Genomic DNA, 72,089 nt, shown 5'->3' on the forward strand with positions numbered 1-72,089 from the left:
CTATCATGGAAATAAATTTGAAATCAACCTTTTCTTCATGTCCACCTGCCATCTTTATAAAAGTCAAAACCATATGTGCTCGGTCTTTGAAGTACAATTTTTTTCTTCTAATGATATCCTTCCCATAACAATGTTATTCCACTGGCCCTAACTTCCATTGCCCAACTGGAGCCAAATTCAGTGGAAGAATGACAAACGCAAGCACAGATGGGTGATGTCGGGTTACAAATGATCAGAACCTATGAAGTTACACACACGAAAAATGTCAACAAGTCACCCAGACAAAATGGCACACAAAGTGAGCCCATAGAGGCTGAATATTTAGGGCAATTTCTGGTTTGAATTACAAAATCAATTTTTCTTAGATGAAATGTTTCTTGAAACAGAGGATCTATTGTTTACTTTTCTCAAAAAAAATATACCATTGCCTTTTAGCAAGTAATTGTGATTAATGTCTAATGATTCGCTTCTTTTGTGCCATAAATGAAGCTTCATTTTTGTTTGTAAAATATAGACATCACTGAACACATACAGATTCTAATTCAACAATTGTAAAGCCTTCACCATTAATATCATTGCTAGAAACTTTGTGGTGAGTGATTTTGTTGTCTCACTTTAACTCAAAGAATCAAAATAAAAAATAAAAAAAAACTTCCTCCTTCTAATATACTGATAACGTGGAAATACTGATAACATGGAATACTGATAACGTGGAATACAGTCAAATCCTACAGAGCCCAGGATGGGCTTCAGTTTTCAGAAAAAAAAAAAAAAAAACTTCCATCAAATAGAAAGGAGACCATTTTGAGGGATAAATGATATAGCTCTTGGGTAGTTAAATGTAAAATCCAGATGGAAAAGAAAATCAAAAGGAAAGCTGCCCCATTTTTCAATCACACATCACAAAGGTAAGCACAAAATGTTTTAAAGCCTATCAGATCAGCTATGGGGCCTTGTTTTCTGCATACCAACCATTGTAATCTGAACGTCAGGGAATCCTGGAAACATTTTTTACAGATTGAAATGTGCAATTTTCTTCCATGTTCATCATTCACAATGTACCCAGTCTATCCTTATATTCCTATTCATTTATAAAACATGTTTATAACCAACCCCACTAAAAGTTCTTTGGGTCTCAAATCCTTAAGCAGACAGATTCTGTGAGAAATTCCTTTTTGAAAACTTTGTAAAATCTATATAATAAGCCTCAGGTGGAAAAAGTCCCCAGTGGAATGAGCCTGATCAACAGCACCTCAATCAGAATGCCAAAGAACATTGATGTTCCTCAAAGAAGTAACAGTTCTGCTCAAGACGCTGAAGTGAGGCAGAAACTGGAGTGCACAGACCTGGGCCTGGGACCTCCACCCAAGAATAGGCTCCTGCATTGAGGTCTCCTTGAAGCTCCAGAGGAGCAGGTCTAACAGCCCAACACCCTCTCTTCCCAGACAGGGTTGCTCCCCTGAGATGCCCACAGCACACCCAGCAAGGCACTCCCCATGACGGTATCTCCTCCAGCAACGGGGGCAAAATGTACTCTGTGGAGCTGCCAGAGGAGTTTTGTATCCCTGGCATCCACTAGGAGCTTCCTAAAGCCCAAGAAGTAGCTTATTAAGTAGGAAATAGAGAGTGGCGTAGAATTGTAAAATATATTATCCATTTCTGTGGTTTTCAAATCACGTGACTATTCAAAATGATATGATTATGTGAGTTCATTTTGAAATCAATTCCAATTTAAAATGCTCAGTGTTCTAATCTGCATTTTCCTGGTAAAGTACAATGTTGCGATAAGCAACTGACGAAGCTCATGACATTTTGTACTTGAAATTGATGCCATTTTTGTGCATGCTATTCCTCAATAAATTGGCTGGGGAAAAAATCGTTATCACAAAAGTTTCAACCTTATATTTGGGAATGATATAAAAGAATTTTGCTTACATATAATTTAGCTTGCTATAAATTTTGTATGTGTAATTATTTTACACATTATTAAAATTATTTTAAATTTTCTATATTTTTATGAAGAAAAATTTATTCTGGTTACTACTAAGAATTTGAAGACACAAAACTTTGAGATTAAAAATAACAAAAATCTCATATAGATGAGAATCCTTATTTCTCATTTAAGTTTTAAAATATTTCAAAAATATCAAATTAAATTTAATCATTTTAAACAGAATTATTTTAAAATATTTCAAAAATATTTTTAAAATTTAAATGAGACTATATAGTACAAGTTCAAATTTTGTTGATTTTTCAGCAAAATCCTTAGAAATATCCTTCACCTTTCTTATAATTCTCATTTCCCCTGTTGTCCTGAGAATTAAAATTATGAAACTCCCTGCCCAAGTTATAAGTCACGCTAGCAGTCTATTATCTATACTTTTCCTTTTGACAGATACAAAGAAAATAAAAATATGTGTAAAGTTACAGTTTTATAACATAAAATCACAAAGATATCAATAATAACTGAATTATTGGATATGTGTAGTATATGTCTTAATGACTAAATGATGCCAATACAATTTTAAACTAAAGCATATTGTTTATAAACTATTAAAATAGATTTAATAATTTTCCTTTATTTACATAAAATCATTATTGCTTATGATCATATTTACCACAGAGTTTGTGTTCTATAATCTGTAAGGATCTAAAGATTTAAGTACATAAGAGAATTTATAGTATATATAAGCTTAATATATTTATATTTAAAATGTTAATTATATTAAATATAAACATTTTTTAAATAATCTTTCTGCTTTCAAATAATGTTTGTTGGGCATGGTGGCACACACCTGTAATTTCACCAATGTGGGAGGCTGAGGCAGGAAGATTGCCAGTTCGAGGCTAGCCTCCACTACTCAGCCATAACATATTTCAGCAACGTAGTGAGAATTGTTATTCAGTGGTAAAGCACCCCTGGGTTCAATCCCCGGTATGACCTCCCAAAAATATCCTAAATAATCTATAAAATAATAGATTAAAATATAAAGTTGGGGAGTGTAGCTTGGTGTTAGAAAACTTGGCAAAGCTTTGGGTTTGCAATCCCTTAATAACATATGATGTTGAACATCTTATGCCATCTCTATATCTTCTCTGATAAGATGCCTTTTATTTTATTTTATTTTTTGTACCAGGGGTTGAATCTAGGGGCACTTGACAACCGAGCCACATTCTCAGTCCTTTTAAAATTTTATTTAGAGATAGGCTCTCACTAAGTTGCTTAGGGCCTCCCTAAGTTGCTGAGGTTGGCTTTGAACTCACCATCCTCCTGCCTCATCCTCCTGAGCCACTGGGATAACAGGACTATGCCACCATGCCAGACTAGTGAGTTGTCTTTTGCCCATTTCTTAATCTTGTTTTGTTCCCATCTTTTGCCTATATGTAACTGGCTTGTTCATTTTCTTATTTTTGAGTCTTTGTGTATTCTGGATACCAATCCTTTATGTGACGTGTCTTTTGAAAATATTTTATCTCAGTCTATGGTATGTCTTCTCATTTTTCCTGACAGTATGTTTCACACAGAATAGAAAACTTTAATTGCAATGAAGTCTACCTTATATATTCTTTCTTTTATGGACAGTGTTTACATTGTTGTATCAAACATCATTGTCATATCCAAGGTCATTTATATGTTTTTCTTTGATATCTTCCAGAAGTTCTATAGTTTTGATTCAACATTTAGTCCTATGACCCATTTTGAGTTAATTTTTGTGAAAGGTATTTCTGTGTCTAGATTCGTGTTTCTGAATGTGGAAGTCAAGGTGTTCCAGCACAATTTATTGAAGTAACTATGTTTTCTCCATTGTATTTATTGTCTTTGGTCCCTTGGCAAAGATATTTTTCTTGGGTCTCTTTTTGACTTTTTGTTTTGTTTCATTGTTCTCTACATTTATTCTTTCACCAATACTATTCTGTTTTAATTATTGTCATTCTATGATAAATTTTGAAGGTGCATAATATCAGTCCTCTGACTTTGTTGTTCTCCAGGGATGATTTTGCTATTGATTTCTAGCCTAAACCCACTGCAGCTTGAGACTGCTCATTCTATGATTTCTTTTCTTTTGATTTTGTGAATGTGTGTTTAATGTTCCAGAATGTGGTCTATCTGGTCAATGTTCCATGTGAACTTGTGAATGTGTACTCTCCTGCTACTGAACTAAGTAGTCTATGACAATTGTATCCTGTTGACTGTTGGTGCTCAAGAATTGAGCTATGTCCCTATTGATTTTGTGCCCGCTGCATCAGTTCATTTTTGAAAGAGTATTGAAGTCTCCAACATGTATAGTGATTCATCTAACTCTTATTGAAGTTCTGATAGTTTTTGCCTCGTGTATTTTGATGTTCTGTTGCAAAGCACATAAGATTACCAATTGTCATGTTTGAAGGTTTATTTATTTTATTTTAGAATTTCTCCTTTATCATTATGCAATGCTTCTCTTAGTCCCTCATAATTTCTTTTGTTCTTATGTCTGCTTGGTCTGCAATTAATATAGTTACTCCAACTTTCTTTTTATTAGTATTTGCATGGTATATGTTCCTTCATTCCTCTGTTTACAATCTACAGACGTCTTTATATTTAAGGTGGGTTTCTTATATATGACATGTATATTGTGCTTTTGATCCACTGTGCTATTCTTTTAAATTATGTATTTAGATTATCAACTTTTAAAGTGATTATGATATAATTGTATTAATATCTGCTACATTCATTACTGTTTTCCATTGGTGGCCTTTTTTCTTTGTTCTTATTTTGTTTTCCACATTTTTCTTGGTATTTTGGTTTTATGTTCTTTTGTTTTGCTTTGCTTTGCTTTTGTTTTCTGTAGTTTTGATTGGGCAGATTTTTGTTCCATTTTCTTTCCTTTCTAGCATGCCAATTGTACTTTTGAAAACTTTTTACTAGTGTTTGTCCTAGAGGTTGATGTATAAATTTACAACTATTCCAAGTCTTCTTTCAACTCACACTATGGGCAGTGCAAGTGCTTATAATAAAATCTTTCTAATCTTTCTTTACCTCCTTTGTATTATTGATGTCATTCACTTATTTTATGCATAGACATAATCAAATACATTCTTGCTATTATTCTTGTGAATAAATTATCTGTTAGATCAACTAAGAGTAAGAAAACATTTTTAAAAAATTTTCTCACTTTTCTAATGCTTTTCCTCTGTTTGTGTAGCTTTAGGTTGTTAGTTTATATAATTTTCCTTCACTCTAAAAGATTGTTTTTAATATTCATTGCAAGACAGATGTACCGGTAACAAATTCTCTCAAATTTTGCTTGTCTGAGAAAGTCTTTAGTTCTTTTTCATTTTTAAAAGATAGTCTCACAGAATACAGAATTCAAGGTAGGTGTGTTTTTTTCCTCTCAACACTTTTATTATTTCTCTACACTCTTTTCTCAAGTACATGAGGAGAAACTGGATATTAATCTTTAACCTTGTTACTCTATAGGGAAGGTGTTTTTATTCTCTTGCTTTTTTGTAGATATTTTTCCCTTTATCTTTGATTTTCTGCAGTTTGAATATTATAGAGCTAAATATATTTTTATCTAGCTTAGTTCCCAGGGCTCCTAAAATTGTGCTTTGATATCTGACATTAATTTGGAGAAATTCTCTCATTATTGTTTCCAATATTTCTTCTTTTCCTTTCTCTCTTTCTTCTGGTGTCCTCATTACACCTTTTGTAGTTTTCTCATAGTTCTTGCATATTCATTTTTTTGTGTATTTCATATTTAATTTTTTCCATCTTTTTTCCTCTTTGCTATTCAGTTTTTGAAGTTTCCATTGACTTATCCCAAAACTCAAACATCTGTCTCCAACCATGTCCAATCTAGTAATGAGCATATTAATGGTATTCTTTTCTTTTTAACTTTTTTTGGGGGAAGGGTACCAGAGATTGAATTCAGGGCCACTCGACCACTGAGCCAGATCCCCAGCACTATTCTGTATTTTACTTAGAGATAGGGTCTCACTGAGTTACTTAGCACCTCACTTTTGCGGTGGCTGACTTTGAACTTTCGATCCTCCTACCTCAGCCTCCCAAGCTTCTAGGATTACTTTATGTGTTGCTACACCCGGCTTTAATGTTTTTTAATATCTAGAAATTCTTTCTTTCTTTTTTTTTTAAATTTCCATTTCTCTGCTTACATCACTCACATGTTCATGCATGTTGTCTACTTTACCATATTAATCAGTGGGTTAGGGTTAAGGCCTTACCCACATCAATCTTAGTTGTTTTAAAATTCTGGTTTGATAATTTCAACATTCCTACCATTTGACTCTAGTACTCAGTTTTCTCCAACTATTTTATGCCTTTTAGTGTGTCTTGTAATTTTTTTCTTGATAGCAATACTTGATAAACTGGATAACATGAACTGTTGTAAATGCCCTTTAGTGGTGTGGCTGTGAGATATACAGAGAGGGGAAGCATTCTGTGGTCTTATGATTAGATAACAGCCTTAGTGATGTCATGCTGTTAGACTGTAAATTTCACAAGTGCTTCTCCAGAGTTCCCCCCTTCACATGAGGTAGGATTCCTGGAGGATTCTGGAGTTGGATATTTCTTTCTGGCAGGTCAGTTGAGCTCTAATAAAGCTCCAGTGTTTCGGACTGTAATAAAATAAGTTTGTCATGAAGGCAAGAATACTCTAGCATATTTTAAGATGGCTACTTTCCCATTCCCTGCTGAGAGCCATAGCTGAGTCCAAATGAGGGCATGGCATTTTTGCCAGAACGGAATGGTTGAGAGATGATTGAGATGATAATGGTTATGTTAAGCTATGTATATTAGACCCCTGCTGTCCCCCTTGGCCTGCTACTTTGGAGTTCTCGCGGGGATTCCCGGAGAGTTCCCATTGGTTGGGGAAGTGCTGGAGGCGGGATTTTCCGGTTGGTGTGTGGTGTGTTCAGAGAGAAGGCCACGTGCGTGGGCATTTGGGGGAGTAAGGAGAATAAAGGAGTTTCTGTTTTGAACCTACAAGGCTGTGTGGCCGCTCGGTTATTTTGTGCCCAGCCAGACTGCAGCAATTCCCCAGCTGCAAAGTCCAAGGAGTCACTCTGTAAGTTCCCAGCCTTGGTTTTACTTTGGAATCAATCATCTGGAAAACTTTAGAAATGCTGATTCCTGATCCTGCCTACAGAGAGTCTTACTTAATAGGTCAGCAGTGTGGGCTTATTATCAGGCTATTTAAAGTTCTTCAGGTGATTCTAATCAGTCCAGGTCTATGACTTTAATTATATCTGCATAATTATCAAATACTTTTATTTAGTAAAAGACACAAACTCTTCACTTTTCTGAATTTTAAACATTTTTTGAGACTTGACTCCTTGACTCCTTTGGCACTACATTTGACATCCAGCATTGGCCTTATCCAACTTGCTTGAATATATCTGATCTCCCCAGCAAGAATGTGCTGTCTTTTATACTTTTTTTTAATTTATTTTTAATTGGAAAGCAATAATTATATATAGTTATGGGACAAAATATGATATTATGCTACATGTATACATTAAAGAATGATCAACTCAGGCTAATTAACATACCCTTTAACTTTATCCTTTCTTTGTAATGAGAACATTTTTTTTTGTTCTGTTTTGTTGTTATTATTTTTTACTTTTTGGTTTTTATTTACTGGTTTTTAAATTTCTTTTGTTTTGTTTTGTGGGAAAACATTTAAAATCTACCCTTCCAGCAGATTCTGTATATTCTTTTTTTTTTTTTCTTAAAGAACATGACAGAAATTAGTTTGTCATATTCCTCACAATGCCTAGTATGATATTAAGGATGCCAATATATTTAATAATAAAAGAAAATATGAAATAAGAACATATATCACTCAAAAGAAAAACTATAATTAGTTTGTATTTTGCATGAATCTTTAGCCCTGAATGAAATGCTGATTTGGCAAATGTGGGTGTTTTTATTAGTTAAAGAAAATAAAAAGTATAATTATAAGATTTAAAAGTACACGATTCAGAGCTGCTAATGAAAAAAGAAAAAGGTATGCAAAGAAATGACTAGCAATAAAATTATGAGTTTTTTTATGATAACGTAACTAACAAATCAGTAATTTGTTTATGATTGCTAAGTCATACGTATTTTACATTTTCATGGGCTTTTCATTCTTCTGCAGCTATCTCTGTGACTTGTATATATCACAAAAAAAAATTAAAAATGTAATCTTGATATACACCTTTTTAAAAAATGTAGACCACTTATGAAATTCAGTAGTTTTTAAAAAGGATATGTAAAATTTCACTGAAACCATAAAGAAGAAAATCTATACTTACTCCAAATTATATCCTCTTATCCCCATGAGTAAGAAGTCTGACAAAATTTTTGAAGTGTAAAAGAGGTTCTCATTTTTAACCTATGTGACCCTAAGTCTTAAATTACATATTAATTACAGACAGGGAAAAATTTAGATAATTTATATGCACATCTAGATTACCCCTAATCTTTTAATATAAATAAACATCGGCTGATATCTCTTTACTAAACAGTTATTGAACTTCTAAAATGTTCAACAAAGCACTGAACAAGTTATTTCAGGGCATGCAATAAAAAAGTTATCACACATAATCCAAACTTTAAAAGTATAATAACTAGGAGGAGAAATAATATAAAATATGTATTTTTGTACACTAAATGTGATAAGTGCCATGGGGAAGGTATTCTTAAATCATATAGTATTAAAAGTACTGAAAGATTGCTTGCAATTTATCATGTTAGGAAACTGAGTTTCAAAAAACTTGAGTTCAATTCTTGGTATAATTAAAATCTCACACAGTAGTCAGCCCTTATCTGTGTGAGACATATTCCAAGATCCCCAGTGGATGCCTGAAACTACAACTAGTACAAAACCTATATCTACTATGTTTTTTACTACCCATACATGTGTATATCATTGCTTAATTTATAAATTAGGCACAGTAAGAAATAACCAAAAATGATAACAAATAATAAACTATAATATTTATAACAATTTACTATAATAGAATTAATTTAAAATTTATGAATTATTTATTTCTGGGAGCTTATTTAATATTTTTGTACTTAGTTGACTACAGATAACTGAAACTATGGAAAGTGAAATCACAGATAATGGAGAACTAAGGTATGTTTTTGTGTAGTTCTAAGGTATGTTTATGTGTAAACTTGACTGGGTTAAGGGATACCCAGATAGCTGTTAAAACATTATTTCTTGGCATGGCTATAAGGGTATTCTAGAAGGGATTAGCATTTGAATCAGTAAACTGAATAAATATCTGCCCTCACTGTTGTGGGCAGGCATCCAATCCATTAAGGGTTCAGAACAGAGTGGAAAAGAGCAAATGTACTCTCTTTTTGTGTAGCTGAAGATAACATCCATCTTCTCCTGAGTATGTAGATCTTGTTCCATCAGGCTCCAGGATGTACATCATCATGCATTCCATGTTTTCACCTTTTTCCCTGAACCCCTCTGTCCTCAAGCATATGACCTTGGACCAAATTTATAATACTTGCTTATCTAGTCCTCTAATTCAGAGACTGCATGTTGTAGAAATTCTTGGCCTACATAATCACGTGAAGCAATTTCCATAATAAATACCATCCTATCTATCAACCTACCTATTTATTGTTTCTCTAGAGAATCCTAATCCGTTTTTGAAAAGAATGTCTCCCTTCCTCATAGTCCCCCATCTATAAATAGTGTCCTAAATATGCTACTCTCTTTGGTATAAAGACAACAAGTGCTTTATCAGTTGTATTACTGTTAATGCTTGCTGCTAAAACAAATAAATCTCATATCACAGTGGTTTAACTCAAAGCATATTTTTCATGCATGTGAAATTGAGATGGAAAGCACTGATCAGTGGAAGGCTTTTCAGACATTCGACTATTCTTTGTGTATCTATTGTTTTTAACATTCATCCCCTAAATTCCTGCTGAGAATTATCTCTATTACAAACAAAGAAAAAGAAACCAAAAGGATAAGTATGGGAGGTTCTTAGGAGTGAGGCCTGGGAAGTTCATCATGTGTTCATTAGGTAGAACTTGGTAAAGTCAACACCAAATTGCAAGAGAGACTGGTCAAGAAGACGCCTACTCTGTTGCCATTACCATTCATGGCTTGAGGCCAATATGATCATGGATTGCTAAGAGTCCGTATTTTTTCTTGATAACATGTGCTTTTTTTATAGAATGCAAATTTTGATTTTTGAAATATCTATTGCTCTTCTCAGATCCCAAACTATTCTAGGAAATAGCACTATCTATAGTGAGCATGCTGCTGTTACTTACTGCGAATATAACCATGATTGTGGATCCTAAATTTTAATATTTATTACAGATGTTCTACTATATGCCATTATTCATTGACATCAGCATCTTCATCAGGCAGTATCTCAAACATTTTGTGAGTGCCTATGTGCTGACTTAACTATTTGGGGACAGGTGATTTAAAATATTCTAACAACTATCCATGAGCCTCATCTGGTAGCTACCATCTGGGCCTTTGAGTCTGATTTGCTACTCTTTAAATCCAAAAACATTTTCAGTTCCTGTCCTGAAAGCCTACTCTACTGGATGCTAAACAAAGTGAATTGGTAATAGTTTCCACCAGTGGGGACTTCCCTTCCAAAATTTTAATGTAATATTTCATGAGTTCTATACCAAGGGCTTGCAGAAAAAAAGTATTGAAAACTGTTTGCCAAATTAGGCCAAAATGCAAAGTCTTTGAAGGTTTTTCTGTAAGAATGTTATCAGTTATTTTGCAGTTATTATTTAAGCCATTAGCAGTTTAACATGAGAATGTTAATAAATACCTTTGTTTTAACTGTATTATCCTTTGTTATATATGTGAAATATTAGAATTTGGAAGTATTTCATTAGGTAGATTTAAATTGTTTCTGCATATTAAATGATAGGACAGCATTGAGAGCATGTGTGTCTTAATCCAATCAGCTGTGGCCCATATAAATGGTGGAGAGATCAAAGTGACTCAAATGTCTATGTCTTTGTAGAACATAATAACCACAGCTGATCTCTTGGATCAAAAGAATATTTTCACCTCAGTTCTGCATTTCTTCTTATAGAAATAGCCTTGGTTATGATTAGAGGCTTAGCATCATCTAGTTATTAACCCGAATTTTTTAAAAATTGAAGTTAGGACTCAAAAGTTCAATGTACTAAAAATATGCAAGAAAGAAATCACATTATACAGCAAGCATAATAAATTTAAATTTTATAATAATGACTCCATTGTTTTCTCACTGAAGATATGCTAGCAGTAACATGTTGATGCATATCTTGGAATTTTAAGTTTTACTTATTATCATGCATTGAGTGTAATCTGCCAGGTCACAAACTAACTGTTCTCAGAATTACCAGGCTAATATGGGTATATATAAATTGTTCTCTAGTCACGCTCAAACTCTACCTGAAAGATGTAAATTTGTCGAAATAAAAAAACTGTCTGAGAAAGCACCGTCCTTAGGAATATGGTAAATTACAACTATGATTCATAGTAACCAACAAAACAGTTTCAAATAGGAATTTTGTCTAGTTAGCCAAAATCTCAGCCACAGAAGCTCGGAGTATTCTTAACTCAGACACATAGCATCAGTTACTGGTTACTATCCAGTTTGACAATTTTATATCCTTGCTACATACAGCTCTTAACTGCTTCAACTTCTCATTCTCTCCAGCTTGTTGTCATCTGAAATGTTCACATTCCAACCTCCAGGTCTGATAAAAATACTACATGTTAGGGGTTTAGGCCTGATTTTTGTAGCATGGCAATGTGGCAGATAAATCCCTTCAAGTTACCCTATTCACAGGCTACATGGAGTTAAATTTTTAAAAAGCTTGATTTAAACATAATTGCACATATTTAAATTATAAAATTTGATACATTATGACATGCATTAGGAACCCATTACTTCAATCAAAAAGATGAGTCTAGGGTGAGGATGTAGTTCAGTAGTGGAGCACTTGCTTAGTAGATACCAGGTCCTGGGTTCAATCCCCAGTACTACAAAAAAGAAAGAAAGAAAATGAATCTGTCCATCATTACCCACATTTCCTCATGCCCCTTACTAATTTCTTCATATTGCTTCCTTCTAAAGCAATCTCTGATCTGTTGTCAGTCACTGTTACACTGAATTATTTCTTAAAATTATGAAAAAAAAAAGTGTCCTTTTAACAACTTCTGGACTGAGGAGGTTGCTCAGTATCAGAGCACTCACGTGGCAAGTGCTGGGCCCTGAGTTCAATCCCCAGCACTGCAAAAAACAATCAATTAAACAAACAAACAAAACAAACCTCAAAGCATATCATCCACAAGATTTTTTTAAAGAGAAAGAGAGAGAGAGAGAATTTTTTAATATTTATTTTTTAGTTTTCGGTGGACACAACATCTTTATTTTTTTTATTTTTATGTGGTGCTGAGAATCGAACCCAGCGCCCCGTGCATGCCAGGCGAGCGTGCTACCGCTTGAGCCATCTCCCCAGCCTAACAAGATTTTTTAAGATTAAATAAAAACTTAAGAAATATTGTGATGTTCCTAAGTAATATTTCAGATTTCACCAAAAATCAAATACTCACAAGAAAGCCTAATAAATACAAAATGCTAAAAGCTGAAATTTAAACAAAGATTTTCTCTTTGACAAAGAGCTGTGTGTGCCTCTTGAAGATCTCTCTCAGTGGAAGGAAAAGTCCAACCCATCCCTGTGAGGGTCCACAGAGCTCGCTCAGCCATTTCTGCCCCTTCAATAGGTCTCTTTCTCCACAGTGATGAGTGTGGATATTACTTTTAAACTTCTAGGAAAGACTATTCCCAGCTAACTAACCTACTGGTTAATAACTTGGTTTTATATTTAACACTAAAAATCCATCAGTCTCCTCTTACCTAAAACATTACAGTCCTCCAGTATTCTTCATAAAACATTTTCCATTATAAAAACAATATACACTCATTATAAGAAATTTGAAACAGAGAGTAAAAGAAAAAGGGAGAAATTACTCATGCACTCCTGACCTAGAAACAACATTCTTAATACTTAGGTATATTGTCTTTCAGTCTTCCTTTGCTTGCATTTTTTTCTTTTAGATTCCAGCATGAATTCCAAACTACATGACTCTGTCTTTGAAGGAATTAAAATTATGTATGTTGACTTATTCTTTAGAGGTTGTAAATATAAAAGTTGGATTTTAATTTTTCATGTTTATAAGAAGTCTTTGCATCTCTTATTCTCTACAATTTTTTAAAAAAAATACTCATTGAGACTCAACTGTTATGTACTGTTTCTAAAAAGAAACAATAAAAATATATACTCATTGTAAAAGAGGCAGCTATTTTACACATTTCCTCAGAAACTTCAAAAATATTGAATAGGTCTATTCTGAATACATCTGTGGCAATCATTAGTGCTGTTCCCCAAATATTTCTGGCTCTTTTCTTTTGGAGCAAATGGTTGGATTATACTCTCTGGACCCCCTGTCATGAAGTAGCAGGCATGTGACTGGATAAGTTGTAAACAGAAATGATGTATATCCTTGCTAAGCCAAGCCTTCTAGAGTCTCTTTTCTCCATCATTGGAACTGGATACACATCTGACATTGTGTTCTGCCAGCCTGAGTCCAAAAACGAAGACAAGTGAGGACAAGTTCACAACAAATGCACAACAGGGATGAGAAGCAAAGAAAGTTTTATTTTTGTAATTCATAAAGGACTGTGGGGTGGTTACAGCAGCATATCCAGCTATCCTCATTTATTTCACGTCTGTCTTTCTAGCTTCTATTGCACCAATTACTAGTTTGTTCAAGTTTGACCCTTTTACTTTTTCATCAATAAGTAATCCTCTGAATGCAGCAACAAAGAATACAGAATAAAAGAGAGTTATTTCTGATGGTTTTAAGCTTAGTGATAAAAAGAGTAAAAAGTTGGAGTCAAGAGGGTATACAAATAATTGCTGTGGAGTCCCTATATTTAGAAGAAACATTAGTGAGATATAGTGCTTTATGCATGAGGGGTTAGAATAATGGGTAAAAAAGAAGTTACATATGATCCTGAGATCAGTGCATATGATAATTTTTCTACCTGGACATGAATGAGAATGTTCTAAAGTTAGCATGTCAACAACCTCATTCTGCAAGCCTAATCTTATGTAATTCCATGGAGTAAACTTCAGGCCAGTCAGTAAAAGTCATCCACTTGCCAGATGGCCCTCCTTCAAATGGCCTGGCTGTGGAGCTTGCAACAACACTATGAGCCTTAGAAGTCTTCCAAAAGTCTGAACAGTAGGCTGTTAATAATTGAAAAGTGGTCCCCAGGAGAAAAACAAAAAATAAAAAGAGAGTTGACATGAGTCCTAGTTTGGGCTAGGGACATCCCCTCTCCTCTTCCACTACCAATCAGTCCTGGGTTGTTCCACTTATCAGAGGGAGGACTGAGAACATTCAAGGAAAGCAATCCAACTTACAACAGTGGTAAAATGGGTCCATGCCGTGGAAAAGATAATCATATGGCAGGAGAAACCACTTGAAGTTTTTATAAAATAAGTGTACTTTTAGAGATAGAGTTAAACTGCTTTGTCATACAAAATCAAAATCTACAGCCTTGACAGAGTTCTGATATAAGCACATTGGCAATAGCATTTCCATGTCCTCTGACTGATAACTTGTATTGTGTTTTTTTTCTTCAAGATTTATCTTAAGGACACATCACAATTGGAAGGAGAAGGAAGCAGCAATTATTCTTTTACCAATGCCTATTTCAATAGCATGGAATAAATCAATTATTCTAAGATTGTATTGTGCATAAGAATATCCCCAGACTATTTTGTAAGAGTGCCAGGCAACTCTATTTTTGAGACACACTTTCGGGTGCTTTCCATGGGCCAAAGACAGAGAAACAGAACTAGGGACAGACTCAATAATTCCAACTCTTTTAATATAAAGAATTTTCTTAGGGCTGAGGTTGTGGTTAAGCAGTAGAGCACTCACCTAGCATGCGCAAAGTACTGGGTTCGGTCCTCAGCACCACATAAAAATAAATAAATAAAATAAGGCATTGTGTCCACCTACAACTAAAAAATAAATAAATAAATAAAAAGAATTTGCTTCGCAAGGCAGAGAAATAATGTTGAATTCTAGAGCTGTTGAATTTAGACACTTAATGGTTGTTTTTGGTTTATGTTATTAGCTACTCTGTGACTGGAAGAGAAGGATTTAGAGCCAGGATCCATTTTTAGTAGTATAAGGGATGACCTCTGTAGAAATTGTTCTAAAGGTTTTACATGTATCTCATTTACATATAATCTTTAATATTTACAATCACTCTAAGAGATTTGTGCCATTATAATCACCATTATTACATCAATGAACAGAGAAACAGTATAAGTAATTTATCCAAGGTTACAAAACTAGTAGGTGGAGATCTGAGATTCCAAAAAAGGCATTTCTACTCTAGAATCTATGCTCTTACCACTGTCCTGTACAATTCCTAAGAACATAAACAGAAGTGCCAGCAACAAGCAACACAAACTGGCATTGACTCTCTGCATATGGTAGGGAGCATCCCTATAAACATCAAGGTACAGAAGTCATAATACAGCCATACAGTTTAGACATCTAGCCACATTGAAACAGTACTTTCCCATCTGGTTACACAATAAAATAACTTGGGGTGCTTTTAAGATATTCCAGTATCCAGCTCCACCAAAGACAAATGAAATCAGAATATCTACATGGGAATCCTGAAATAACTGCTTTTTAAAAGGTCACCAACTGGGTGCAGAAGCTCAGGAGGCTGAGTCCAAAGCCAACCTCATTAAAAGCATGGCACTAAGCAACTCAGTGGAACCCTGTTTCTAAATAAAATATGTGGCTCAGTGGTTGAGTGGCCCTGAATTCAATGCTGGGGACCCCCTAAAAAAGTTCACCAGATAATGTTACCATTCATTGGAGAGTTAAAAGTACACATTACTTTTATTTACTTAATTAATTTTTATTTTAAAATATGCATTTAATTTTGCAAATAACTTCCTTTTTCTTTCCTTTAGTTTACTTTAGTTTGAAGATACGTTTACTAAACATTCTACATGTAGTTTCTGGAGGGTGCAGAGTGGACTGAATTTAAATACTTAATTATCAAATATACATGATTTGACTTTACTTAGTCTTATGTGTCTCTAGATTTAGAGATAATTTGACATCAGTTAGATTGATAATTCATTATCATGAGAGCTATAAGGGAATTCTGAAGCCATTCTTTCCTAATTTACTAATTCTGGATAACTCCCCTTTACTCAGAGGTAAACTATGATTATTTTAGAGTGCACTTATGCATGCTGGATGAAATGTCAGATTTCTCCACATTCCTTTCTTGGATCCCATCCATCTGAGTAGCTGGGGTCCTTCATCTATATCTGACACTTTTAAAGCTTTGTATGAAACATCTGTTTTCCATTTTTAAAATGTCGACTTGTCCATCTTGAATGGGCATTGGGTAAAGGAGACAAATCCTGCTTTGTCTAAAAAGCCCATCGTGATTGTTATGCCAAAACCATATTTGCTCCATTAATCAGATTCCCTCACAACTCGCCAGCAAAAGCAGTGGGCAGTGGTAATCCTACGTGCAACTTCTATGTTAACCACTCCAGATAGCATTGTGCAGTGGGCAATAAAATGTGCTTTCTCTCCAAAGTGGTATTTTCCTGCTACACCTTGTTCTTTGCTCTACTAAAGTTAAGTATTACCGTCACAAAGAGATCCAGGGAGATTTCAAAATAATGAGTGTTAATCTTTTACCCCTCCCATGCTCCTTTCCCCTGCAGCTCTTTGTACTCCATTCACCTGATAACCCTCAGGATTTCCTATTAGAAGGCCATGCTCAGGGGTACAGCCTAGGATTCTTTTATAACTAAAGGTATCTCCATAGGCTATTTGGGAAACTAGACACTGAGCCCTACTGTAAAAAGACCCCCTTTACCTCCTTCTATTCAGCCCCAAATATATAGAGCATTGGAATTTTCCAGGAGGCAATAGAGATAAATTAGAGCAGGACTTCACTATGTCAGAATGTTCTCCATCCTGGTAAAAAAATCTTTCTTTAACATGGCCAATCCTAGCACAAGCCCAGAACTCTAACCTTTCAGTGATAAAGATGACCAGGATTTGAGGATGGCATGCTTCTCACAGAAATTGGAATAAAATACCCAAGCAAACTAGGAGGAGTAGCCCAGGGCTGCTTCTGAGGTCCCACATTCCTTCAAGGGTTCTGGCTACATTTCATGAATCTGTGGGTCTTGGTCATTCCTCAATGTCCCCAGTTCCCTGAAACTAAGATTTATGAATGACCAACACTCTCTGCCAAGTCACATGCGTAAGCGGGCCTCCACTTAACAGTGGCTCCAGCACTTCCACCGTGCTTTCCCCAGGCTCTGCCCCTCTGGTTGGCTGTCAGCATGATCTCGTTAAAGCTGAGCCAGTGACCCAGGCCTGTCTGTGGCAGCTCACTCAGTTGGTACGCTGCTACCGTTTCCTTTCCCAAGACATCTGCTTCAGCACTGCTTCAGATAATACTTCATTATGTCCTGGAAATGTTTCTTACCACTTTGTGTGCCATTGTGTGTCGTTCTCTTTGAAGTTAATGTGAGTCTTATGTGATGATATGATATACATCAGAGCGTACCTAAAAATTATGACCCACTGAATAAAAAAAAAAATTAGAAAGATCCCCTTTTCATTTGTTTAATTCAAAACAAAAGAACTCCAGTTTCCTTTTTTGCAAGCAGTTTGCTTGCAGACTGAGGACAGAAAGAAGAAAATATTTTTACTTACGACAGGTAAGACTTTCAAGGAGGATCCAAAATACCCACGCAGTTGAGTAAGTGATGGGCTTATTTAGTGTTTATAGCTCTTCAAAGTCTCTATTAAAACTCTTGGAATACTTTTCTAAAAATTACTTAAAATACCTGTTTCACAGTCTACATAATGATTTGGGGTGGATATCTACTGGGACTCTCTTAGACTTTAAACCACCAAATTATAAGGGGTTGTGTGAATGGTTCTGATATCCACAAATATTTGATGATAAGCAAAATATTAGACTTAATAATAGTTAATGTTCAGAGTGTACTTGCAAAATATTAGACTTAATAATAGTTAATGTTCAGAGTGTACTTGCAAAATATTAGACTTAATAATAGTTCATGTTCAGAGTGTACTTTGTAGGATGTAGTACTCTAAACTCATGGTATAGATTTTCTCATTAATTTATACAAAACCCAAACTATATGTTAATGTGTCATATTTTCTTCATTTTGCAGATGTGGAAAATGAGGAATTGACAGAATCAGTAATTTACCTGCCAAAAAAGTCATAGGGTCAATAGTAGAATCAAATTCCAGTCCAGGCAGGCTGCACACAGGGGCACTCTGTTAACCACATGCCTTAGAAATGACATTTATAGATGTCTGGGAAACAGAAGATCTGCTTTTGAGTCAGGTGGGACTTTGGCTTCTTTGTGTGGCAGTGATATTTTCCTATCCTTTTGGTTCCATCTCCATTTGGGTCTATTCTATCAGCTGTCTGTGTTTTTGGAAATATTGACCTGTTTTATCCACATCACAAACCTACTATGCATAGGAGACAATGGGAAAATGAGGAAATATCCACACTATCTCTGCCTCTCTACTAGCCAGTTTTAAAATTTTTATTTAATTAATTTAAAATATAGTACATAGCTATTACATTATGAGTTCACATGAAAACATCTTCTATCTGCCAGAGGATATCTGCTATGAAGGAGCGACAAATCTGTGATTGCTAAAATGCCTTTGTCTACAAACTTAAGAATAATAACAAAGTAGCTGTACTTAGCCATTTGACCTCATCCAGCTAATTTAAACAAGATTGATATATTGACAGCAGCTCTGAAATTCTTGAAATTCACTATGGAAAGCAAGTATTACTTTTTTAAAATGGGAAAAAAGTATTATCAGAGCTTAGGATGTAGCTCAGTGGCAGAGTGCTTGCCTAGCATGCACAAGGCCCTAGAAAAAGAAAAAAAAATAATATGCTGAAGAGAATTTATTTAGATCCATTGTAACTTTAGTCAAATAATGTTTTTGTGGCTTCCTTATCAGACTAATATTTCAGTAATTATATTTGGAATATTAGCTCAACAGGAATTTTTCTGTTGCTTTCCCTTCTCCATAATTTCCTTATTGACCACAGAGTAGGAGCCTAGTTGACTGGATATTTTCTATTTCTGGAAAAACACATGTAGAAGGAAAAAAAAATCCTTTCAAGTCATTTTATCCCCCAAACTGGTTCTGCTATAGCTATAATATATATAATACAATAATTCTCCATTAGAAGATGACATCTACTTTGAAAGGTTAGCTAAGTGTTTCTTTCATTGAATTATTGGTTCTTATTTTCCCAGTGGTGAGAAAAGGGGAAAAAGAAGGGGGAAAGTGAAGGTAGAATTCAACTTGAGACTGACCAAGAAAACAATAAAGATATCAGGAAAATGTCAAGACAGCTTTTAGATTTCCAATTCCAAACCAGTCAATTACTAAACCTTAGTCATAAATCATTCATGATATCCCCCATCTGTAATTCTGAGAAAGTATAAACAAGATAGCAAAGATGATACATGTCAAAAATAACTTTGAACCAACTACCATATGTAGTAGATGCTCACTGTGGATATGAACTGAGACCTTAACAAATCTCCAAACTCGTGACTACCACCATGTTCTACTTTCCCCATAAAATACTCTGACCAATATGATTTATGGAGAAATTTGAGTCATCTCTTTGATCTAATTTGGAATTTTCATAGTGAAAGCTTGAGAAAACCAGGTGGAATGTGATGGACATCATTATTCGAAGTATATGTATGAAGACACGAATTGGATGTCAACATACTTTCTATACAACCAGAAATACGAAAAATTGTAGTACATGTGTGTAATAAGAATTGTAATGCAAAAAAAGAACATGTATAAAGACATGAATTGGCATGAACATACTTTATATACAAGATATGAAAAGTTGTGCTCTCTATGTGTAATAAGAATTGTAATGCATTCTGCTGTTGTGTATTTAAAAATATAAAATCTTTTTTTTTTAAAGAAAGCTTGAGAAAACCCCCTATCAAAGTAGATAGAAAGTAAAGGAAATCTCAGGGAATGGGCTGGAGAGTTGGGCAAGGGAGATAAATCAGAATATTCTGGGATTTGAGATAAGAGAGGCTTACCTCCTTTAATACAGGGGTGGAAGTGAGTGAACAGAACTCAGAGGCACTGAAGAGCCCCCAGGGAACACAGAGAGACCATGAAGTTTCACCAGAAGAGACAGTGAGTTAAACAGGTCCCACTCGGGCTGACACTAGCACCAGGGACTCAGCTTGAGGAGTACTACAAGATAATGCAGTAACCAGAAGATGTCCCATTCCCAGTACAGATACACCTCTGAAGCTTCCTCTTGTCACTCAGGAGAAGCAAAGGGAGCAGGAGATGGGGAAGGCATAACAAAGCAAATCTATAAAAGTCAGGATGTTGAAATTAAAATAGATCTCATCAACTTGGGGGTCCCTGCATAAAGTGGCAATAACCAAACTACTCTTTCATAGTTAAAAATTGAGATTCTTTTCAGGTTTTGATCCTGTTGAAAACAATCTTGTTCACTGAGACCCCAGGACTCAAAAGAAGTTTTCTACTCCTCCAGCACTTTATTTTAAATGTATCATCTTCCACTCCACCCTGTTCGTGAAGTTTGTTGTGACTAGTTTGGAAGAGCCCCAGATCAAGCTGACATTCTGAATGAGTTCTCTGACTTACTCCTCTAATCTAGTTCCCCTGACTTGTCCTCTCAGGGCTTCATATCCAGAAAGCTCAGCAACTAGTCCAAGCTTTTTGGCTTTCTTGGACCCTGTCAATAGTATTCTTGTATCTGTATCTTCCTTTAGCCCATTTCTTCAAATCCAAAGTCAGAAATGCCATTGTCAGTCTCACCGTGTGTGGCTCCATTTCTTTGGGTGTCTTTCACAGTCACTAGGCCATGCTCACATTATTCCTTTTCTGAAGTCATGTTGAAATCACACCAACACAGATCATGGTGCACGTGAGCAGGTACAATATGAGTCCTTGATATGGTTCTCAATACCCACCGTCCTCATCTTGTGATACTGTCTTCAATAGGTCTATGGTCTCCAGGTAATTGAAACTCTGGATGGCCAGGAAGGGATCTTCATTTATCTGAAACTCAGAGCAGTGGCTATATCTAGGAGCTGGGTGCAGTGGAGAAAAATCAGATTAAGAAGAATTTTGACTGCTTATACTTGGAGAATTTGTTGGTTTATTTATTTGTTTCATCGGGTTTGTTTTGCTTTTTCTTGCTGCCTAGTTGCAATGGGGATTCAGAAGCATGCTCAATTTAGTTTTAAAAAACTTAAAACAATGCTGTGTTTCTAGGCATCTGTTTTGGGATTATGCTATAAACTCACAAAAAAAATTCAATCATTACTTGCTTTGCTGTATATTAGCTTTTTGACCTTGGATTTCTGTAGCCCAGCTTCTTCATCATCAAATAAAGATAATGCTTTCTTCACAGTATGTTATATTAAATTAATGTATATGCTCAATGCTGCCTGGACGCATAAGAAACACTTAACAAAAGCTATTTTCTTTTATTTTTTTTTTTTATTTCTTTGTGGTGCTGGGAATCAAGCCTAGGGTATTGTGCATGCTACGTACATGTTTTACCACTGAGTTACATTCCCAGCCCAATGGCAATTTTAGTTTACTCAAAAAGATCATTCCCTCATGTGAGAGTTAATTACCTTGTGACCTGATGATCTGAGTGCTGATTTTGAAGACATGCACTTTGGATACATTGAAGACCTGCCTTTGGATACCTAATACAGGATCAGTGAACTCAACAGAGAAAGTGTCTTTTAAACTGAAGGTAGAAAATTTGGAAGAATCAGTCAGAGGAAGGGATAAAGAACACCCCTTGAAAGAAGAAACAAAGCAAGAAATAAAAAGATGTACAGGTAGCATTAGAGAAATTGCCCAGATTGTTCCTTTTGGCTTGCATGCTGCTGCATTTGGGGAAAGGGTCATTGATCTGCAAAGCGTCTAAGGAAGACTCAAGGGAGATTCCTTATGAGGGTAGACCAGGAATTATGAGAACCTGAGCTAAAGTAGCATTCCACAAGATAGGAAGAATTGGACTGGGAAGGGGTCTGCGAGGATGAGCACACATCTGAGAGATAGTAGAGAAATAATACTGATAGGATTAGGTAATCTTTTAGACATGTGGAAATAGAAAATAAGAAAAAAAATAACATACAGAAGGGTCAAAGACGGCTTTCTGGTGTAGTAAAATAACTAGTTAAATTGCCCATTAAGACTTTAGAACAAGGAACACATGAAAAAGAACAAGTGTGAGCACAGATGTAACTAATTTGTAGATAAGGTGGAGGTGGGGGAAACTATGTTGAAAAATATAAATTAAGTATCCTATAATTACTTCTAAAAATGGTTTTGAAATTTAGGAGGAAGGTATGGTTTTAGCCGTCAGCCTTTGGGGGCCATCAACCCTCATCTCACTCATAGATGAGATTGCAGAGGAAACAAGAGCTTGGTAGAGCGGGGACTGAAAACCAAACACTTGCAAACCTTGATGTTCAGTGTGAGCAGGGACAGAGGATCCTGTCTGTGAAGGAGACTATGAAAGAGAGAAGCCAGAAGGTTCCACTAGGAATCCATACTGGAACAAGTTTGGGAAAGGAGAGTGCATTTATTTAATGGGCTACCTGCCTCAGAAAGTTCCAAGGTACCCAGACAAGATGACTAGAGAATAAGAAACAAAGGGAGATGAAGTTTGGGCTTCAGGCTTTCTGTTCTTTCTAAAGCCTTTGCTAGTATGACCTTTCACAGCCTTCTTCTCTTCCCTCTGTCTCCCATCTTTGGCCATTATAGCTGACTTTGCTGCCAGCTCTCAATATCAGGTCCACCCACCACTTTTGGTTTCATTCTGCTGAATTCATTGCTGCTACTACATTCTATTGCTCTTTCTATTGCTCTCTCTCTCCTCTCTCTAGTTCCCATACTATCTATTCACCTCACCCATCTCCTGATACCCTTCTTATTTTTCACGTGTATTCTACCTGGATTTCTTATTCCTTTACAACATTACTTCTCTTATTCCTTACTCCTTCTCTTATTCCTTTACAACATTCTTTTTTCAAGATTTTTAACATTCATTTGCATTTAAAAAGTTACCCTGTTGGTGCATATCATACCTTCAGATATTTAAGACTACACAACACTCTTAACTCTAGTGGTACCACATAACCCCCTTCCTTTCTGAGTAAGCTCCCTTGCTCTAGCCCTAGGCTCCTTGCACATAACTTCCTGTTTCCTATAACACTCTTCACCTTCGATTAACCTGCCTCTTACTTACCTTTTTCCTCTCAGGTCGAATGCCACATCCTCCTTTGAGATCCCTACCCTGACCCCTAAAGTGGAGAAGGCATTTTTTAGGTGTGTTCTCACCATGTGCTTGTGCACATCCTATCCTATAAATTAGCACACTGAATGCTCATGATCTCTAAAGCTATTTTACCTGTGAAACTAGGAGTTCCACTACAATCCTATGTTGTCTATTCATATGTATGTAGCCTATACAAGGAGCCTAGGGGAAATAACTATATAATCATATGGAAGATGATTACAATGCAGAATATGAAACTAAACTAAATGTACATAATTATTATAATTATATAAAATATATATATAAAAAACAGAAGACATGCAAACAATGCTAAGATGTTTTAAGAGTAATTTTAGAGTTTGAGAGCAGGACTTTGGGAAGCAATTAGCTTTTATTTTTCTTAATTTTCCAAATTTTCAATTATTTCTTTATTTTTATCAGAAATACACAATAAATTTAACAATACAGAACCATATTTCCAGTTGTCAATTGAGCACAATAACACTAACATAGTTAAATATCACTTTTTGGAATACTTTCTATTAAAATATTTCCAGGCATCAATTATTCTAATGCTAACATAACTCTGAATCTGGAAGACATAGGAAACTGGGATGATCAAAACATGAATTTTAAAATTTGCTTACATGGGTCCTATTTTGGCAGATTTCTTAAATTCTTACTAATTTTTCTTTATGGGCCATCTCTTTCTCCTCATTTTCCAAATACCCTTGTCCAATCTAAGGTATCTGCTGTTTTAAGTTTAATGCTTATTTAAAGTTGTTTGTAATGCAAAAGGTATTTATATTTGATCTATGAAATAAACCACTTTTTGCCTATAAAACAAGCTATTAATTTTGACTTAAAAAACAACAACACTTAATTTTCAAGACCTACTAACAGCACCTTTATCCAGTCTCCTTGTCTTACCCTATCTCTGAAATACCCATTCCTACTCCCTGGCCTCAGACTCAGAAATGGCTCAGGGATTTTTTTGAGGACATTTTTTCAAAATCAATATTTATCTTTAATTTTACTTAATTTTATTAATCTAATGAGCAAAAAGTTAGTATCATTTTATGTGATTTCTATAATTATTAAATCACAGTAAAAATATCATTTTATGTGATTTCTATAATTACTAAATCACAGTAAAAATATTAAACAATATAGAAACATGGAAGAAAAGTTAAATTCATCTCCCACCTTGCCTAATCTGTCCTACTCTGAAGAAATAATTGCTATTAATAGCATGGTTCATAACCTTGCAGATTTTGTATGTTTGTATTATAGTCATCTGTCATTTATTCTCAAGTACATGAGCATTTACAAAAGTGCATACACACATGACTATATATGCACAAATATAGATGTGTGCATATTCAAATATCTACATATATAAATATTTGTAAGTGTGTGTACACATACATATGTATATAGAAGAAAGAGAAGAGGAAACGAGTAAACTTATGGAGTTTTGTTATAATTAATGCATACTGGGTCACAAAGGGTTAGGGTTAGGGTTAGGGTTAGGGTTAGGCATATAAGGTTTGGCATCTTAGTAGGGTTTTTATGATGTAATAATTTATTTCAGAGGTTTTCCAACTCAGAAAATATAAATTTAGCTGTTTTGTCATTGTTTTTTGTTTGCTTTTGTTGCTATTATTTTTATTTTTATTACACCAGCATTTCTTTTTCCTTCCTCTTAGGTTTGAGCTTTAAAATCAACAATAAAGTAAATGCAATTACTATCTTTTCACTCAAATTTTTGTGGGCTTATGCAAATAGATATGTGGGAAAACTCTTGTAAATAGAATTGATGAATCAATTGACATGTTCATTTTAAATATTTCAATTTATTTGTAAAGCATTTATATTACTAATCATTTTGATTTCCCAATCTAATTGTTTTTGAGAGAACCTTTGTTTTCTTTTCACGACTATATTCACTAGTAGAGTTGAGTGTTTTTCAAATATGAAGTTAAAGATTGTGATTTTTTATTTTCTTCCTTTGCTTTTTCTCAGTTTTGTTGGATTTCTGTATTTCTCATGCTAATCTTTAGAAACTCTTTTATACAGTATTATTAATCCTAACCAAAATTCAATGACTGATTCATCATAAAAGTTTCACATCTAGTTTTGTTGTTGCAGTGTGCATGTATTTCTGTTTTTACATATACAAGTTCTGAAACCATTCACTTTTATGGCATTATGACTTGGTGCTCTGCTCCAGTTTCTACCATACTGCAAACTAAATGAGATGGTCCTCTATTGATTTTTCTAATGTTCCAAACATTGGTTTTTATACTGAGATTCTTCACTCAATGAATTGATTCAAATCTTATTTTTCTTTTTACTTTTTTAATATAATATGTTATTATGGTTTTGATATCTTCTATTGCAAAAGATTTATTTACAAATGTTTTCCATTTCTAATATTCAGATTAGACAAATTTCATTTCTTTGTATATAAAACAAATATTTGTTTGATGTACAAATAACTAACATATATAAATATATGCATACATATTTTTATGTATCACAAATCTGATTTCACAAATCTGAAAGACATCTGTCATAAACATGCCTTTTTTATATGACTGGAGAAAACTTAGCTTATTCCATAATGCCTTCTTTTATTTTCTAAATATATTACTATATTGACGTTTACTTATTGTTATTATTACTATATAAATATTTTTGGAGTAAAAGCAAGGAGTAGTGATTATATTCCTGGTTTTTACAACCATGATTTATTCTGGAGTTAATAAACACAATCTCCTTTTGTCTTTTTACTTACAAAAGTTTTATATACCCATCTTTATTATATGTATGTTTTTCCAGGTGTTCCATCACAACTCTCAAACTTCTTGAAGTCAGATTTTTCTCCAGTTGCTCAAATTCTTTTACTTTAGTTCCTGAAGATTTTCCTACAGAGTTCATCTTCTTACATGGTCAAGACTCTTGGCTGTCTAGATGTCAGGCCCAGTTGTCGTTTTCTTTCATTATTTTACTACATGACTTTTCTAGTTCTTACCTCTTTCTCTTTCTTAATTTCCTATCTTATTTTAATGAACATGCTTCCATCAGAATACATTTCCCTAGAGAACAATCAACAATCATTCTCGGGAGAAGAAATAGGGGAATTATTATGACACACAGTGGCTTCTCCTTCTCTGTGGGTCATATGTTCAAAGACCAGTAGTTCCAAGACCTTGAGTGGATGCCTGCAATCATCAACTAAACCCTATGCATACTATGTTTTTCTATTCATGCCAAAAATAAAGTTTACATTAAGAATGGTAAGAAAATAACAAAATAAAATAGAATAGTTATAAAAGTTCTTTAAAACTCATACAATTTTTTTCTGGAATTTTCCATTTGATAGTTTTGGACAGTTTCTGTGAAAGCGAAACCATAGCTAAGGGGAGACTACTGTATGCTGGCTTGGCATTGCATGCAGTTCCCAGGGTGTCCTAGGCTCCCCTTGGATGGGCCCTGAGCCATAGGGGACTTGCCCCAAGTTGATGGTTTACTAAACCCTCTCCACAGGCTTTATGGCTACCATTGTCACTGTCTCTCTCAAACATTAGAGGTTATACATTAGCCAGTGTCTCTGTGCTTTTATTTCTGTTCTTGAACCTGCCAATTTTTTATGTCTTTTTAAAAATTCCTTCCTTCTCCTGATACATAATACATTTCCTTTTCTCTAATGTCTTGAAAGTTAAAGGTTTATTTTTATTCTGCAATCAATTTCCTTTAGAGTACAAAACATACTTTTCTTTAGCATAATTGTTAAAAATAAAATAACATCTATGAACGTTCTGAGAGGATGAAAATTTAACATACTTTCTTTCCATACTACCTTTTTTCCTGCACATTTCTCAATATCATCTACAAAATCTAGAATTTTTCCCTGCTTATCATAATTATATTTTAAACCTTATATGTTATGCTTTCAACAATTATTTCTGCTTTTCAAACTATTTATAACCTAACTAACAATAACTTTTTAAAACTCTTTTGCTGATGTTACTTCTGCTTATATAGTCCTTTAATACCTACACCCCACATTTAACTTTTTACATATTGAACAACTGTAGTATTTTCTTTGAATAACTTTTTCCAAATGGCTCATACCAGTAGTTTATATTATAAAAAAAAAGTTTCTATTTTCTTTGCATGTAAGTAGCAAAAAAGAAAAATATTTCCATACTTTGAATCTGCAAATGAATTTGTCTTGAGGAAATTTGTCTTATTATTTATTTAAATAGTGCTTATGTTCTAGCTTGCCTCCTTTTTTTCCTTTTTCTATTTTCTTTTTATTTCTTTTTGTTGTTCTTGAAATACTCTGTGGATTATATTTTAGCTTTTTCAAAAAGTTCTTTTCTGTTTTGAATTCCTCATTATATGTGTATCAGATTTCCTGAATCTGGTTTTCATCTCCCCTGCCGGATCACTCTTCTTCTTTTTTTTTTTTATTTTTATTTGGTACTCAGGGGCAGTCCACCACTTCAACCACTTCACCACATCCAACCCTTATTTTGTACTTTACTTAGAGACAGGGTTCACTGAGTTGCTGAGCGCCTTGCTTTTGCTGAGGCTGGTTTCGAACTCTCGATCCTTCTTCCTCAGCCTTTGGAGCTACTGGGATTACAGGCCTGCACAACCAACTCAACTCACCCTGATACTCTTCAATTTTTTCCCCCTTTCTGTACATGGAAGACTTCATTAGTTCACTTTCTATTTTGTTAATTCTAATTTCTGCAAGTATCCAAAATTCTTATTGTTGTTTTTAATTCTATAGATACATGTTTTAGTTATTGTTTAACCTTTCCTGATCAGATAGAATTCTTTCACTGGATACCAGATTTAGTTTCAGAAATTTGATGTCTCCTTTTATACTTAGGTGTGAAATTTCTAACTTGTACATCTTTTGAAAAGTCTCACTTTTTTGCTCTGTCATTGTGAAATTTTTCTGCACTTTTTATTGTGGAAGTGGAGAAGGAGGCCCATGATACGGAATTCCCGATTAGTGTTTGCAGTCCCTTTGTAAGGAAGCTTGACACATTTCTGCCGGGGCAGCAATCCATTATGCAAGGGAGCCCTTGTAAATTTCCCTAGTCCCCTGAATATTATTCAGGTGAAATCCCCTCTGTTGTATCAGTTTCCAGCTGGTTGCAGTTGTCTGCTGTGTGGAGACTTCATGGATGGTGCAACTTCGTATCTGCTACTCTGGTGGTTCTCTAATCTGCCCTCACCACTATGAGTTAAAAGGCAAACTGGCCTTGCCAATATGTCCTCCATGCATACTCATAAAGCCTGCTTTGCAAAGTAACTGAAATTCCTAGGAGATGCTCACTGTCCTTGTCCATTTCTCCATGGCTATCTTATACCTAACTAAAATTACTCAAACTTTTGCCGTGTAGAACTTGTACTCATTCAACAATTATTTTTGCGAGCTCAGATACTGTAATTACAGAGTCTCATAAATCTTGAATTTCATCAATTACATATCCTAATCAGGAGGGGTTAGACAATAAACGCACGAAATGCCAATGTTTACAATGGCAAATTGTGAGAAATGTTAGATAGAAAAACAAAGCAAAGTCAAAGATAAAGGAAGAGGCAGGCAGAGCACCATTTTGAAATTTCATGCTGCATTAGATCCTTCTCCCAAAAAAAACATGTTTCTGCCTAATTTCTAGTTTCTCTGGGAGTCTGGGATAGAAAAAGAATGGCAGGGCACTGGGCAGTGTTGGATGTTTTCAGTCACATGGGCAACTTCCCTGTGAAGTCTTTGTCCATTTCTCTAAGGACCCTCTAATCTATAAGTCTGGTTTTGATCTATTTTATATTTCATTTAGTTTTTAGTACGTGTTCCTGATCTACATTTCTAGACATCTAGACATGACCACAACAATATATTGTATGCACCAAAGACTTGTCATAGCCAAAGAGAAAACATCTTTCTATCCAAACTCATCTCATTCCCCCTTCTGCATTCCATAGAAGTAGATGACATTGCAAGGCCCAGAATTTTTCAGATTTTAAACATTCTTCTTTAATTCCTCTTTAAATGTGGTTTCCAAAACCCAGTGTCTAAGCCCAATTCATTTGGATTATGAGAAATGTTTCATTACTCCCAGTATTTCTAATTCTGTTGCAGTGATCGATTTTCCCTGATTATAGCAGCAGCTAATGAGATTTTCTAATAACTGTTCTTTCTTCCCAATTCATTGTAAATACTAAAGACAGCATTATCAGGATAAAAATACATATAACATATAATGACCTCATTATCTGACTTCAGTGGCTCTCAACAAAGTATTTTGAAATCAAGAAGTTAAATATTTTTCTGTATTTAAGGTATATTTAATTGGACCTCTCTTTATTCTAGCCTCTTTGTGTCCTTAAAAACATGAACTGACTTTGAAAGTCAGTAAGACAGTTGAACAGCAGAGTTAAAAATTTCCAAAACACAAACTATAATTTTCAGCATTTAGAAATCTTTATGTTGTAAAAAATATATAATTGTTATTCTTTAGAATTGGTGTGTTCTCCTTCCTTGATGAGGACTATAATCATGTAGAGATTGGAGTTTATCCTTTGATTGGCTTTAAGTTAAAGGAGCCATATAAAGTTCAAAACTATTTTCTTAAAAGAAGAATGATTGCATTCATTTTATAGTTGAATAATTTCAAATGCTTTAAGTAACTTAGCTTGACTATATGAAAGTGGGACAGAGACAGTACCTAATATGAATTTTGGGCCAGGAGAACAGTTTTTGATGAAATTATGACCAACTGAAATATGAAAGAGAAAAACTATAATCATCCCATCTTTTATTTATGGTATCACCTATATAGCTATAAATAATAAGGATATCCTAATCATTTTAACTACTATTGGAATGCAAATAGTTTTGCGGCAAAAAGCAGTAACTTTTTATAAAGTACAACACGCCTATACATCATTTGGACAGAAAGAAGAATAACCTTTAAACAGTGAAATTCCACAAGTGGCTAGATAGGTAAAATGATCATGATCAGAGAGGAACACAGGTCAAGCAAAGTACACTTGCACACTAAATTTACTTGTCTTTTACAGACAATTTGCAAAATGGGGACTATTGAACTACCAAGGTAATTACCTAAAATGTTGCCTTTGCTCTATTTTAAAGGTTATGTAATATTGAAGAACTTCCTGTGGTAAGAATTTTTTCATTTAAATTAACCATCTCATCCCAGAGTAGAAAATAAGTAATAAATTATACTGCTGTTACAGCAAGAAAGATGGAACATTCTAGAAGGTCTACATGTAGGGTGGTGGTAGAACACAGTTAAAATTCTCCAAGGCACATTTTGCTTCCAATATAGTACCTTGTCCTACCAAAGTTCTCAAAAGAGACTCATATTTTTTTTCTTTCACGAGGTTGTGCTAGGGGTATGTGAGAATGGCTTATCTTACTGAAGACCCTGGCAACACGTTGAGAGTGTAAAACACAACCCTGGAAATCTTCCTCTCAGCCTCTTTCTTTCTCTTCTCTTTATCACACAATCTGTTAATATACCCCAGCTGCCAAGCAGATGTGACAGAAAACTAACCAGAAGGGCATACCTGGGCAAGCACCTTGTGCCACCTTCCACAAAAGAGCACAAATTCCAAAATATTATGACAGTCACCCCTTGTGACCTGTGATTTAAGTACCATGCCTCTTAACTCAACAAATGGTTTTGTTTCTCTCCCCCAGACAAAAATGTAAACAGATATTATAGTTTTGGAGAAACTTCCCTGGCATTTCCTTTCTGCTTTTCAACTACAGCCCTGCCTCCATGTGCCAAAGGCAGGCTGGTTCCAACAAAGCAATCTCACAAATGCACAGGCAAAACTATCAACAATGCTATTGTCTTTAGAAATGTGCAGAAAAAAAAGAGATGACATTTGACATGCAAGGTAAGCCCAGCAAAGTATTCAGGAGATTATTCTTTCCTGCTATTATAATCCACTAACTTTTTGTTGTTAGTTCTTAATCCAGTATCATGTCTAGACTATTTCTTTCTTACCTCCAACAAAGCTTTGGGAAAAAGAAAATCGCATCTTCACATGCTTCTATACCCTTCAGCTATGATTGCCGGCCAAATGTGCAAAGAGCACATTGTGTTCTCCTCTCGAGTTTGGACTTTCTGTCTTTCTAGGACATTGGTAATCTGCTACGAGTATAATAACAGACAAGAAACACAGGTACTTGAGGTTCTTTTTTGGAAGATTAATTCAATCTTCTTTTGAAACAAGTACTAAGTAAACAGAAGAGGATATTGCTATAACTTCTGGAAAGTATTTGTGCAGTATAACTAATACATAAATGATGATATTATGATTATATTAAAAAGAACATGTTTGAACATTTTGAATGTGTCTAAATACACTCTAAATAAAGAAAATATACTCTACCATACAAGTAATTTCTTTGATTCGAAGCTTTTATTAATAGAGTAGTATTCAAAAATTCAACAGGATCATAAATGCGATGATGGTCTCTCTTCCTACTCCCCCCGCTCCCAAATCAATTTACAACAGCCCTCAGGACAAGAAAAGAGTCTTGTTGCCTTTTAAGTTTGGGCAGCATAGAATAAGAGACAGAGAAAGTTGATGCAGAATAATTTGCAATTTCCTGCAAAATGACTTCCATGAAGTTTAAAGTCATCCAGAACTGCAAAACTGATCCCACAGATCAAATAAATATGAGAACATTTCAATCTTTAACTAAACCGTGTTGGCTTTTCATTCCAATAAAAGAGCCAAATGGATGTTTGCAAGCTAGAAGAATTTTAAATAATTTTTCACGGGAGCAACTTTTAAACAAATCTTCGACCATCCTTTCTTTAGCTTTTGAACTATAATAATTTAAGAGAAGGAACCAAAATTAAGAAACATTAAAGATAGATACTTATTAATCTGTAAAAAATATATTTGAATACTTGCTATGTTTCAAGAGACCACCTCAGTCCTAGGGAATGTAACAAACTGGAGAGAGGATTAAAAGTCCCTTTAGTGATTTGTGAACAATGCAAAATAGTAAGTTGCTAAATGTACTCATTTTGAGTATCATACAGACAGAATGTGGAAGTAAAGAGGTGGACTTTGGGCTGCATTTGAATAAAAACAGGTAGAAGAGGAACCCAAGACCCTATAGGTAGGAAAGTCACAGGAGCATAGCTGAAGTTAGTATGAATTTGGTTTTGAACATGTGTGTCTGAGGTGGGTTAGTAGAATAAAGATGGACGCTAAAGGCTGGAGTTGTGGCTCAGTGGTGGAGTGCTCACCTAGCATACATGAGGCACTGGGTTCAAACCTCAGCACTACATAAAAATGAAATAAAGATAGTATGTCCCCCTACAACTAAAAAATACATATTTAAAAAAAAAGTAAAGAAGGATGCTTAAGTTATAGAAGAGGACAAGAGACCACTAATTGGCTTTTATGGAACACTAGCTGCCACACCCAGACTCCTGTGGCTCAACCCAGCACTTATTATGCTCTTCTTTTTCCATCAAGCACTAACTCTGCTTGTCAGTGTATTTTAGAGTAGAAAATAAGGTTGCAAATAGTTCCACTATGGAAAGTCTTTAAAATCATTGGGTCCACATCATGAATCATAGAAAAAGAACCGTCCATCACCTGCCCTCTGAGTAAAAATTATGCATCCACCCACCAGCAAATTCATCCATTCAGTGGGAATAAAAACAAATGGCATGCAGCTGTGTGCTCACATTCTCCTCCTCTTCCTCCCCATCCATTTAAAGGAGGAAAACAAACATGTGAAATTACCAAATGCAATGTGTTTAGAGCAAGGTGAGACAGATGTGAAATAGAATGGTGTGGTTTATTTGTTCAAATTGGTTAGATGACAGTCATTGCAAGACTAAGAGGTGGATCTTGATCACAAAGTGCTTCAAAGTCCTGGAACTCATGTAGGAATGCAATATTTCTGGGAGTTTCTGTAAGAGAAGCATAGGGAGCCACATGAAGTTATTAGTTATCCTTTTAACAAATATTTGTTTAGCAACTACTATGTGATAATCACTGTTCTGGACTCTATCAGTCTTTCTGATCCATAAGAAAAACTTGGATGCTGGGATATGGATAAGATGATAAAACATCAATAAATTAATTTAGTACATCCTATAATATCAGGATAAATGTGATTCATCGTATTAGCGTCATACTTTTAGCAAACAAAAAATAGAGGTAAGAATTGAATTTGGTATTTAATATAAAGCATTATGTTTTATGCAAACAATCACATGTATATTGTGGACAAAACTTCAAAATCTTCAATCTCAACAATTTTTTTATAGATACAAGGTTTTGAAGTAATTTCATACTTATAATTATTTATGCCTCAGAACTCTGCTGTGTTTTTTTTCTATGCTATTATAGATATGTTGTTGGAAAAGTTAAGACGAATTAATGGATTTATTTTGCCAGTGTTTAACTGGATTCTCATATATGATAATAGGTATCTCTTAAGTGACTTTTAGATATAATGTATGAGCATTTCTTATATTAGAAATGTATTTTCCTCCTCAAACAATCCAGTATGAGTTTACTCAAAGACCATTTAATATACTAACATGATTCCAAAATAATGTTAAGTGTTGTCATCTTTTCTGTAGAGGGCTTTTATTTTCCAAAGTTCAACCTAACTTAAAATTGATTCAAGTTTTATAAAAAAGGGGTGACACCATATTTCTCAAATTTTACTTGTATGGTGTCTTAATACTTTCTGTGAGAATGGTCTTTTTCTGCATAAACTATGGATTTAAATGTAACTTCCTTTGCATATGTATTCAATAAAAACATCATTTATTGAAAAAATGGGTGATACATAAAAGTTGCATTATTTGTAAATATTTCAGTATTCTTGATAATGTGAATGAACATATTTGGGAGGTGGTACTTTTCCTGAAGAATACATGTCAAAGTCACCATCCATCTGCTAGTAAATTTTCAAATAAAAAATTGTATTGATAATTAATAATTATACAGCTCCAAATTTTGATCATAGTTTTTTTTTTCCTTCTGACTGTGAAATGTCTAGAGCCTGCGAAAGAAGTGAGAATTGGGGCTGAGACTCAGACTGGGGGAGAGGAGAGGGTATGAGGGAGACTCCTCAGTTCTGGGAGATTGCCAGAAGGGAGCTAGTGCAGCTGTCATTTAACACCTGTCCTCTTTTCAAAAGCAGGGGGTGGCATTCTTATAGAGAAACCAGAGAAATATGGATTAGAAGAAACTGTTAAAAGATGGATAGCCCATTGTTTCTGATCTTTTGGGCACCAGAATAATCGCTAATAGGTTAATGTCATGTTTGGAGAAAATGTACATTATGCAGTGTCTTCTCAACCATATAATTCAGTGATGTATTATAAATTGGAAACACAATCCAAAGGATAACCATATACTTATGAAACACATTCATGAGCAACAAATAAGTGAGAGTGATTATGATTACCATTGAAGAAAGATATTAATACAGAGTGACTCTTAATGCATTGGAACCCAATTGCTTGAAATCAGATGGAAAACAGTTATGTGAAGAAATCCTCTATGCACATTAACACAAGAGGGAGTTTGATAGTACCAAAAGCTCTCGAGTGACAGGTTGTGGGCAATAAACTTAACAGGATTAAAAAAATTATTCCCATTAAAAGCAAAGAATTTAACGCAGCCAGGTTGTAAGCAGAATGCAAAAAGAGAGAACCCACTAAACTGCTTTGAGTTGCTCATCTAAATCTACTTGAGTGTTGTGTTCTGTTTGGGATATCATATGTTTGAAAAGAAAGACAAACTGGAGTAAGTTCAAAGGCAAGCAACTGAACTGATAAAAGGTTTGGAAATAAGACAGACCTGTGAGCAATGGACATGTTCAGGCTAGAGAAGAGACAATTGAAGAAGAGACAAGTTAATTGTCTACAAGCATTCGGAGAGATGCTTTGGGAAGAGAAAGGATAAGCTGTGTTAATCATTAGGAAAAGAGTGAGGAGACATAAACGTATGATATTCATGAGAATTGCCTGGAATAATTTATTTATTGTGCTCTGGAGGTAATTTATGTAACTCTGTAACTTGACATCATTCAAGTTCAAGTACAAATGCACAAATGCCATGTACTTTTAGACCTGAGGGCACAAAAAAGACCACAAATCAGTGTTTGAGGGTAAAAGGTAGCTGAAAAGAAATATGTGGGCTTTACCTTTTGCAACTAGTAGCCTGAAGTGGTCTGTGGGATCCCAATGCTGTTTAAGATACCTCTGAGAGAGAAAAAGGTTCAGGCTCTTAATATGAGTTAATATATTTCTATAACACATTCAGACTATTCGAAGTTTGGGCAGCATTTCTATAAAAAGTTCTTTACAGACAGATGTTTCTAGAACATACCAGGTAGCTGTGACTACTAAGTATGCAGTGATGCCCTTTTACCACATAGTATTCCTTATTTTCCTTTCACCTACTTCCCACATCTCTCTCTCTCTCTCCTAGCAGACATTTGGTGGTATAGTGGCAGGAAACTGAGGGAGTATAAAATTTTTTATAATTAAGGCTGGATTAGTAGTAAGAATGCCCAGCCATCCAAGGCTGAGCAACATTTTTGATGTTCGAAAGAAGTGTGTAATGTTGGATTAAGCTACAAGTAACCAAGCCATTTTTTCTCCAAGGAGGCTTTGATGTTGGGGGTCGAGTGGGCCCCTGGCCTCTGTGCATTTCTGATACGGTGCTCTGTGTTCTGATCCATTGTAGCAAAGTCCTTGAACCAAGAAAAACTGACACTCATTCTCATTAATGGGTTTGCCTGGATTGCTTTATTTTGTTGTTATTTCTCACTGCTTTTTTTCCTCCCTTTAACATTTTCTAGTGACTTTGATTGATCTAATGTAATCTCTTTTCTCCACTTTTTTTTCAAAGCATGAAAATTTCCCTGCCAGGTGGATATTCCCCAATTCTCACCACTCGACTGATTTTTTTTTTTTTAAGGGGAGTGATTCTGAACAGTGAGAACTCATAACTCATTTGAATGGAAAACAGTTGGGGGGTTGCCACACTTCATTGTACTTGATTGTTGACACTTGGTGGCAGCTGTTACTGCCAATCTATCTTTAACCAACTATGAGCAAATCAAAATCTCTCTCTCTCTCTCTCTCTCTCTCTCTCTCTCTCTCTCTCTCACACACACACACACACACACACACACACACATACACACACATCCATAAATCCATATGTTAATGAAATTTGGGAATACTAGAGTATCTCTCTTTTCTAAACTTTCTCCAACAATTTTAATTAAAACTCAGGTTGATTTTCTTTTTCCCATCATCATTTCCCATTCCTACAATCTCTATACGTAAAATTTCAGCACTCATCCAAAATTAACAAAAACAACAAAAATGAGTTAGAGATAGGCAAGTTTTTAGAACAGAAGTCTGATAAAATCAGGAATTCCAGACTAAGAAGATTGTCTTATTCATATAGGTAGGCAAAAAAAATTACTACTTTTTAAATGCTCTGTTGGGCAGCCATAACTTCAAGATGAAGAATATTATATGGATTAAATTGTGCTCTAGGTTTACATTTGACCAACAGACTTGATGCATATACTGTGCTATCTTTGTTAAAATAGAGAGGTTTAGCAAAAGAATCAAATAATGCTAACAATCTGAATTTCAGGTGTTAATAGACTCTGATAATACTTACTCCAGAGTGAAAAGTTTTCACTACCTTACAAAAATTAATAATTTCCTCCTGTCCTGACCTACTGACATAGGTGCCATACATACCTTAGCTCATTCTATTAATTAAGTAGTGAGTTCATTACACCACTACCCCCAAATAATTTCACAAACAATCTGAATGAAGATGGTAAAGAACCAACATTAATGCATAAACCACTTCTGTGTGACCTCTTCTCTGAACTCGATCTATCTCTGAAAGAGGTGAGTCTCTTCCATGGAATAATAAATACTAAATAATACATGGCCATGTAAAACATGCATTCTCAGGAGCAATGTGATAGGCCAAACACAAAACTGCTTATGCATATAGAGAATCACTGCCAACGCATAAGCATTTCCATTATGCATCTGAGAAAGAGAAGGAGAAAAGGAAACAGAGTGCCTTCCTTCCAAGAGAAATCCAGAAAACTCACCAGTTTTCATGTATTTTACTACTTTGTATGTATAGTAATGATAATACTGCTGAAAAGTGGGTCATGAGCTAATATTTAATTTTTTATAAATTTAAAACTTTTTGAAATATTCTTTTACCTTTTGTCATGTGAGCTTTAGAGCAGTTTGCAGGATGGAGAATATAAAAAGAAAATTTAATATTGTTGTTTTCTTGCCCTTTTTTGGACACATATTTTTGGGCACATATATCTGAAAAGGAAATAACCAAACAAAACCAAAAAAATAACAATAATAATACTGCATGACCATACAGAACTTTCTCTGTCTAATCAAAGGGGAATTTTCAGTGGAACCAGAAATTTCCTGATTGTTGCTCATAGTTACCTCTGATGATAAATATCATATTATAAACCAAACTACAAATCACTTTACTCCCTTCTTTTTTCCCCTAAATGCATCAAACTAAACTGTACATAAGCCAGAGAGGTTTAATGTATGTAGATGAACATTCACACTTCATAACTGCCAATGTATCATAAAAGAACTTCTGAGATTTTTCTGTAAGTATGAAATTGGTGAAGAAAATAAGTGGGACATCAGCAAAAGACTAGCAGGAATCATTTCCACCACCTTTGCAAGATGATTGTTTCTCTTCTATACTTTTTCTTATCTGTTTAAGGAAATTGCTTTAAATAAATGATAAAAATTGAAAGTGATTAGGCCTAGGGTGTGCATATGGAAATATTTTTGAAAGACAAAGTAACAATAATTAAAACACTCAGGCTTAACAATCTAAACATCAATTTAGAATTAATGAATGTTCAAAACACAGTTACTGAACATTGAAAATGTTTGATTCTTAGAATTCCTAGTTCTCAATTTTTGTTATTCTTTCTTATATTTTCTGAATTCAATACTAACATACAAATAAACAGACATGATTTAAAGTTAAATATAAACAAAATAGCATGTTATGGATTTTTATATGCATAGTCTTATATTTATAACAATACATTTTTTTCTGTATATTAAGAACTCAGCTTTAGATAAAATGAACCAAAACAATACACAGCAGAGGTAGACACCCAGTATGAGTTGGTTTTACTCTTTCATTTTTGATAAATTCAGAGAATATGTGTCAAAGCCTAGTGTATGTGACCCTATTTGAGTGACTATGGGAAAAACAATAATGAGAAAACATGGTTCTTACCCTCATGGACTTTGCTGTCTACTGTTGCATTTCCCATTTTTTATGGTCCATAATTTGGGACCTTTAGAAGGTCGAAATGGAAAAATTTTAACTCAGTGTGTTCATTTTCTTGAAGTTCAAAGCACAAAGAAGTTTTGTTTTGTTTTGTCTTTCTCCAGCTTAGACCATGTCATACCTTCTTCAGGGAAGAACCAGATCAGGGCTATGGAATCTATGAAATGAGTTCAGAAACAAAGGACTATGTCCCACTACACTCAGAAAGGAAATGTCCAGTGGGGTCAAGTGTCTAGCTGAGCCCAGAAATATAGGGTCTTTGAGCTAGACTGCTGTCTCTTATTGGGGAACCCAAGTGTGATTCTCACACAAGTATAAACCTTCACTGGCATTTTGTCTTACCTGGGAGAAAGAAAGAATGTTAGAAAATTACTGGTAAACATGAACTATAGAATTGGTGTAAGAAACAAAACAATGAGAAGATAATACAGTGATTCACTGAACAAACAAAACGAGGATAAATTTATAAAGAAACCCCAAGAGTTAGTGTTCTGCCAAAGATTTAAAGATGCACACATTCCCGCATTAAAGTAAGATGGCTTAGTCTCCTGCATTCATTTAGTAACTCTTGGATTTCAAGTTATTATCTGGTATTATAAAAATAACTCTTTCCCTCTTTTCTCAATGCCAAAGATCTGCCCACCTTCTTGAAAGAAAATGAAGTTGCAATCAAGGGATTCTATTGTTTTCCACTGTCGGTCAGAGTAGTTCTACCAGAAAAACCAAAATATTAGTTCATTTGCACGTTCTGCTTTTGCTATAAGAAGTCTATTTCTCCCTCTGTGTTTTGTTTTCCTGATCACTTAAGTTTAATGAATCCATTGTTAATTATTAGCTCCTTAGCACTCTAAAATGATATAAACTCATGGATCATATTTAGAGTGTTATTGGTATTCTACAGAAAGAAAAAAATAATAATAATACAGATTCTACTTATCTCTGCATTGCTACATTTGACTTCCCATGCCAGCCAGTTCATGTGTGTGTATAAAAGAGAAAAAAATATTTCCACATGCCATAAATGGAAAAGGAAGCATAGCCACTAGTTTTGCATATTTCAAAATACTTCTATATTTAGCTGCCTAAATGAATAGTAAAGGATAACTAAAATAAGACTCAAAAAATACCTAGAAAAAGTATATGAATTCAATGAAAGCTCAGAAAACATAAGTTGACAATGTATTTTAGGGTATTCTATCCAGAAATGTAAGTTACTTTATACAAAAGTATATTATCATTGTCACCTCTTAAAAGAGCTGAACTAAGACAATAGGAAGTCATAGTGATGGTTTCCCAATACTAATGCCTATGCACTTTGTATATCACAAAGTAAAAGTGCAATATATGTTAGTTTTTGAGTTTAGTTACATTTCAACACTTCAAAATTTAATTCTCTGCTTTGGAATTCCATGCTAATTTAATATAGACCACTGGGGGAAAATTACTAATTAGAAACATCAGTTTCCCAATCAAAATATGTAAGGGTCTACATTTTATAATACAAAGATAGACAATCCCATTTTCAAAAAGTACTGATTTTTAAGATTTAGTTTTCAGAATTTTAGAACCCTTTAAACATTTGGAAAACTTTTCTTTGGGTAAAAACTTTGTTAGTCATGTAAGTGTGGAAAAAATTTAGATATATTACATTTATGCATGCAGTTGAAAATAATAAGATAATTTAAGTTTGTAAATGCAACTTATTTTTAAAGGAGATGTTAGTGTTTTGAGTTAATCAATTTTAATCAAAAGGATCCATAAAACATAATTGTCCTACTTTTACATGAAAAATAAAAATATTTGTCTTCATACTAGCTGCCATTCTGACTGGAGTGAGATGGTATCTTAGAGTAGTTTTGATTTGCAATTCTCTGATTGCTAGAGATGGTGAACATTTTTTCATATATTTGTTTGATTGAATATCCTCTTCTGAGAAGAGTCTGTTCATGTCCTTGGCCCATTTATTGATTGTTTTTTTGTTTTTTTGTTTTTGTTTTTTGGTGTTTAGCTTTTTGAGTTCTTTATATACCCTAGAGATTAGTGCTCTATCTGATGTATGAGGGGTAAAAATTTGCTTCCAAGATGTAGGCTCTCTATTCACCTCACAGATTGTTTCTTTTGCTGAGAAGAAACTTTCTAGTTCGAGTCCATCACATTTATTGATTCTTGGTTTTAATTCTTGCACTATAGGAGTCTTATTAAAGAAATTGGGGCCTAATCCCACCTATGGTGATTAGTGCCTACTTTTTCTTCTATTAGAAGCAGGGTCTCTGGTTGTACTCCTAAGTGTTGGAGAGGATGTGGGGGAAAAGGCACACTCATACATTGCTGGTGGGACTGCAAATTGGTGCAGCCAATATGGAAAGCAGTATGGAGATTCCTTGAAAACCTGGGAATGGAACCGCCATTTGACTTAGCTATCCCTCTCCTCAATCTATACCCAAAGGACTTAAAAACAGCATACTACAGGGACATAGCCACATCAATGTTTATAGAAGCACAATTCACAATAGCTAAACTGTGGAGCCAAACTACATGCCCTTCAGTGGATGAATGAATAAAAAAATGTGGAATATAAACACAATGAAATTTTACTCAGCAATAAAAGAGAATAAAATCATGTCATTTACAGGAAAATGGATGGCACTGGAAAAGATAATGCTAAGTGAAGTTAGTCAATCCCCAAAAAACAAATGTCTTCTCTGATATAAGGAGGTTGACTCACGGTGGGGTAGGGAGGGGGAGCATGGGAGGAATAGATGAATTCCAGATAGGGAAGAGGGGTGGGAGGGAAGGGGAGGGGACAGGGTATTAGCAAGGGCAGTGGAATGTTACAGACATCATTATCCAAAGTACATGTATGAAGACATGAATTGGTGCGAACATACTTTATATACAAACAGAGGTATGAAAAATTATTCTATATGTGTAATAAGAACTGTGATGCATTCCACTGTCATGTATTTAAAAAATAAAACCAATAAAAAATATTAAAATAGAATGATAAGATTTGTAAATTTGAACTTAAATCTTATATAACATTGGATTTTTGAACATGAAACAATATGAAAGTAATCCTAAATAGGTTTTTTTCCCCTATTTAGGAACATTTAAAAACATTTAAAAAATTAGAAACATTTTTTTAAAAAGCTGTTCTAAAAGTTAGAAAGAACTAATAGAAACTTTTCTATAGATCCACATGGTAATTTTCTCTTTTTTATTGGTTCTTTTTAGTTATATATGATAGTAGAATCCATTTTGACCTAATTATGTAAGCATGGAATATATCTTGTTCTAATTCTCTCCCCAGTGCCTCACCTTCTCCCTCCCTTCCACTTACCACCTGTTCCCTTCCCTCTACTGATCTCTCTGTCATTACTCATATTATTTATTAATTTCTTATCTTTTATTAATTTCTTATTATACATAATGATGAAGTTCACTGTGCTATATTCATATATGTACAGAAAAGTTATGTCAGATTTCATTTCACTGTCTTTCCTATTCCTATCTCCTCTTTCTACCCTTTCTACCCTTTTTCTAGTCTACTGAACTTCTATACTTCTTTATTCTTTTTTTTTTTTTAAATCCCCACCCTCCCCATCATGGGTTATGCTTTCACATAACAAGGGAAACATTTGATCTTTGGTTTTTGGGGACTGGCTTATTTCATTTAGTATCCCCATGGTAATTTTCAAATTGGCTTCTTAGCAAATCCTCCCGGACAGGCCAGAAAAAGTGAGTCATTTCCTCTTATGTAGTTTCATACTACTTAATATAGTGGAGGAGAAAGTGTCTAAGAGCATGAGTTTTGGAGTTAGACAACCTAATGACAAATTTAGGACATGCCAGTTTACTAGTTGTGTGATTTTGGACAAGTTATCTACACCTAATTATGTCAAAACACCAACAAAGGCTAGTCTGGGATGAATTATCTCTTGCTTTCTTTCCTTTGTTCATTTCAAGTGTCAAGTCAACTGTTATCCACTGGATAGTATTACTTTTGCCCTATCTTTCAGGATTGCCTATGTTCAAGAGAAAATTAAGCACTTATTGGTCTTCATTGATCTACAATATCATAAAACCAGTTGAAGTCCCTAAAAAAAAAAAAAAGTTACAGGGAATAGTTTCTGTGAGATAGAAGAGTCAAAGTAATTGCTAAGTATGGAACTATAGCACTACAGCTATTTTTAAAAAACGTTTTGGAATTTTCAATGTTAATCTAAAACTATACTTACCTAAGCAATGTTGAGACTGTTTTCCTGTCTTTATTGTCAAATTCCTCTTCCATAGAAAGCCATCTGAAGCATAACCCTCTGTATTCTAGGAGTTCAGGATTACTTGTATTTCTAGCTGTTTTTTGTTTGATTGTTTGTTTGTTTTTACTAATATCAACAGAAAGATTAGACTAAGTCTATTATAGAGAGCCCATTTTACTACTGGGCTTCTAAGACAAATACATCAGGTTTTTAAAAAATTATGTTTGCAGTATGCCTTCCTTTTTCTTGTTGTATTGATACTGTTCTACATTCTACAATGGAATAGCCCTTCTTGGCTTCATTGTTAACTTCAGGAGAAAATTTTCATTTAAACCATCAGGAACCTTTACTCTGCTCTTCCAGAATTAATCCAGCTTCTGATTGGTTCTTAAGGGTGTGGATAAGAGAAACAGATGTAGTTGCATGGACCTCCCTGAGACATCTGCTCTTTATCTGCTTCTGGTTATCTAATACAGATGGTGATGTGTAAGAAATTATCATTTCTGTCCATGTTGTGTTATCCACACTGAACATGTGGTCATTCTTCCAGAATTAGTAGTTTCATTCCTACTCTTGATAGAGCAGCATTTATTTGCCTATCTGTTTGGGACTAAAAGTCTTTCCAATTGTTTTGGTTATCTATCACTAATGATGGATATGTAAGAAACAAAAGGTGAATTTTGGTAACAATTTACCTCCAAATTCAGTGGCTTAAAGCGAAAAATCATTTTTAATTAGTTGGTTATAGATGTTCATGATAGTAGAGTGTATGTTGAATATCATACATACATAGAATACAACCCATTTCAATTAAGATCCCATTCTTGTGGTTGTACATGATGGGGAGTTACACTGGGGTTGTGTATTCACACATGAACATAGGAAAGTTATATCTGATTCATTCTACTGTCTTTTCTATTCCCATCTCCTCTCCCTTCCCTTCATACCCCTTTGTCTAATCTAGTGAAATTCTATGAGGGGAAGAATAGAAGTAAAAATAATTTTATAATTTTATAATATTTCATTATTCTGTAGGTTGGTTGGAATCAACTGGGCAATTTTTTCTGTTGGGCTGTGGACTCTCTCATGCTATTGCAGTCAGACAGAAGTTTGGCTAGATTATTGGAAATGCTCAATTTATATGCTAGACACTGGCATCTGACTGAGCCTGTCTTCCTGTCTGTAATATCAAGTCCTTCTTCTTGGGATATCTCTTCTTACATGAAGGTTCATTGTCCCTCAATAGTATGAAAGCAGAATCATCTATACTTTCTCAAGACTTAGGAGTGATACTGAATTAGCATCATTTTACCTCTTTCAATTGGTAAGAAGTCCATGGACAACTCACATTTAATAGTGGATGAACCCTCTGGATGAGAGGTATCACAAAGAACTCATTATCATCTTTCATCTCTTTGGCTACTATGCATTTATATTCCTCCCACTAGTAATATATTTACATCTCTTCAAAAGGCCACAGAAGTTCTCATTCTAGTATAGAATTAGGTTTAAAATCTAATATCACTTTACTTATTTATTTAAATTTTTGTCCAGAATTTTCAATAAAGTTTGTTATGAATACCTATATCTGCCACCGCAACAGGAAAGGAACACTTCATTTTATTTCATTAACTTTTATGGTATCTTTAACATTGGTTTCTTCAATTTCTTACCTTTTATTGTTTCTTTTTAGTTATTCATTACATTAGGATTCATTTTTACATAATTTAAATTGTATGAAATATAATTTTCTCAAACTCAGTTCCTAATATTTCTACTTTCCCTCCCTTCCTCACTTTCTCTGTTTTATTCCTTCTACTCTACTAATCTTAATGCTATTTACTTTTAGATTATTCTTCAGTTAGTGTCTTGTGAATATACATGATGGGAAGATTCACTAGTGTATTCTTATATGTATACCAGAAAGTTACCGTACACCATAGTCTCTAGTTCTATCCATTTACTGGCAAGTGCTATAATTTCATTCTTTTTATGACTAACACTCCATTGTGTATACATATTACATTTTCTTTAGTTATTCATCTGTTGATGGCCACCTAGGATGACTCCACAGCTTGGCTATTGTGATTTGTGCTACTATAAACAATGATGGGGCTGCATCCTTATAGTGTGTTGATTTTAGATCTTCTGGATGTATACTGAGGAGTGGGTCATAAAGAAAAAAATCCCTAGTTTTTTGAGGACTCTCCATACTACTTTCCAGAGTGGTTGCACTAATTTGCAGTTCCACCAATGTGTGAGTGCACCTTTTCTCCTTATCCTTACCAAAACTTATTATTATTTGTGGTCTTAATAATTTCCATTCTGACTGGAGTGAGATGAAATCTCAATTTAGTTTTGAACATTTTTTCATACATTTGTTGTCAATTGTATTTCTTGTTTTGAGAAGTGTCTATTCAGTTGTTTTGCCCATTTACTAATTGAATTACTTGTTTTGGGTGTCTTATTAATGAAGTTGATTCCTGTGAAAACATATTAGAGTGCTGGGCCTACATGTTGATTAACTTTTCTCCTACCCTCCAGCCTCTCGCAACTACTTTTCTACTCTCTGTTTCTATGAGAGCAACTTTCTTAGATTCCACAGGAGTGAGATCATGTAGTATTTGTCTTTTTTGTCATGGCTTACTTCACTTACCATAATGTCCTTCAGGCTTATCCATGTTGTTGCCTCTTTATGACTGAAAGTATTCTATTGTATATACATACCACAGTTTCTTGATTAATGAATCCATCAATGGATAACTATGTTGATTCCACACCTTGGCTGTAGTAAATAGTGCTGCAATAATCACAGTAGTGTGGATATCTCTTCAAAATTCCTAATTCATTTTCTTTGGTATAAATCCAGTAGTATAATTGCTAGATCATATGGTAATTATATTTTTAATTATTTGGGGAAACACCATACTGCTTTCCATAACGGCTACTATAATTTACGTTCACTTGATGTTACAACAGTGCACAAGTATTCTTTCACCGTGTTCTCACCAGCACTTCTCTGTATCTTCGTGCCATTCTAAGAGCTAAAAGGGGCTGGTGTTGTGGCTCAGCATGCTTGCCTAGCACATGTGAGGCGCTGGGTTCAATCCTCAGCACTACATAAAAATGAATAAATAAAATAAAGGTTAAAAAAGAGCTATAGGGTTTTATTGAGCTTTCGGTTTGCATTTTTCTGATGAATATTGATATTCAGCATTTTCTTTTTATTTTTAATGACCTGTTGGCCATTTGCATGTCTTTTGAGAAATGTCTGTTCAGGTCTTCTGCCATTTTAATTGGATTATTTGTGTTTTAAGTTACTGAATTGTTTGAATTCCTTATATATTATGGATATTAACTCCCTGTAAGATATATAATTTGCAAATCTTTTCTCCTATTCTGCAGTTTGTTTCTTAACTGTGCTGTTTCTTTTGCTGTGCTGAAGCTTGTTTATTGTAATCCTATTTATTTGTATTTTTTGCTTTTGTTGCCAGTGCTTTGAGGTCTTATCCAAACAATCCTTACCAAGACCAAGGTCATGAAGTATTTCCCATTTTATTCTAATAGTTTTATTCTACCAGAGGAGTTAAAAGGCATGTCCTTAATATTCTGAGAAGCCTTTTGGTTACCCCAGGGTTTAGTAAGCTCTGCTCCATGGATCAAATCTAACTTACAGCTTATTTTTTGTTTGGCCTGCAAGCTAAGAAAGGTTTTGACATCTTTAAAGGATTATAAAATACAAACAGTACACTGGAAATTACAAATAATTGATAAAAGAAATTCAAGACATTCTAAAAAAAATGGATGACATTCTGTGTTCTTGGATTAGTAAGATTAAAATGGTTAAGATGGTAATACTAAAAGCAATCTACAAATTCAATACAAGCTCATCAAAATCCCCAGAACCCTTAGACAGAAGTGAAAAGGGTGATTCTAAAATTCATATGGAGTTATAAGGTATCCCCAATAGCCAAATAATGTTAACAAAGAACAAAGTTGGAAGCCTCAGACTTCCCAATTTAAAACTTAAACTAACAGTAGTCACAGCATCGTTATTCTAGTGTTAGATTAGCCATACACACCATCAGAATTTAATGAAGCCCAGAAATAAATCCATACAATTATGGTCAGCTGATTTTTAAAGATAGTTCTACTAATATTCAATAGGGACAGAATAATCTCTTTAAAAATCATGCTGAAACAACCAAATAGTATCATACAAACAAATAAAGTTGGTATCCTAACTTACAGTTTTGGTGAAAATTGCCCCAAAATGAATCAGTGACATAAGAGCAAAAATTATAAATTCTTAGAAGAAAACATAGGAGTAATTTCTATAACTCTGGATTTGGCAAGGTTTTCTTAAACATAACACAAAAAAAAATAGAAGCAACAAAAGGGGAAAAATAGTAAGTTGTACCTTATCAAAAGTTAGAACTGTGCATCAAAAAAATTTTTCAAAAGAATGGAAAGACAATTCATAGAATGGAAGAAAATACTTGCAAATAATGTATCTACTAAGGATCTAACATCTAGAATCTAGAAAAAACTCTTACATAACAAAAATGCAAATGACATAATTTAAAAATGCAGGTTTCAAGTACACATTTTAGTAAAGAAAATAGGCAAATGACCAAGAAGAATATGAAAAGAAGCACTACTCTTACTCATTAGGATATTAGGGAATTGCAAAGCAAAACCCACAGTGAGAAATAACTCCCTAGGATAGCTGTAATTAAAGACAAGACAAAACAAAAGACAACAATAAATGTTGGCAAGAACATGAAGAAATCAACAAACTCACACATCATCCGTGGGAACATAAAAATGTGCAGCCACTGTGAAAAACACTTTATCAGTTCCTCACTAAACTAAATTGTCATGTGACTCAGCAATTCCACTTTCATTGCCTAAAGGTACTGAAAACAGCAGTTCAATGAAAAATTTGTATATGAATGCTCCTAACATCATTATTCACAATAGTCAAAAGATAGAAACAGCCCACTGATGAATGAATAAACAAAATGTTATATAGCCAAACAATGGAATATTTATTACTCTGCTATAGAATGAATTTTAAATATAGACAAAAGGCCCCATAATATAAGATTCCATTTGTGTAAAATATCCAAAAAAGCAGTTCCCCATGAACCTTAGAATAAATAAATACAGTTAGAAAGCAGATTAGTGGTTGTCAGGAACCAGGAGGAGTAGACAGCAATGAATGAACAATTAACAGGGATGGCTTTTACTCTTGGGGTCCTCTTTCTATGTACTAATGATGGATATCCAACACTGTGAATATGTGAAGTGTTGATATTGGTAAATTACATAACATGCATTATACCACCAAGAACATTGGGCAGAGATTGTCTGTGGCCTTCAAAATTTAAAATATTTACTATCTTTTCCTTTACAGGAAAACTTTGTCAACCCATGGTCTACCCAAAAGGGTCTTCCAAGAACACAATAAATATTTCTGAGGTCTTAACAAAGAAATTTGAAATGTTTACCCTGTGATGATCTTTTCTTGTAGCATCCTAATTTTAATCTTACCCAAGGTATTGTTTTTTTTTCTTTTCATCCTTTGCTGATTGGAGAAGTTGGAAATAAAAACAGCCGTATTTTTTAATCTAGCCAGTAATGTCTTAGGAATGCTTTTATATTTTATTTGAAAACTGAAAAGTTTTTTCTTTTGTTCCTGTTTCTTTTTCTAACCTTAAAATACAAAACTAAAAGAAATGAGCTAACATTTTTTAACACAGACTTTATTAATAGTTTCTTTAAGGTCCTTTCAGCTTCCACCCCCAATAGATTCCCCAGAGCAAATGCCTTCCACTATGCTTCCAAGTTGACTGGACTTAGTTGAACAGCTGTCACCTGAGTTTGCAGTTGCAGCCAGATAGTGCTTAGGTTGGAATTAGCAGATAAGATCTCTCACATGTCAGGTACCTTATTTGGAATGTCTAGAACAACAGAGTGGTAGCAGGAGCCCCCTCTCCAACCCCAGCTAGCCCAGGATTCCTCACTGCACAGTGGTCTCATGGTGGTCAACCTTCCTGAATGGTGGCTGGTTTCCCCCAGAATGAGCATTCCTGTGACCTCACCGAGGAAGTCATGCAGAACCTTTTCCACAAAAGTCTAGTGATCCAATCCAAGTGACAGGACCAACTCAGAATCAAGGGGAAGGAACTATTTAATGACTTGAAATCATATCAATGCAGTTGATTGAAGAGCAACATATCCATAGAGACAAGCTAGTGCATTCACCTTTACATTTAATTGGAAGTCTAAATTATAAGCATGCTTTTTTTTTTTACAAAAATAAATATATGTTTGAGGAAATAAATAAATAGACTACAGTGATAACTTCAATAACAGAAGCTTGAAAAAATGTTCAATGCAACATGGAAGAAGGGAAGAGATCTACCTTGAGAAAAATAGAGGAAATTCTTCATAGAAATAAAGAAAACCAAACTAGATGTTGAAGAATGATTGAATTTTACATGAAGAAAGGAGGCAATATGTTCATAAGCAAAGGGAACAGCATCAACTCAACTAAAATGAGAAAACACATGATGTGGCCTAGAAGTTACTCCAGTTCATCGCCACCATATATTAGACCCAAGACAAGGCTGGCAAAATGGATTAGGATGAGGGTAGAGAGGAGTTTATCTATCAGAAGAGGAGAGCCTCTGGTACCCTCTTCTCAAGTATGTGTTTCCCAAAGAGTGGGTCTCCACATATTTAGGCCCAAGACCTCAACAAAAAAGGATGCTGTGGACACGAGTTGGGAAGCTGTCCATACATTTCTACAGCTCTCAGCAGTTCCCCAAGAACCTTAGAACAAAAATCCTGAGTTATCTCACAGTAAAGAAATCTATTGAACTCCAAGAAACTTTCCACTACATTTGAATACACAGTGCTCTTTTTGATGTAGCATCCATAAATCATCTGATATCTTTTACTCTATGGAACATCCTTAGGGAGACATTTATGACTCAAAAGCAAGGGCTAAAATTTTTCCTTATAGAGAAAAACTCTGGTAGTATTTTGGATGCCTTTAAAGGGAACAAGACTGGAATAAAGGAGAGTAGCTAAGGATGTATGGAAAGGGGATAGATGAAGTAAGAGAGCAACACTCAGAGGGATGAAGAGGGCAAGAAGCCTATGAGCTTTAATAATTTGGAATGAGCTCTTGGATAGAAACATGGGTACTGCAATTCCCATGATAGGATGGTGTTATCAGTCTTCCAAATAGCGTGTCATCCAATTATGTAGATGTATCATTTTGTGTTGACTAGAACTGAAGGATTAAAACGAAATTTTAAAAAACATATATCACATATAACCTGTCTACGTTACATGGGGCTTATTGTTAGGCCTGACCAAAGACTAGGAAAATGAACCGACAATAAAATGAAACATGTTCAATGGCAACATGGAGGAAGAAGGGAAGAGTTCTCCCTTGGAAGAAGGAAAATTGGACAATAAAATGAAACGTAGCTGTATTTTTTTTAAGGAAAACTTTTGTTTTTCTACTGCTGCTAAATTCGAAAAGAAATTTATCATGTTGTTCTTAACTCAAGAGGACCACTAACTGTAGAATGAATAGTGTCTTAAAGACTTATGTTGCAGAAGATGCATGCATTCTTTTAGTCTTTTTCCTATACGGTAAGCTTAAATCAAATGCAAAAATGTTATTTTATAGTTGTTTTGTCTTTTTCAGGGTCCAGTTGCACAAAATATTCCATAGGTGGCCGTACTCTTGTCTGTACCTTTAGTAATAGTGGGTGCAAATCAGACATTGAATCTGGAACAAGTTAAGAGCAGCATATACATAAGGGCTTAAAAAAAAAAAACCCTGCTAGCCCAATGTCAGTAACCATGGGCAATTATTTGCAGATGCACATACAGTTTACTAGGCTCCCATGTTGTTCATTTGCATGCCTGACATTATGCTATGGACTCAACACCTGTGGACATTTGCACGCACATCTTTTACAGCCAAATTTTCTGCAGGGGAGAGGGAAAACATCCCTGGGAAAGGAAACTCAGCTGAGTGGAGACAGAGGAAGATATTTTGATCACTCAATTGCTCAAGCACAGAGGCATGGATTTAGATCTTGGCAAAACCTTCCTTGTAAAAGCCAAATGCATTACATAATTTGTATTCTGCTGTCTGCTATGCTTTTCAAATGAATCATGTTTTTCGAATTTCTTCGTTACCAGAGGTAAAAATAATGGTAATACCATAGACATGCTATTATATTTATTTTTAAAACAAAATAATGTATAGCCCATAGAGTTTTTGAAGGCTGTTATGGTAGCATATCTTAGATTTCAGTAGAAATTAATTATCTTAGCCTTTGTATCCAGCTATAGACAGGTTAAATAGGCTCAAGGTGATATCCATATCAAAATAAGGTTTCATGTTTTCCCATGCCATAATTCTTGATTTTCATAATATTACTAATAATAACGGCAGCATTTCTGCAAAAGTATTTCTGAAAGAAAGTTCCATGGCATTAAGTGTAAATGAGATAATGTCCTGTAAAATATTTTGCACTACCTGGCACATAATAAATACCCAAATAAAACTAACTTTTATTTTCAGATATAAGGGCATGATAAACTTGGCAGAATAGGGGGCAATTGGGTTATGTGGTTTAAAAAAAAAATTAGTAGACAGAAGTTAAAAAAATATTTTCTTATTGTCAGTGAATATTTTGTTTTAAATAGCTGTTAAGCTACCAGAAATAGATGATGTAAATACTTGATGTGGAATAAATTTGCGTAATAAAATAGTATTCAAAGCAAGGGCATGTAAATCACAAAGGGAATTAGAACTTCACTAATACAAACAATTTGGTCTTCAATCCTTTATTCCCATTTTATTTTTCCCCTTTATTCAAACTCCTATATGATTTGAGAATCCATTATCCCACCTCATTATCCTAGTCTGTTTCAAAAACAAAAAGCAAAACTTGGACCTCCAGGAGTTTCCCACTCTGTGCTACTACTACCTTTGCTGTTTTATCCATGATTATGTCTTTGGCACCAGTCCTGCTAGATGAAGAAAACTGACAGCTTCACTAGCAAACAATTCCTTTATAAATGTCAGGCTTATTTTCGAGGAAGAACATCGTTACTCCACCCTTAAGAGGGTGGTTCTTATCCAGGAGCATCTCGGAGGCTGTAATGTGAGTGGTCACTGCTTACAGAAATGCAGAGAAAGTGGGAAAGCACAGCACCCTTCAGAGGACTCTTAAGTATTTGTGAATAACTGTAATGAACTAAGCCCAATGTCTGCCTGCCTCTTCCACAGGATATTCCAAATCTCTCCATTACCCCATGATCAAACCACTAGGACCTGGAAGACTGCAATAACCTTGCATCTTTTTTCGTAGATATAAACATTCTTTCATATCAAACCATAAACCCACATTCTTCTTTCTTAAAGCACTTTAGATTTATGAAAGTCATGGTTTTAAAAATCTTAATTAGTTTGAATCAGGTATAAATTCCTTAGTTTACATTTCACTACTCAACCCCAAACTGTCCTCCCAGCTCATATCTTAGTGTTTCTTAAAACCATGATTTTCCCCTCTTAGATCATGAATTGGGTACGCTCTATCCCGTGCTACGTAAGGTAAGGGCCTTGACTTGTATAACTTCTCATTTTGTTTAGCAAGGCAAAGTGTACAGGGTTGACTCTTACCTACCACATAGAATCAAAATTCTGCTTTTGTTTTTGAATCTTTCTAAATATTCAGATGCTTCTCCTTAAAGTTAGCTTTCTTCTTCAGGCAAGTTCCTCTTACTGGCTTCTGATCACATCCTATGTGTGATCCATACTTTGCCTCTTACTCTATTCTCCACCAAATTTCAGGTTTTCCCATAAGGTTCATTTCAAACTCCACTTTTCCTAACTTCCCCTTGAGCCCACCTACATCACTAAATTTCTGTGTTGCTCATCAGCTCAACTGTGTAACCCAACACACACTCATGTTCTTGTCCAAGTGTATCACGTGTCCTGTCTCTCATACTTATGGTTATGTTTCCCTTGAAAGAACTCTGAATATTCTATTTTTGATACATTGCATGGTCCCTTTCACACTGTTAGGTATATAGTAGCTACTCAATAACCACTTCTTGATAAATTAATATTTATATTTGACATAAATATAAATATATTTATTTTATATAAATCATATATATTTTTATATCAATATTATAATTTATAAATTAAGATTTCTATTTTATTATACTATCAACAAATTTGTTTTTAAAAATACTGTTTCACCTTTGTCCATTTCTATCAATGCAAAACAAACATCCTAACACGGACTAATGCTGACACATGTCTTTGAAAGTCATAAAACATCAGTTTGAGATGAAGAATTAGAAACACACTTAGATATTATTTTTGTTATCATACTGGAAGTACACTATCTTTTAAGCTGTAACATTTTTTTTAAACAGATTCTGGAAGAAAAGTTAGTTTGTAAACTTCACTAAGGATCTTAATGATGAATGATAAGGATATAATAATGAAATGATAGGGAGTGTGAGGCACTTTCTCTAAACCACAGCAATCTTAAAATATGTGCATTGAAGCTACTAAAATCATATTAAGTCTGTGTGTTTTCAAATTTTGCATTTCAACCAAAATGTAATCCTCAGCAAAGCCTAATTTAATAAATGGAAAGCAGTGTCTTATTTCTTTCGGTGGAGAAGCAAAATTGTGGTAATTCAGTTGGAGGCAGAAAAGGAACGATTCTGACAGGATCAAATAGCTCCTAGGTACTATAACTAACTATGGTTTAAGCACAGTGCCACTGAGTTTATACAAAGCCATTATTGCACATACTATCTCCATGTTTCTAAGACGAAAATCACATAATCAATGGTTGTGAGACCACAAGGTTGGAATGATCATTGCGTTAAATATTCAGAAGTTACTTTTTCCCTCCATAACAACCACTATGGTGGAATAAACTTTCTCATGGGAGCTTACTTATAACTAAACTCCAGTTGTTATGGCAGAACTTGTCAAAATAGTCTCAGGATCAGCTTTTACCTCAACCCGAAATGCCCAAGAAAGCAAAGAAAATTAAAATGTCATCAAAACATGGATTACCTTTGCTTTTTCCTGAAAACATGTACTGTTAGAGCAAATGTTAGCCATTTTCCTTATCATGTTCAGATTTAAATAACATGTGCCTAAATGATGTCCTACCAAAACATCAATACATGGAAGAAAACAATAAATATCAGATAAAATGCCCTTGGCTGCTTAAAAAAAATGTAATAGATTTCTTATTTAGTCTTTCACCAACCAGATACCCCCACAAAGATACACAGGACTTTGGGGAATTTGACTTCGGCAGCCCTTACGGGGTCCTTAGAGGACTTTGGAGGAATTCTAAATAAACAAAGTCTTTCAGCTCAACCTAGCCACAAAGAGCTTACAAACGCCTCTCCCTACCTTTAAGTGGGCTCTACTACTTCACCACCAGCCTACACTCCTCAATACACAGGAGTCCTAGATTATCAGAAACCAGATCCTGCTGGGACAAGTAAACACCAATCAACAGCTCCATTAGCCTCCAGAGATCTCAGTACTTTGTTTAGAGTAAATATTGAGACAGCCAGTACTGCCCCCACACCCAAGTCCTGGACCTTGTGAATTTTTTATTTCATTTAGATGTCACAGACGGATCTTTATACAGGATATTTCTGTGCTGCACCCTCTCTCTATTTTTCAATAGTAAATTGCTTTACTTTTCTCTTTTTAATAAAATGAGAAAAAAGTTCAAGGTAAATATTCATGACCTTTCTTAAAACAACTGCTTTTCAACTGTATTTAACATCTGCAGGTAAGCACTAAAATTCAGAGACAGAAAATGAAGATGCCTTATGTTTTTTTCCCTAAACTCCAATACCAGAGCTCTTATAGGCATGATTAGTCATGGGACCTCTTTTCCAATTTAAGGCAGAGACATCTCGATTTATTATTCATCTAGAGCTGTGCTTGAATGCAGATGTTTCAGGCCACAGTCTCTTCCCGTGGATGCAGCTGGCCTAATTCTTTATTGCTGCCCTCAGATGCTGACACATGGGAGAGCTGGGCCAAGTTTGGGATGATGTTCCTCTGCTCTGGGAGTGGCTAATATATGAGGTGTGTTAAGACAGCCAAGAGGAGCCCTGGTGGCCTCTCTGGCAAGGTCACCAAGCTGGATCGAAGAGAGCCGAGTACCTCATAGGGTTGAGAGTTCAACTGCTTAGTTATGGTACTATCCCTAGAGAAGAAGTCATATTTATTTGTAAGAGCCAGTCTGTGAAACTCACATTGGCAAAAGGGCAAATTAAAAAGGTCAGCAATTTTGTTTTACAAAGTGGAGGTGATCATATTCTGAGCTCTCTTGCCACTCATTGGTCATCTCCTTACATCTTACTTTGTATCTATAAAAGAGTATATGGTCCTCATTTTGCAAAGTTTGTAGACATTTACATACATCTAGAAATATTTATAGACTCAACATATGTTTAGGTTAGAGGTGCAGCTCTGTGGAGGAGCACTTGCCCTAGCATGTGCAAGGTCCTAGGTCCCATCCCTAATGTCACATTAATAAAGAAAGAAATTTAACTTTTTTTTTTTTTTTTTGAAATGCTGTGTGCTATCACATTCTCTTGTTGCAAAATGAGGGAGCCAATTTAGAGATCTGAATGACCCCCCATATATTTGTGACATTTGGAAAACGAAAAATCCTCCTCATTATGTGAAAAGCATTCCTGACTCTGAAGGAAAAAGTTTGTTAGCATAGTCTACCCAGCGAACAAATCACATGTAGGTGGCTAACTGCAAACTCAAATATCAAAAGATGATCAGAAAAAAATATTTCAGTCTTAATTTAATGTTTTAAGATTGTGTCCTAAATCTAATATTGTAATCCTTTCTGGATAACTGTTGATGACAGAATCAAAACCTAACTCTTTTCCACATTAAGCAAGGAAGCAGGGAAATGTGACATAATCAATTGGAAAGTCTTGGAAATGAATTCTCCAAGAATCATTCCGTGCCCTTCCCCACCATTTGTCAGGATTCAATTTGCCTGTTGATTTAGGTCCGAGATACTTTCTTAGCAACTGAAATAAAAGGAGAAAAAAAAAAAAACATAAAATCTTAATCTACTAGGCAGAGGCTCCCATGTTTCTTAGCTGAGATATTTCAACTTCACACACTTTTTTTGACCACCAACCTTCCATCCCTTGCCTAACAGTCTCAGATCAATATGATAGATAAAGATTAAGGTAAAAGATTACCCTATAAGCTGATGGGAATTGTAATTTCAGTGTATAGCATACACAACAGGGTACAGTAAGCCTACAAGCATAATAAATTCATCACTTATTTCCAATGATTGATTTGTATTCTGGTTTAATTAGCCATGAAAGAGTCCATTTTTTTAAGCTTTCTTTTACTTTTCATTTTTATTTCCTTTTACCACTGCCTGCTGTAGAAGCTAATCCCCAGCTGTCAAGTTAAGGAAATTTAAAGGGAGACACTAAATAAAAACATTACCAATCATGAATGCATTTTCATATATCAACTGTAGATCTCAAAGATTGGATAGACAAACTGGGATATTTAATTCTATTTCTGGAAGATTGTCTTACTGTTATAATTAATATTGTTCTTCATTCCAATCTCATCGTTTGTAAACATAAAGTGATTTGCAAAAACTGATATCTTAGCCTCCCAGGAAACAGATGTTTTAGGATATCCACTAAACCTACAATTTTCACGTTGCTCAATTCTAAGTAACCAACATAAGTGACTCTAAGAGAAACAGACATACAGAACTCAAAATAGAATAAAAGCCTAAGCCGTAAGTGGATGGGGGTCAGGATGGGATAAGGGATTGGGGATGAGGGAACGACAGAGGGAACGATTTGGTTACTAAAATAACAAACTCACAAATGCATTCAGAAATTTCACCAAGAGTGTCCATGTTTATTTTAACTAGCCACTGCAAAAAGGGAGAAGCCAGGACAATCGCACAGGCCAGCTGTTGTTTTTCTTGAGGAGGTCCCAGCCCCGTGTGCTGAGGAGCTCTACTTGAGATGGCCTCGCTGAGACAAATGTTCTGTCTACACTTTAAATGGCAGCTGGTTATTAAATGACTCCCAATAGGGTGAACACTTGCTATTGACAATAAGGTAATATAAGGACCGTGCAGAGCAATCAGGATGGGAATGTGAATGAAAAATCTTTAATCTGAAATTACAGCTGTCAGGGTTATATTATAAAACATGAAAGTTGCATCTGCAGTTAGAATTAATGTGTCCCAAAAGCCAAGTTTCTCATAAACTGCATCTTGCAGATACATATTTTACAAATAGACTACTGGTCTTCTATAAATCTAAGAGAACTGTGGCCTATATTAAGGAATTAAAAGGGGTCATCTCTCCTGGCTTTGGTATTTGTTGAGCAGTACTGGGGGAGGAGAGGGGTGTGTGTGAAATGAACATCGATTTCCAAAGTCTGGTGAAGAGGTTAGAAGTATTAGTCCTGCACAATAATATCCCACTGATTCTGACACCACATACAAATGACTTTGAGTTACATTTTGTAATAAGCTGTGAATGAGTAGAAATGGGAACTATGATATAATGCGAACCGTGAAAATATCTTTCTGGCAAATTTACCAACAAAATGTAAATTTTGGTTTCTAGATGGTTTATTTTAAAAACTGTTATGACCTCTCAGGGATGATCACGTAGTTTTTACAATTGTCATAATCTTAAGATCATTTCACATTGGCAATATGCAGAAATCCATATTAGTAGTGCTGTAAAATCCATATTAGTAGTAGCACATAAAATTGGGGATCTGGAAATATACTTAGAGATCATCTAGTCCAGGAACTCATTTTTAAAAATCTGATCCACTTTTTAAGTGAATACATTTTAGTACTTGATGTCAAGTACTAAAATGTATTTATATTTTAAATCTCTTTTAAAAACACAAAACATTTGACTTTACAGGGGCTTAAATCCCATTTATGTATTAGATGACCAATCTCATTTAAAGGACTGCAGTGGCTGGAATGAGTGAGGTGTTCTCCCTATTGTTAACACATAAGTAATAGAGGTGGCCTGTGAACCTTCTGTTGTTTAAAAAAAAATAATGAAGCTATGTCTTTTTAAGCATTATTTAATGTAAAACATTTTCTTTAAAGAGAAAGAGAGAGAGAAATAATAGATAAATATGTAACAGCAATATATACATAAGAATGCTGGTTGATGTGTCATAATTTATCCTGAAAAATTCTCAGAAATTTGCCCCAATATGAAAAAAACAGATAACACCGTTGTCTTAAAGTCTAGAAGATAAACTATCTCTTAAAAGCAATCACTTACTTTGGCTGAGTTTTATTTATTGTCTTCCCAAATGAAACTACATTTTAATGCATTTATTATAAAATTGTGTTAAATACAAAGACCAATCAGGTGTATACCTGACCTGATTATATACCTTGGACTAATTTTGCAGATTAGCTTAAAACAAACCTTCCCCAATATCTACAGTGAAGAACTGCCAAAGGTGGGTAAGCCAACAACAGTGAGATCTGGGGATTCAGGTATCCTAAAAAGGAAGGTGGGAGAAAAGAGTTCTTCTTATTGATATATGAAACTAGAGATATGCTTCAATTGCTTGATAACACTGGACTTTCAGGTGGCATCAATGATTGAAAATACTTTTTTCTTGTTTTTCAATCATGTTATGACTTTGTCTCTTGTCTGTGGAACTTAGCCTCAGATTCCCAGGCCTTTATGACCTCCAGACTAGCTGACTGCAGGAGCTTTACCTAGGTCTCCTTTAGCAGACCACCCAGAAGCTTCCACTGGTGCAAGATGCAGCAGCTCAACCATATAAGGGTCAGGACTGAAAGCAGAGACCACAATTCAAATCCAGAATCTGATCTGCAAAAATCTCAGATTGGGTCTTTTAGCTCAAGAGGTCACAAATCTGACAGATTTTAAACTGTAGATGAAAGTTCAAGTGAATCATCTGACAATGAGGCTAACAGTTTGTCAAGTGAATGTGAACTTGAATAAATATTTGTAAGCTATAGTCTTCTTACATTTTCATAACTTTAAATTTGAATGCAAAAGAATAGGTAGAATTATTCAAAATGAAAATGAAACCCTCAGTTATAAATATTGTATGCTAACAGTAATTAATTTTTGACTTCTAGAAGTCCAATAGTGATCAACCAGAAAACACAACCTGTGTAGGAATCCAACACTATGAAAGAAAGAATATTGTTTCCTGATATGCTGAAGTCCCTAGAGGGAAAGAGAAAGAAAGGAATGAAGACAAATGGCAAAGGAATAGATAGACTGAGATAGACCTATCATATTGATTGTTATTCATAAATAATATCTAATTAACATTAATTCTATAATAATTAATATCAGGTAACATTAATCATCAAATAATTAAAATCAAGTTCTGTCCTTTCCAAATTGGGTAGATATATATTCTCTTTTCTTCCAAAATAGAAACGTGCAAAATATAACTGCAGGAAATGACAACAGTAAATATTTTTAAATATATAATTGTAGTCAGTGTACATTTTTTGGCCTAAAAATGTTTGCCAAATTGTATCTTCTTGCTATGAGGTAATACAAAGTGAAACTCCAAAGTTGAGCTTGTTTCTGAATTTCTTTCATTGTATAATATCTAAAATATAATATATAAGACTGTTATTGAAAATACAATGAGTCTTGAAATTATTTTACTTAATTTGGAGAGTAAAAAGACCAGAGCTGTCAGGCCTCTCATGCATGTTTGGCCTCTCCCCACAGGGAGATAGGAGGCAGCCCAGGTGGACCAGTATCTCAGTGACCAGGCAATAAGGCTATCCCTTTTCAAGAAAGATTCAGAACACCAGCACACATTTTTCCATAGACTGTTTGAACTGTTCCAAGTTTCTGTATGCTTGGATTCTATAAGCCTTACTCTCCTTTATTTTATTTTCTCTCTATACTTCATTCCTACTCTCCTCACTGCGTCTGATTAGGAAAATTCCTGTTAGTTATAAATCCAGCATGGATGAGATTTTAAAATCTGGGAACTACAGTTGACACCCTTCTTAACAAGCCTTATCCAAGCAGAGGCATATGTAGTTTGAATTTTTTTTCCTTTTTCAGTTAGGAACCATCCATATTTCTGCTGATCAAGGAAAAAAAGTGCCATGGTGTCATAATAAAAAGAGCTGAAATGCAAAGTCTTAATTCTGTCAGTACCTCTGGGATCTTGTTGAGGGCATGTTCTTGTCAGGGCATCTCTACCTCAGTTCCTCAACTGCAAAAAGAGTTTAGGTAAAATTATATCAAACATTCTTTTCAGTTTAAAAAAACTATGATTCTATAAATAATTTAGTAGCAACTATATTGGAAGAATAAACTATACACTAAAGCCACATTGTATGTCTTCAATTTAAAGAGAATAAACAAATAAAAATAATCCTCATTGTAAATTACAACTCTGCCATCCAACCTGCCACAGAGATGTGCCTCAAGAATTTTGCATATCCCCATGCCCACCTAATTGGGAGTATCTTCTTTTTTCAAACTTTATCTTCTTATAAAAATATCTGTCTCTATGGTCAATTCGAAGCTTATTTAGAGAAGACTTTGGAACAATCCTCCCTCTCAAAATTCTCTCCTTCATAATAAATACCAAAATACATTTACAGGGTGGGAGTTGTGGCTCAGTGCTAGAGCGCTTGTCTAGCACATGTGAGGCACTGGGTTTGATCCTCAGAACCACATAATAAATAAATAAATAGATACAAAAAAAGTGTTTAAAAAAATAAAGTATTAAAAAAATACATTTAGAAAGGCCAATAAGCTCAAGTGTTCTATAGCAAGTAGGGTGTATACAGTTTACAACAATTAATTACATATTTCAAAATACCTAAGACAGGATTGTGAATGTTTCCAACAAGAAGAAATGATAAATATCTGAGATCATGGAAATACTAATTTCATTTTTTGCACACTGGATGCATGTATCAAAGTATCACACTGTACCCCATAAATATGTACAGCTATTATGCATCAATTAAAATTCCCTCCTTAGAGTTGCTACTGATTGTGATACCATCACTTGTCATTTCTTTAGTAGAAAGATTTATTAAAATGTGACCTTGTCTTAAAAGGGAAATATATCAAGTCCTTGACCCTCACCTATATCCCACAATAAATAGTTTATTTGATTTTCAAACATGTAGTTTTACCCAATATAATGAGCTATAAATTTATCTCCAAAAGAGTGTGTATACTCATAAAGGAACTACTAGACTTCTGGAAAGCATGGGCAGAAAATTTCACTGTTCATAAATAACTTCTTTCTTAGTCATACCTAATTTCTGTTTGTATGTTTTATAATGCATATATATATTAGTACAGAAATGTATAATTTTTAACTAAAAATGTATAATTTTTAATTACAAGTAACTAAAAACAATATTTTAAGGTTAATATCCAAAACTTGAGAATGTTGAGTTTCATGAGCATTTGGAGATCCTGGGCTACTGAATAGGTAAGAAAGTGAAATAGATCCTTACCTATTAGACAGGTAAGGAAGATCCTGGGCTACCAGATTTGCAGGAAGTAAAGAGAGCACACAAAATCTTTCCAGTCAGAGTCCTTGAGAATGTCAAGCCAGAGGCACTGGGACCCGAGTGTAAAAGGAAGGGCAGCTGAAGAGCATGAAGAGTTGTATGGAGGGTAACAATGAGGTGGGGGCAAAACAAGGTTCAAGTCAGGTGGGAACCACAGAGCAGTTATCAAATAAGAGATTGTGCCGAAAGAAGGAGCATGAAGTCTTTACCCACTGAAATTTAATTTTGCACCACTCTGTTCTTAGTTTTTTGTACTTAAAACATATCTTTAGGATGGAGCTTTTAGGAATCCTCCTTACCTCAAGTGGCATTCCAATTAGCCCTGGGTGCATATGGCCTGTTCAAGGTGTGTAAATTAAAGCACCCAAACCCATCTGTTATAACTTAATGTCCTGCACCTCCAAACAATCCATTTATGGGTGGAACACATTCGTATTTAGCTATTAATTTGAATATAATAAAAGTAACTAAAACTGTACTCTATAATAAAATATATTAATGGACATTAAGGAAGTTTATACTTAAGATAATTAAAATGTCTTCGTCAGCTAAATACTATTTTAAAAGTATGAGAGAATGTTAACATTATATTCAAAATACTGAAATCGATTTGAATTTATCTGTCTTAATAGGTGCTAAGAATATGGTGAGCATTAATGTTTAAATTAGAAAAGTTATTTTTCCTTAGAGCAAACATACACTATAAATTCAATTTGTTGACTAAAACTTTCCCAGTGAAAATGTTAAAATATGCCAATAATTTGAAAGTTAAAAAATGGAAAAAATATAAAAATGAAGAAAATTTCTTTTAACTTTACATCAACCTTTCAATGGAAATTGAATTTTGGTACTTATTTTAGAGCATATTTATGTGTTATTTCTACTTTATTGTGAAAAAAAAAATCTCTCTTCCTCTCTTACTTCTTCATATGCAACATTTGGTTGACAAATGCAAATCATTTGAGAGTATATCCCAGCAGAAACCATTGTGGTTTGAGGATTTTCTCGTCATCTTGTATTAGAGAAAATGATGCTGAATCATATACACTTAACAAATCAAAAATCAGCAAGCATGTGTAAGTAATGAAAATGCCCCACAGTAAGTAATCCTCAGGATGCCACTAAAGGAAAACAAGATCTTTTATTTGCTTAACACATTTGCCATGTTCCATAGAGAAAAAAACTTTTGTACCAAATACTGTTGACTAGAAATCCTACCTACCCAATTTTGTTTTCATATATATAAGTATTGACTATAGCAAATACTAATTTCTCCATGAAAATGAATTTTCATTAGATATAAGGGACATCATTCTTATAACTGATGAAACAAATAGCCCTTCTAGAATTGGGGGGTGGCAGGGGGGGATCCAAGGGAATCATCACATGTTTACCAAAATAGGAACCTTCAAATAAAACTATGGTAGCCTCTTTAGTGCTAATAGCACACATTCTACAACAGATGAACATATGAACAGGTACAGTTCTTTCTTTCATCTCACCAACCTAGCCATGCACTCTATGTTGTAGAACAATAAAAAATACAAGGAAAAATCTAACCAGAAGGAGAATAAAAGAAGTACAATGGAGTCATCAATGGAAAAGAGATTTTAACTAGTTTCTGAAAGCTAATGAATGACTGAAAGGTTATATTTTTAAAAGCATGGACCCAGGATGTGTTGTGATGAATTATAGGAAAGTTATGTCAAAAACAAACAATGAGAGGATAAAAATAGGAATGTTAAATTAAATTTGCATATGAAACAATTAACCAGCCTGTACCTCTAAAGTGGCATCAAATGAAAATTCAGTGTTTATCTCCCTCAGACAAAATCCCCAGGTGATTCTTCTCTGAAGCGTTTGAATGGATTTGATTGGTTATGTATAGGTTTCTGCTGTGAATGTTACTGCCAAGAACAAAAGTTCTCTTTGTTAAGCGTTTTTGGGGATCCGAGACCTGACAACTGTTCCCTGCTCATTCAACTTAAGCATGCCAGTCCATAAACTACATCCACCCAATCACTGATCTCCACATCTACTAATCATAGGATGTACCTATTTACCTATTAGCAGAGGAAATGCACACTAGCTACCAAATACTTCTTTCTTAAATATAAGCATCTGACCAAAGGGTTTCAGACAGATAGTGAGACAAAGAAACATAAAACAGAAACACATATATAAATTAACAGAGAAAAAAATGATTTTAGATAATTCAGGAATAGAAGATTGCTTTGAAAGAATTAAAATCAACACATTCATATGCAACATTTGGTTGACAAATGCAAATCATTTGAGAGGATATCCCAACAGAAACCATTGTGGTTTGAGGATTTTATCGTCATCTTGTATTAAAGAAAATGATGCTGAATCATATACACTTAACAAAGGAGTAAGAGACCCTTACTCTAAGGGTCTGAGGTTTAAGACAATATTATATCCACAAAATAAGAACAGATTGTTATACAAAAAGAATTACACAAGTATAGGAGAAGGCATGTGGGGAATGAAATGATAATCATTAAAATTAAAGATTCGAATACAAAGACAAGTAAATAATATCAAGGAGATATCCAAAATTATAGAAAAAAAATACAGACACTAAATGTTAGAAAAAACAAAATATGAATTAATAATGTCGTATTTCTATCATCTTACTAGTAGAAATAGAGAAGGCAGATCTCTCAAAGAAATAATAGAACTGTGAAACCGTTCAAGTTTTGAAGAGAGGAGACATAGAGTAAAACTTACATTTCAATGTATTTCTAGTTTCAGTAGCAAACAGACTAAAGAGAAACTAGACTTGGGAAAAGGTAACAATTTGACAATGGAAAGTATCTATGCAAGAGCTGCTGCTACCTTGGACTAAAATTCTAGAAGTGAAGCTAGTGAGAAGCAGTTCATTCCAAACTTGAAGGTAAAATCCATAGAGCTGTCAAGGAAGTCTCATTTTTTTTTTTTATCAAGCAATTAGATGCACAGAATTCTGGTTTACTGAGACAGGAGTACTGCCAGGATGAACAGGTTATAGAGTTAGGATTTGAGAAATATATAATTTGGATTTGGACACGTTAGATTTGAAGTTCACATCAGACATCCAACTAGACATGATAAATTGGCCATGGCATATTAGAGCGTAGATTTCAAAGAAGATGATTCTAGCAACGGTGTATAAATGACAAAGTTAAGGCATGAGATGACTTTACCAAAGACTGAGTAAATACAAAGAAAAGAGAAGGTCCATAGACTGAGTCCTGGAGCACTTCTCTGTTCCAATGTGAAGAAGATGAAGAGCAACAATCTGAGGAACTGCATCTAATGATGTAGAAGGATCATCAAAAGAGAGTGGTGCCCCACATTTCCAGTGTATTTCAAGGATAAAGTCATCATCATCTCTATCAAAACCTGCTTCTAAGAAAGCAAATAAGGACTTCAAAGTGACCTCTGGATTTTACAACATGGAGCCTCCAGTGGCATGATAGCAGCTATCCCTATGAAATGGCAAGGGTGAAACCGGAATAAAGTGTGTCTAACAGAGAATGGGAGAGGACGTGGGAGAAGATTCCATGCAATCTTCAAGGACATTTTCTAGAGAAATAATCAGAACCCTGAAGAGGTAGCTAGAAGTATATTGAGTTCAAAGGAAGATTTCCTCTTATAATGTGTGACATTAGAGCATATGTGCATGGAATTGGGACTGTCCTGTAGCCAGGGACAATTTAATGCAGGAAAGAGCGAGTAACTACAGAAATAATGTCCCTTAAACACAAAAGGGGAAACCCTGCACAAAAGAGGGGAGGTCTTAGATGGAGCGAAGATAATTTATACTCCCTACCTGGAGAAAAGGCAAAATGTTTGGGGACAGATAAACAGGTTGGTAGACTTGTTACAGAAGCACACCGAAATTGCCTTTAGATTGTTTTCATCTTTTTCAATAAGAAGAAAAAAGCATGTTATGAATGATGGCAGAGGAAACAGTGTGGGAGGTTAGAGGAGAATAAAATGTGTAAAATAATCCTCGAGGAGAAGAATACAACTCCTCAAGAAACAGGAGGACTGACTCAAAGGTAGTCCTGAGCGCCCCCTTGAGATGAGTGGTCATGAACTTAGAGACCTGAGAGGCTACATGCAGGCCTTTCTTCCTCTCCGGTCAGCTCCTTGGACAGCTGAAGAGTGAGAGAAGAGTTGAGTTGAATAGGCTTGGGGTTTTACTAGGCCCCGATAATGGTGGGAGAGAAGGGCGTGTGAGCTGAGGTGGTAGGCCAGGGAGTCCCTGTGTAAGGACAGGTCCACCACACTGCAGCTGGGTAAGGAACAGAGTGTGGTCTGGAGGAAGGGAGCAGGTTGTGCTCTAATTTGTGTCCAAGAAACACATTTCAGCATGAGAGCCCCATTCCCCACCACAGGGGAAGGCTCTGCATGGCTTCCCACTGAAGCCTTGAAATGGTGACTAGGGAGGGGCACCATGATTCCTCATGTTGATATGGCAAGAGTGACTAAAGTGGACTGGAAGGCAAGTTTTTGAGACATGAGGAAACAAAGATGTGAGCCACCAGGGTAATGAAAAGATGTGTGTGCCTAAATATGAAAATCATCAAGGTTAAGTCACCAGCACGTGGAAGAAAAGGTAAATGGTAAGTTATTTGCTAGGATCTTCTTATGACTGTAAGTCAATACAACGAGGAAATACTATCTCAGGAATCTGATGATGGTCATGGCAAGAAAGAGTAGAAGAGAGTCTAATCCAGTGGCCCAGGTTTCTGAGAAGGCATATTGTAAAGGGAAGGGAGGAGTTATAATGGTCTGGAGGCAGCCAGGAGAACATGAAAGATCCTCATCCCTCCCTCCAGGAGTGGTGATAGGACGATCATGGAAGAAATAGTCAGACTAGAGAGGGCAACAGAAGGGTGTGCTCCGGCAGAGCTGCTCAGGGAGAGCCAGATTTCCCGCAGACCACCAGGATGAACAGAAAGTTCTGTGAGGAGGCTGCAGATAAAGAGCCGGGGTCCATCAACCGTGGCCAAATTCAGCCAGCCTCCTGTTTTTATGCCAGGAAACTGAGAATAGGTTTTATATTTTTAAAAAGTTACAGTCTAAATTGTTACAGAGATGAATACTTCCATGATATCCTTGATTCCATCTCTTGGCCCCCCAGTGCCTACAGCATTTACCAGCTGGCTCTTCAAAAACACACTTTCCCATCCGTGACACAGGTTTTGCTAATGGCTGACCAAGAAAGTGTTGCAGTGGGTCAAATTAGGTGATGAACAGAACCACACAGGGAAGGAGAATGAGTAATGAGAAGTGACAGTACCAGAGTGGTGGCCATAACCAAATTACTCCTAAGGGTCTGTCGACCAAACTGTGGTAGGAGTCTTGAGGATTGTGTAGGGATAGAGGAGGACGGAAGCCTCTTCAGGAGTAGGTAGAATCCTGTGGGCCCCGGGTCCAGCCACTGTTCTGATGTTTAGGCTGTTGGAGGAGAAGATTGAGAATATATGAAGCTCTGACCTGCTCACTGATGGCTCCCCCAAGTCTGGGTCTGTATTACTTCATGGTTGCATATTATTTAATCATTACAATTCTATCCTAGCTTCCATTTTACAGATAACAAAATCGAAGTTTGAAAAAAAAAATAATGATTTAACCAAAGTCACACAGATAAATTCTAAAACCTGGCATAGAAGCTAGATCTTCTGACTATTAAGCCAAGTACTTTTTCTCACCGTTGACTCTATGCTGCACCCAAATTGTACACTCAGAAACAGTACATGATGGCAGTTGGGAAGTTCTCCCTATAAACCAGAAAATAAGACACCCTCAAGAGCTCAAATTATGTGACTCCACAGCATGTTCAACCACAAGAATGGGTATGTATAACATGTCAAAATATTATGTGTCAAAATACATTCTCCTGTCATGTATATATATCTAAAAAGAACAAATTTTAAAAGAGCCCGAATTATTGTGTAGTATATACAACAATCCTGCCATCTGACTGGGAGAAATGTACTTTCTAATTTACCAAACATACAAATGTGTCTATAGAAAAAAATACACGCGCACAAATGAAGACCAAAAGGTGGCCCACATTCATCATGGATTCCAGACAATGTTGGTAGAAAAGAGAAGAACAATGCTCAGTCCAAAAAAACACATTCCAGCATAGGAGCCTCATTCCCACCACAGGGGAAGGACTTTTATGGCTTCCCAGTGAGACCTGGTAAAATGGCCAGGTGATGATGGGCTTCTCATTAAACAGACTTCAAATAGCAACTTTAAACTTTTGAGTCCATGGGTTTTTCAATATAAGGGTCCTAGCAGTTGGGACCATGGAAAGAGCTACCATCTTCTCCAAATAAACAAGCAAGCACACTCAATCTTATTTCATTTGGCTGTGATTATAACTCTGTGTAGCCAGCCTATTAGCTAGTAAGTCATGAAACCCACATTCTCACATCAAGAATGAGGGTCACACTCAGAATTATAGTAAATATCCAGAGGTTATCATCCAGGCTTCCCATCTGGAAGTCCCCCGGCTTTAGTTTTAAAGTTGTTTTCAAGCAACTCTTTCTTTCCTTGAAAATCTGTGTAATAATTGCAACACTATACAGTCCATAGTAGTACAGATTAAATATGTGATACTGTATTTTTCATGATTAAAAGAAATGTTTTATTACTGCATAATACTTATATGTAATAGTGGGGTTCATTTTGACATAATCATAAATGTATGGAATGTAATTTGCTCCATTTCAGCCCCTAGTACTTTTTCTTTCCCTCCACTTCTTTCTCCCCTTGTACCCTTTCCTTCTGCTTACCTATTGTTTCTTTGATGCCTTATAGACATACATGACATACATAAAGGTGAAATTCACCGTGTGATATTCGATGTACATAGCAAAATCTGGTCAATTTCACTCTACAGTTCCTCCCTTTCTCATCCTCCTCCCACACTATCCCCTTCCTTTATTCCACTGATTTTCCTTCTATTTTTATGGGATCCCACCCATACCCACTTTTTCCTTACTTTTACAATTTTGAAAATACAGAGTTTTTTACTACACACTATACTTTCAGGTGCCTCATTAAAGAAGTATCGTGTGATTTCCTATTTAAACAAAGTGATTGGTACTTATCCTAGACTTCTCAACATGGAAATACTTGGTTGCACTTTCTTTGACATCTCTGGATCATTGTTTTTACAAAAGAATATATTTTAAATATTCATTCGTTGATTCACTTTGACATATTTAAAAAATCTTTTATCTTAGAGGTTAGTAGCTTTTATGATGGATCAAACAATAACAAAGACACCAACATTATTTTTAAGGGATGTAGAGTCAAGGTAAATAAAATTTAAAATCAGTAATATAAAAATTATCAAAGGCACACAATATTCACTGCCCTTCAGTACAGACAATTCTGCCAATGACAATGTGCATTAATCAGTTCAAGTTAAACAATGCTGTAATAACAAACATCCTCAGCAACCTGAGTGACTAACAAAATAAAGGTTTTTTTTTTAAATTTTTTGCTTCCTTGCCCATCTGGAATTCAGCATCACATGTGCTCCAAGTTTTAATTCCCTACTTTCTGCATTGCAGATCTTATGGCACATGGTAAAGATGGCATTGCAGAGCCCACTGGATAGTCCTTAAAACCTTGGTTCAGAAATAGCACATGCCATTTTCACGCATTGCTCCTTGACCAAAAAAGCGGGGGGGGGGGGGGGGGGGGCGGTGGCTTGAGAAATATAGTTCTCCTACAAGAAGAAGCAACACAGTGATTCTTGATGTTTAATAATTTTAAATTTATTTTTGAAAACTTAATGTGCATTTATGAGAGACAAAACACTGAGCTAGAATTATTTCAGAAGCTGTATGTGATTCCTTAAAGATGCAAGTAGAGTTGTCACTCCAAGTGTGAGCTCTCTTGATAAGTGAAATCATGCTTGGACTATATGGAATATTTAACAAGCATGTGATGCCCTGAAATTTTCTCAGTTACTTCTTGGGCCGTCTGGCTCCCCTTACAATCAGATCTTATGTTCACATGGGGTTATCCAGCTCCTGGCCCACTTCAGGCTTAGTGGCAGCATTTTCACTGGTCCCTGGCAATCACGGCTTTCTAGCCATCAGCTCTCTGCCCAGTTGAGTCCAAGTGCTAATCCACATGCTCTGCTCAATTTAGGGAGTCCCAAGACCTTAGGGTCTGCATCCTCCATGCACCTGTACCACATCTGCCCGCATCTGCTCAGTCCAAATCCCAGACCTGGCTCCTTTCATCAAATTTGGCAGAGTAATGCCACTATTGTCTTTTGTTAGTTAAGAGTGGCCATAAATAAAAAGAGAAGAAACAAGTGATTAAGTAAATGCATTTTTAGAAAAATGGGAAATATGGATCTGGAGTGGAAATTAACTTCCTTCACAGTAAATTTACAATTTACTGTTGACTTTGCTTCTAATACAGAGGAAACCTGATGGATGGTGGTCAGGAAAGGGGATACTCAGTAATGTGATTTGGGCTTAGGAGGGTTTGGGAGAATGAGACAGGAACTTAAAAGTATCACATGTAGTTAGCAACTGTTTAAAATGTCATAAATATACATAACTACCACATACAAGTCACATTTACTTTAAATTTCATTTGTTTTTGTTTTTGTTGTACGGTGTGATAATTTCATATTGCATACAATGTAAAATGATAAAATCAGAGTAATTAGCATTTCTATCTCCTTAAATATGTATCAATTTTTTATGCTGGGGATCTTTGAGCTCCTGAGTTCTAATTCTTCATAAAATACATTAAATTGTCATAAGCTCTTGCCATCCTACCATGCTATCTATAGACAACAGTAGTTTTCTATAACATTTGAACATATAAACCATCAACTTGAAACAGAGTTAAAATTAATAACAGCATCAGGGCAACTATAAAAACTGAATCAGGTAAGAATTATACAAATTGAGCTTATGCCTATAATAAATATTCTTAATAATAAGGGGAAACAGTAAACATGAATTCGGTCATATTTTCCATGTCAACTCTTTACAAATGTTACTGTCTCTTTGATTGTTGCATTGCCAAACTGTTTTGTTTCCTGTTCAGGATGAAAAGACAGAAGTGTGGATTTTGGATAAAGGAGCTTGTCTATTTAGGCTTTGGGCTCTGACCAACACAGAAGGGGGCTCAGAAATAAGAGAAAGAAATCTCTTCCATTTCTCCCCTTGTCTCTCAGACACAAGTGGATGAGCCTAAACCCAGTGGCACTTTATGAAAGCTACGTTTGAGGGCATAGCTTGGGCTAAGTGGGGTTTGGAAAGCTGATCTCACACAGCTGATCTTTCTTTTTTGCAAAAATTGGAGACCTTGTTTACAATCTTTGTATTTAGAGGCAGTAAGTAATTTTTCCTGTCTTAACATATGAGAGCTATTTTACATAATCTTTTCCAACTTTCTTAGAGTACCCTCCAGGGATCAACAATTCAGGTTAGCTGGTAAGTTTTGTCTTTTGTTATTTTCTTTTTAAATGGGCTGATCTTGACAGCTCAGCCAGTAGCTGGTTCCAGCAAGCCCTGGGATAAGCTAGATGGTCCTACATGTTGAGGCTCCTTCTGGGGGAGACAATACTAGAAGGCACTGAACACTGATGCATGATGAAGGTATTTGGCTTTTAGTAGATTTGCTTCAGTTTTCCATGCAAAAATCCCTTCCGGAAAAGAAAAAAAAAAGTTCAAGCACTGAATTTACATTCTCCATCTCTGTTTTAAAGTCTCAGATGGAATGGAAAAGGATTAATTTTTCATATGAATTAAAGATGACTCTAACAATATGCTCCTTTACAAGGTTAATAAACAGGAAAAGGCAAGTGATCAAGATGTAACCATAATTATTACTATATTTACTTCAGACTGCTACTTAAAGCTACAAGACACTATCATTACAGGCAATCCTTTTAAATGTCAACATCAATTTAAAATTACCCAGGATTTTTCAATAAGTGGTATAGGCTTATTCAAGTTTGAAATGACATCATAAAACTGGTGACATATTTTTATCATTCAATAATAATAAAAATAGTATGATTAAAGTCCTTTCTAGTCTCAAGTTATTGTTTTGCATAGCGAGTATGGGTCTAAACCACAGAGTAGAGCAATAATTATAAATGTGAA

The sequence above is a fragment of the Callospermophilus lateralis genome, chromosome 8 (genome assembly GCF_048772815.1).
Source record: "Callospermophilus lateralis isolate mCalLat2 chromosome 8, mCalLat2.hap1, whole genome shotgun sequence".
Lineage (NCBI taxonomy): Eukaryota > Metazoa > Chordata > Mammalia > Rodentia > Sciuridae > Callospermophilus > Callospermophilus lateralis.